Here is a 72089-nt window from a genome sequence, read left to right on the forward strand (position 1 = left end):
TGAGAATAACCTGGGTTCGAACCAAGTCTCCAAAATTTACTAGCTCTATGACCTTCAGCAAGTCACCTAACTTCTCTGTGCATCATTTTCCTCACCTAAGTCTCCCTCAGGTGGTAGGAACAAATGATACCCATGTATGTAGCATGCCTAGTTCTTAGCTGCATGGTAAATACCAAACACATGGTAGTTCACGTCACTCTACTTGGAGTTTTCTTTCTAACCACCAAAGGAGGAAAGATGAGAATAATTAGAAAACATTATGTATAATAATACTATCTCCCAAGTTCTTTTTAATTCCTGAGGCTCTGCCACCATGGATTTAAAAAAAAATTTAATGCCAAAGTGCATCCTTGTTATTATGATATTCTGCCTATACCTGTAATGAACACAACACTGTAAAGTGACAATCACCAAAAACTCTGCGTATGTGGTAGGGGTAGGTGGCCATCTCCATCCTTCCATCTCCCCCACTTTACTACTTAAACTTCTCATTATGTGAGCCATTTACTCACTTCTCAATGAAACTTTCACAAAACAGAAAGTCATTGGACTTGGTCCAACTCCTATAAAATTTTATTGCTCTCTTAGTTATTCTATAATGATTACTAAGAGTTAATGTTTTACTTTTTTTCTAAAATAAGGAATTTGCTTAAAGAAAGAAATCTCATTATAAGCATAATAATCCTAAATACGGTGCTTTATTTTCTAAGGATTGATAAATTATCTGAACAAAGTTTAAAGCCATTAGTAAACACAGGTTATTAGTATATTTTATCTTTTGCCCTTTCTCTTCTTTCTCATATCTAATTGCATATTAATATTTACATACTCAAAGAATACATAATTTTCTAGAAATGCAAGTTAAAAACAATACAGAAATAATACTTTATTTAGTAATAAGTGCTCAAAGTACTATATAATATTATTTCTTCCAAAATGCTCTGCTTAAATCTGAGTATATAATGCTGCTTTAAGAGGTATTTCTAATGTAATGTTATAAATGCATTTATAAAAATACAACACACCTTGCAAAAGCACAAACTAACAATAATATAGCATATGTAAAATATTAGAAAACCATTATATTCTCAATTGATATCGAGAATTCTTTTTTCATTTTTTAAAATTTTTAAATTTTAAAAATTTTATGGTATTCAATTTTTTTAATTTTATGGTATTTTTTCGATTACTAGTTTCCTTATACTCCCTCCACCCCACAATCACCACACTGTTGTCCATGCCCAGAAGTCCTTTTCCTTTTTGCTCAATCCCTCCAGCCCATCCTTTGCTGTCAACTGCTCTCCATCTATGAGTCTGTGTCTATTTTGCCTGTTAGTTCAGTGTATTCATTAGATTCCACATATGAGTAAAATCACATGGTATTTGGCTTTCTCTGACTGGCTTATTTGACTTAGCATAATGTTCTCCAGATCGATCCATACTGTTGCAAAGGGTAAAACATTCATCTTTTTTATGGTGGAGTAGTATTCCAAAATGTAAATACAACATAGTTGTTTTATTCACTAATCTACTGATGATCGCTTGGGCTGCTTTCATACTTTGGCGATTGTAAATAACACTGCAATGAACATAGGGGTGATTTTGTTCTTTCAAATTAGTGTTTTGGGTTCATTTCATATATAGTCCCATAAGTGAGATTGCTGAGTCAAAAGATAGATCCATTTTTAATTTTTTGAGTTCTCTCCAGATTGTTTTCAATAGTGGCTGTACCAATCTGCATTCTCACCAATAGTGCATTAGGGTTCCCCCTGAGAATTCTAAGAAGATACTGGCAGTGGCATAGTTTTTGAATCCTCCAAAACCTTCCTTTAAAACTGATATAGCAATTAAGACCAAAAAAGTAAGTGTCAAAATATCCTCTGAATCTGAAATCCCAGCAGAAGAGAACAAATTGCCATATATATTTGCAGTCCTATGACAAAATAAAGGTTGTAAAAGATAAAATATAGTATGTAATTGAGATGTATTCTGACAATGTAGATACAGTACAACTATCAAAAATGGAGGATCATTTGTAAAGTAGAATAAGCTTGTTAATTAATTTACTGTTATTAACTGGGAACAAAAGGTATTACATCAATTAAAATGTTATTGTAGGATGCAGAATACTAGCTTATATCAATTTTTTTTCATAGTAGGGACTTAATAGACAATTAAGGTGAGAGAAGAGAGGAGAGGAATGTGTATTTTTTCAGCCTTAGCAAGGTATAACTGATGAATAAAATTGTAAGGTGTACACTGTTATAATTTTATATACATATGAAAGGAGTCCCCCCGTTGAGCTAATTAATATATCAGTCACCTCACATATTTACATTTTGTGGATAGAAGGAGGAATCTAAAAAATTAAGTTCTACTCTCTTAACCAATTTTAATTATACAATACAGTGTCATCAGTGACAGTCACCATGTTTTATAGCAGCCATCCTCACAGGTTTTGAGATGATATCTCATTGTGGTTTGATATGCATATTAGTGTACTTGAGCCACTAACATGTTAGCCACTCTATATATTCCTTGAAAGAAAGGTCTATTCAGATCCTTTGCCCATTTTAAAAATTCAGTTGTTTTTTTCACTGTTGTATGGTACAAGTTTTTTGTATATTTTAGATATTAACCCCTTATTAGATATGTGGCTTGCAAATATTTTCTCCCATTCCAAGGCTGCCTTTTCCTTTCATTGAACGTTTTCTTTGCTGTGTGGAATCTTTTTAGCTTAATGTAATCTCACTTATTTATTTTTGTTTTTATTGCCTTTGCTTTTTGTGTCAAATCCAAATAATTATTGTCAAGGAACTTATTTCTATATTTTCTTGTAGGAGTTTTATGGCTTTAGGTCTTACATTCAAATCTTTTATCATTTTGAGCTGACTTTTGTATATGGCATACAATGGAGGCCCAGTTTCATTCTTTCTCATGTGGCTGTCGAGTTTCCCACCACTATTTATTAAGGAAACTATCCTTCTTCGTTGTACATTCTTGGCTCCTTCATTGAAAATTAACTGACCATACATGTATGTTTTTATTTGGGGAGCTTCCACTTTGTTCCATTGATCTATGTATTTGTTTTTATCCTAATACCATACTATTTTTACTATGTCTTTGTAATAGAGTTTAATATCAGAGAGTGTGATGCCTCCATCTTTATTTTTCTTTCTTAAGATTGATCTATTTGGTTCTTTTGTGACTCTTTACAAATTTTAGAATGTTTTTCTTTACTACTGTGGAAAATGCCACTGAAATTTTCATAGGGATCACATTAAATCTGTAGAACACTCTGGATAATATGGACATTTTAACAACATTAATTCTTTCAATCTATGAACAAACAGTATTTTTTCAATTACTTGCATTTTTTTCAATTTCTTTCATGAGTGCCTTAAAGTTTTTAATATATAGGCCTATAACCTATACAACAAAGTATTGGGGGGTTGTTTTGAAGCTATTGCAAATGTGATATTTAAAAATATTTCTTTCTGACATTCACTATTAACATATTGAAATAGCACTAATGTTTGAATATTGATTTTAGGTCCTGCAATTTTGCTGAACTTGTTGATTAGTTATAATGGTTCCTTCCATTTGGTCTTTGGAGTTTTCCATGTCTAATATCATGTCACCTGCAAATAGACACATTTTTATTTCTATATTGCTGATTTAAATGCTTTCTATTAATCATCTTACTTCCAGTACTATGTTGAATTAACACGATGAGTGGTCATCTTTGTTCTGTTACTAATTTTGGAGGGAAAACTTTTAGCTTCCCACCACTGAGTATGTTATGTATGCCCTGTATTATGTTGAGGTAACATTCTTATATACACAATGTGTTGAGGGTTTTTATCAAGAAATGGTATTGGATTTTGTCAAATAATTGTCTGCATCTACTGAGATGAGTGCATTATTTTTATCAGTTGCTTTGTTAATGTATATTTATCCATTTACAGATGTTGAACCACCCTTGAAGATCACTCTGTAGCTCATGTTGAGTGTCCCTGGCTAAAGCACAGGTGGAGACTGACCTTGGCCTGCACCTCCCAGGAAGCTCCAGAGCCAGTACTCCTGGTGGACAGTCTCAGAGAATGCTAGAGCATGACCCAAATACCTCCATGAATGGCACATTCAAGGGGTGGACTTGGTAGGCACCAGAGCCCTGCTGTAGTTAGGCCTGCTCCATGAGGCCAGCCCCTACACAAAAGCTCTTCTGCTGCAGTTAAGCCAAGTCCTCATAGCCAATCAGCCTGGGGGGTAAGTCCCTCCCACTGATGTATGAACTACAATCAAGGTTCAGCTACAACAGAAAGGTGTATACAGTTCATGTGTGGGGGTGTACCTGGAGCACCCAGTTCAGGGGACATGGGAGGCTGTGCCACTGAACCCTATTGGACATCTAACACATAAGGCCACCCTATCAAGGCCAAGAGACATGGTAGCTCTACCTTGCTAGAAACAAACACAAGGAGACTGCCAAAATAAGGGACAAAGAAACATTGTCCCAAATGAAAGAACAAGAGACATGTCCAGAAAAAGAACTAAATGAAGTAGAGGTAAATTAAGAGATACAAGGTTCAACCAATGGTTATAAAAATGTTCAAGAAACAAGAACTTCAATCACATAAAAAAGACATAAAATGCATAAAAAGAGCCAGTTGGAAATGAAGAATACAATAATTGAAATGAAGAGTACATTACAGGGATGCAGCAGTAGATTAGATGAAACAGAATCAAATCAGCAATTTGGAAGATAAGGTAGCAGAAAATACCCAATCACAACAGCAAAAAAAAAAAAAAGGATACCATATTTTTGGACAATAAGATGCACTTTCTCCCCCCTCAAATTTGGAAGGAAAATGCAACAGCAACCTTGTTTCAGCCTCCTGTGACCTCACCCCACAAAAGTGAGCCAGATAAGCTACATTTGGACTATAAGACACACACCTCTTTTTCTCCCAAATTTGGGGGGGAAGTGCATCTTATGGTCCAAAAAATATAGTAGTTTAAGGGACCTATGAGACAAAATCAAGTATAAAAACATTCACATCATACAGTTACCAGAAGAAGAAGAAAGAAAGAAAGAAAAAAATGGAAAACCTACCTGAAAAAATAATGACTGAAAACTGCCTAATCTGGGGAAGGAAATAGACATACAAACCCAGGAAGCACAGAGAGTCCCACAGAAGATGAAGACAAAGAGGCCCACACCAGACAGATCATAATTAAAATGACAAAGATTAAAGGCAAAGAGAGAATTTTAAAAGCAGCAAGAGAAAATCAGTTAACTACAAAGGAGCTCCCATAAGACTATTAGCTGACTTCTCAACAGAAACTTTGCACACCAGAAGGGACTAGCATGAAATATTTAAAGTGATGAAAAGCAAGGACCTACTACCAAGACTATTCTATCCAGCAAAGCTATCATCTAGAATCAAAGAAGAAATAAAGAGCTTCCCAGATAAGAAAAAGCTAAAGGAGTTTATCACCACCAAATCAGTACTACAGAAATATTAAAGTCTTCTTTAAGAAAAAGGAGAAAAAATTTAAAAAATGAATAACTAAATGGCAATAAATACATTTCTATCAATAATCACTTTAAATGGAAATGGATTAAATGCTCTAATGAAAAGACATAGATGGCTGATTACATAAGACAGTAAGACCCTTACATTTGCTATCTACAAGAAACTAAAATTAGACTTAAAGATACATAGACTAAAAATAAAGGGATGGAAAAAATATTTCATAAAAACTGAAATAAAAATTAAAATGTAGGAATAGAGGCTGGGGAAGGAAGATGGCAGTGGAATAGGACTGAGCAGATTCCAGCTCCCCTACACATGGGTGAAAATCCTGGCAGATCTACTGAGGAACAGCCCAATCAACTAACAGATGCACAGCATTTATGAAATTGGGAGAGCAGCGATTGTGACGGACTCTGAGGGACCAGTCAGCGGCAGGTCAGTGGGGTCTCAGGGAGTTGAGTGGAGATAGGAGCGGCAGCACTGGGCCAGCACCCGAAGCCAGCTGACCCGAGACCCCGGTTCTGCTGCCGCCCCAGCCAGTCAGGGTTCAGAGGCATCCTTCTGGGAGCAGCGCCTGAGGCGTTATTCACCTGAGGCCCGGCACCCAGCGGCCTTGATAGGACCAGCGCTGGTCATCAGCTCCCTCCCTGTCTAAGCAATGCCAGGCAGAGGCCTATCTGATTGAGTTTACACAGAGGGTAACAAGGACAAAGGGCATGTTCAACTGCGGACTCTGTGGTCGCCAGCCTGGGAGAAATGAGAGGTGCATTGTCATCACCGGTCTGGCTAGGGATTGGGCAGGGCTGAGAGGCAGGCTGTCTGGAGAGGTTTTTTTTTTTTTGGAAAGTAGACTGAGGTATTCTCCTGCCACAGCAGCTTGGCTTGCTTCCCACCCAGCCTAGCGGGATACAGGGAGGAAGTAGAAGCATTTGAGTCCTGCCACAGTACTGGGAAGGACCTTGCCAAATTCCACGGGAAACGGGCAGCCTGTTAGGTGCAAGGGCACCCGCATCACAATCTGGTAGCATGGCTAGCCTGCGCGCCTGCACCCAGGCCCACAGAGCAGTCCTGCTGCAACCAGAAAAACCGGTTTGGGATGTTTAAAACCAACAAGGGAAGTTTTTTTTGTTTTGTTTTGTGGGGGGTTTTTGTTTGTTTGTTTGTTTGTTTTAGTAATCTTATATATTTTTTAAATTTTGTTATTGCTTTATCTTTCAATACTTTGTTCCTCTCCTTTCTTTTTTTCCTGTTTTAGTCCTTCTTCCTTTCTTCCCAAACTTATCACTTTTGCCTCCCTTCTCCTGCCTATTGTATTGTTTTATTTTGTTTTGTCTGTTTGTTTGTTGCTTTGTTTTCTTTTACCCACAAGAGACACAAACAATTGGGAACTTCAAAAAGACCAGAGTGGAACCCAAAGAGGGGGCATCTCAACAATAGAGATAGAGAGACAAATTTCACTTTGCTATAGCAGAGAAGCCACGAGTTGCTGCATATTTGTATTTTTTTTTTCATTATTCTCACTTCTTTTATATTTTAATAGTATCTTTGTATTCCTCCTCTTTCCATACAGGCTTCTTACTCTTGGCTGGTTATATTGTATTATTTGACAGGTGTCCTCTGTTCTTTCCTCCACAGTGTATTGCTAATTTTCTATACCTCATGCCTCTTGTTTTGCTCTAGCACATTACCCAAAGCTCTATACCCCCTATTCAGACAGATCACAAAGAGTCTGTCATATGATTGTTGCTCTAATATTATTGTAAATAATAGCTGTTCTATACAACTGTAAATACTTCACAACCCATCTCCCAAATCTTAGCCCACAAATTCCTGAATTCTATTACTGTAGTGATTAACTCTATTTGCTCACACACTACACCTATTTACTATTCTTTACTCTCATCTTACCTCAAAATCTGATAACACCACAACCTCGCTGCTTTCTAGATCCAACTGACAATCCCTCCCTCCCAACAAGAGACTTATCTTTTGTCCATCCTTTCCTAAAAGTGGCAAATTGGGCTGAAGATTATGGTTAACACTATATATAGCCTAAAGATCGTCTATCTCTTCTTTACCAGCTGTGACTGTAAATATCATGAAATACTCTTCTGCTGTCATAAACCATTTTACCTCCCCCTCCAAGTGATCACACACACAAACACGAAAAAAGGAGTAGGTGGAAGGAGAGAACATCAAGATACCTGCAAGAGTCTGCACCACTGAATATCACAGGTATTCTACCACAGAAGTTCACACCATAAACCCAGGGAGTCAGAACAGATCAATTTAAGAAGCTGAGGCTAACAAGACGAGTCTCACAAACAACGGGAAGACAAATAAACAATCCCCAAATGAAAGAAAAGGAGGAAGCTTTAGAAGAAATGTTAGATGAAATAGAGGCAAGTCAACTATTAGATATTGAATTCAAAGCACTGGTTATCAGGAAGTTCAAAGAGCTCACAATGAGCTACCAGAAACTACAGGGGAGCTTCAATGAATTAACCACAAATTATATCAACATGAAAAAGGAAATAGAAACTATCAGCAAGGGACAAGAGAAAATGAAGAATACAATTTCCAAATTGAAGAACACAATAGAAGGTATCAAAAGTAGAATCGATGAGGCAGAAGATCAGATCAGTAAGTTGGAGGACAAAGAAGAAAAAATCTCCCAGAAAGAGCAAGAAAAGGAAAAGAGACTCAAAAAGAATGAAGAAAGACTAAGAGAAATGCAAGACAATATGAAACGTAATAATATCCGAATAATAGGAATACCAGAAAGAGAAGAAGAAGAACAAAGGATAGAAAACCTATTTTAAAGAGTAATGAGAGAAAATTTTCCTAATTTAATGAAAGAAAAAGTCACACATATACAGGAATCACAGAGTCCCAATCAAGAGGAACCCAAAGAGGCCCACTTCAAGACACATCATCAGAGACTTCCACCAAGATGGAGGCGTAGGTGGAAACACTTTGTTTCCTCGCAAAACCAAATCTAAAAATAATAAAGTTTGAACAACGATAAACACAACCAAATCACAGAAAATTGAATAATATGGATTCTGAAAATAATGAACCACTCAGCTAAACCGGTGAGAGGGGCGAAGCCAGCAGCGGATCCGGTCCGGCAAAAAGGATCCCCCGACCTGGACAGCGCACAAGCAGCCAAGGGCACAGATCCCAGGTGCAGAGTAGCTACAGGAAGGTGCAGCACCACTGGCTGTCTACAGTTGTGCATTTGCACACAGATAAATCAGTGAAGAGACGAGCATTAAGGCAGACCACACAGGCCCTAGCACAGGGCATCGGGCTCACACATTTGTGCTCAGATAAACAGGTGGGGGTGAGCGGTGAGTGGACTAGGCAAGTGGAGAGGACTGCCATTGTACCCTCTCTGACCCCGCCCTCACATACAGGGTCACAAGCCAGCAACCTGGGTGGCCCCGCCCTGGTAAACACCTAAGCCTCCTCTCCTCATGTGTAACAGGCATGAACAGATCAAAACATGGCTCAAGAACAACTCAGAGCCCCAGAGCTGATAAATCTAAGCGAAGAAGAAATAGCCAAACTTTCAGATGCACAGCTCAAAACACTGGTGATCAGGATGCTCACAGAACAGGTTGATGATAGTCACAAATTAGAGGATCATATGAAGGCTAAACTAATTGAAATGAAGGGAAATGCATAGGAAACCAATAGTAATAGAAAGGAAACTGGGACTCAAATCAAGACAGTGGACCAGAAAGAAGAAAAAAATGACCAAACAGAAAAATATGAAGAAACAAGAATTCAAAAAAAGGAGGAGAGACTTAGGAACCTCCAGGACATCTCTAAATACTCCAATATCTGAATTATAGGGGTACCAGAAGGGGAAGAGGGACAGCAACAAGTGGAAAACTTATTTGAACAAATAATAAAGGAGAACTTCCCCAATCTGGCAAAGGAAATAGACTTCCAGGAAATCCAGGAAGCTCAGAAAGTCTCAAACAAGTTGGACCCAAGAAGGAACACACCAAGGCACATCATAATTACATTAGCCAAGATTAAAATGAAGGAGAGAATCCTAGAAGCAGCAAGAGATAAGGGGACAGTCACCTACAAAGGAGTTTCCATCAGACTGTCAGCAGATTTCTCAAAAGAGACCTTACAGGCAAGAAGGGGCTGGAAAGAGGTATTCCAAGTTATGAAATCCAAAGACCTAAAACCAAGATTGCTCTATCCAGCAAAGCTTTCATTTAGAATGGAAGGGCAGATAAAGTGCTTCTCAGATAAGATCAAATTCAAGGAGTTCATCATTACCAAGTCCTTATTATATGAAATGTTAAAAGGACTTATCTAAGAAAAAGAAGATAAAAAAAGATGAACAATGAAAGGACAGCAAACTCACAGTTATTAACAACCGCACCTAAAACAAAAGCAAACTAAGAGGACAGCTAGATCAGGAGGGAACTATAGAAATGAAGATCACGTGGAAGGTTAGCAACAGGGGAGTGGGAGGAGAAGGGGGGGAGAAGGTACAGAAAATAAGTAACATAGACAGTAGGTAGAAAAAAGATAGGGGGAGGATAAGAATAGTATGGGAAATATAGAATCTAAAGAACTTGAGACACCTGTTCATGAACCAAAGGGGGGGATGGTGGGGGAGGGGTGTTCAAGGTGGAGGGAATGAAGAGGGGGAAATACAACAAATGTAATGGCATAATCAATAAAATTTTTTAAATCATGAAAAAAAGGGGAAAAAAGACACATCATCATTAAAATGGCAAAATTCCAAGACAAAGACACAATCTTAAAGGCAGCAAGGGTGAAAAAAGCAGTAACATACAAGGGAGCCCCAATAAGGTTACCTACTGACTTCTCAATGGAAACACTCCAAGCAAGAAGAGAATGGCAAGAACTATTCCAAGTAATGAGAACCATAGGCCTATAACCAATGCTACTTTACCCAGCAAGGCTCTCAATCAAGATAGAAGGCCAAATAAAGAGCTTCCCAGACAAAAGAAGTCAAAAAGTATATGCCTCAGCCCTGGCTGGTGTAGCTCAGTGGATTGAGCGTTGGCCTGCAAACCACACAATCATGGTTCGATTCCCAGTCAGGGCACATTCCTAGGTTGCAGGCCAGTTCCCAGCAAGGGACTCATGAGAGGCAACCATACCTTGATATTTCTCTCCTTCTCTCCTTCCCTTCCTCTCTAAAGATAAATAAATAATATATATATATTAAAAAGTATATGCCTCTACCAAACTAGCCCTTCAAGAAATACTAAAAGGAATGCTTTAAGGAAAGGAAGGAAAAGACAGAGACAGAGAGGAGCACAGGTATAAAAATGGCAATGAATAAGTACCTATCAATAATAACCTTAAACGTAAATGGATTAAATGCTAGAATCAAAAGACACAGAATGGCTGAATGGATAAAAAAGCATGACCCACACATATGCTGCCTACAACAGACCCGCCTCAGGACAAAAGACCACCACAGACTAAAAGTGAAAGGCTGGAAACACATTTTCCAAGCAAACGGACAAGAAAAAAAAGGTGGGGTAGCAATTCTCATATCAGACAAAATAGACTCCAAAAAAAGGGCCATAAGGAGAGACCCAGGAGGTCACTTTATAATACTCAAGGGAAGAATCCACCAAGAAGACATTAATATTGTAAATATATATGCACCCAACATAGGAGCACCCAAAATATATAAAGAAAATCTTATGTGACGTCAAGAAAGATATTGACAGCAACACAATTATAGTAGGGGATTTTAACACCCCACTGTCAAAAATGAACATATCTTCCAAACAAAATATCACAAAGATATTGCAGCAGTAAATAATACCCTAGATGAAATGAACTTAACTGATATATATAGAGAGCCCTTTATCCCAAGGAAACTAAATACACATTCTTTTCAAATGCACATGGAATATTTTCAAAGATAGACCACATAATAGGACACAAACTGAGTCTCATCAAATTCAAGAAAATTGAAATCATACCGAGCATTTTCTCTGACCACAAGGGACTGAAATTGGAAACCAACCCCAAAGGAAAAAACCCAAAACACCCCAAATTATGGAGAATGAATTGTATGCTATTAAACAACAAATGGGTCAAGAATGAAATTAAGAAGAAATCAAAAAGTTTCTGGACACAAAGGAAAATGAATTCACAACAACCCAAAACTTATGGGACACAGTGAAGGCAGTCCTGAGAGGGAAGTTTATAGCAATACAGGCCTATCCAAAGAAGATAGAAACATTTCAAACAAACAACCTAACCCCATGCCTGCAAGAACTCAAGGAACAACAACAAGACAGCCCAGAGCAAGTAGAAGGAAGGAAATAACGAAGATCAGAGCAGAACTAAACAACGTAGAGACTAAAAGAATAATTCTAAGGCTCAATGAATCCAGGAGTGGGTTCTTTGAAAAGATAAACAAAATAGACAAGCCTGTAAGTAGGCTCATCAACAAAAGAAGAGAGAGGACACAAATAAACACAATCAGAAATGAAAGAGGAGAGATTACAACTGATGCTACAGAAATAGAAGAGATTGTAAGAAATTACTATGAAGAACTGTATGCCAAGAACTTTGAAAACCTAGGTGAAATGGACAAATTTCTAGAAAAATACAATCTTCCAAAACTCAATGAAGAAGAAGCAGAAAACCTGAACAGACCAATAACAGCAAAAGAAATTGAAACAGTAATCAAAAGAAATTTAAACAGTAATAAAAAATCTTCCATTACACAAAAGCCCTGGACCAGATGGTTTCACAGGAGAATTCTACAAAGCATTTAAGGAAGAGCTAACCCCTATTCTTCACAGACTATTCCAAAAAATCCAGAAGGATGGAAAACTCCCAGATTCTTTTTATGAAGCCAGCATCATCCTAATTCCAAAACCAGATAGAGACACAACAAATAAAGAAAACTTCAGGCCAATATCGCTGATGAACATAGATGCTAAAATCCTCAACAAAATATTGGCAAATCGCATCCAACAATATATCAATAAGATCATACACCATGACCAAGTGGGATTCATCCCAGGGATGCAAGGATGGTTCAACATTCGCAAATCAGTAAATGTAATACATCACATAAACAAAAGCAAAGACAAAAACCACATGATCATACCAATAGACTGGAAAAAGCTTTTGACAAGGTACAACACCCATTTATGATAAAGGCACTCAGCAAAGTGGGAATAGAGGGAGTATTCCTCAATATAATAAAGGCCATATATGAAAGACCTACAGCTAACATAATATTCAATGGGCAAAAAATAAAATCTTTTCCACTAAGATCAGGAACAAGACAAGGTTGTCCACTTTCACCACTTCTATTCAATGTAGTATTGGAAGTTTTAGCCACAGCGATCAGGCAAGAAAAGGAAATAAAAGGCATCCAAATCAGAAAAGAAGAAAGAAAACTGTCATTTTTTCCAAATGACATGATAGTGTACATGGAAAATCCTATAGACTCTACCAAAAAACTGCTCGAACTAATTAATGAATTTGGCAAAACAGAGGGTTACAAAGTCAATATCCAGAAATCAAAGGCATTCTTGTATACTAACAATGAATCAGCAGAAGCAGCAATCAAGGAAAAATCCCATTGGATATAGCAAAAACAAAAATAAAATATCTGGGAATAAACCTAACTAAGGGGGTAAAAGACCTGTATACAGAAAACTACACAACACTGAAGAAAGAAATCAAGGAAGACACAAACAAATGGAAACATACACCGTGTTCATGGATTGGAAGAATTAACATCATCAAAATGTCCATACTACCCAAAGCAATTTACAGATTCAATGCAATACCTATTAAAGTACCAATGGCATATTTCACAGACATAGAACAAACACTTCAAAAATTTATATGGAACCATAGACGACCCCAAATAGCAGCCGCAATTTTGAGAAAGAAGAACAAAGTAGGAGGGATCACAATACCTGATATCAAACTGTATTACAAGGCCACTGTAATCAAAACAGCCTGGTACTGGTATAAAAACAGGCACATAGACCAATGGAAGAGAACAGAGAGCCCAAAAATCAACCCAAACCTCTACAGTCAATTAATATTCGACAAAGGGGGCAGTAACATAAAATGGAGTAAAAACAGCCTCTTCAACAAATGGTGTTGGGAGAACTGGACAGCTACGTGCAAAAAAATGAAACTTGAGCACCAACTTATACCATACACCAAAATAAATTTAAGGTGGATAAAATACTTAAATATAAGCCATGACACCATTAAAGTCCTAGAGGAGAACGCTGGCAGGAATATCTCAGATATTTTACACAGCAACATTTTTATTGATATGTCCCATAGAGCAAGGAATATAAAGGAAAGAATAAACAAATGGGATCTCATCAAAATAAAAAGCTTCTGCACAGCTAAAGAAAACAGTATTAAAATAAAAAGACAACCGACTGTATGGGAAAACATATTTGCCAATGGTACCTCAGACAAAGGTTTAATTTCCAAAATATACAAAGAACTTACATGACTCCACTCTAAGAAGACAACTAACACAATTAAAAAGTGGGAAAAGGACTTGAACAGATACTTCTGCAAGGAGGACATACAAAAGATCCAGAGACACATGAAAAGATGCTCAATATCACTAGCTATCAGAGAAATGCAAATTAAAACCACAATGAGATCCCACTTTACACCAGTCAGAATGACTATCATAAACAAAGCAACAAACAACAAATGTTGCAGAGGTTGTGGGGAAAAGGGGACCCTAGTTCACAGCTGGTGGGATTGTAGAGTGGTACAACCATTATGGAAAACAGTATGGAATTTTCTCAGAAGAATAAAAATCGACCTCCCTTTTGACCTAGCAATTCCACTGCTGGATTATATCCTAAGAACTCTAAAACACCAATCCAAAAGAACCTATGCACCACAATGTTCATAGCAGCACAATTTACAATAGCCAAGAGTTGGAAGCAACCTAGGTGCCCATCAGTAAATGAATGGATCCAAAAACTATGGTACATATACACAATGGAATTCTATGCAGCAGAAAGAAAGAAGGAACTCCTACCGTTTACAACAGCATGGATAGAACTGGAAAGCATTATGCTGAATGAAAAAAGCCAGGTGTTGAAAGACAAATACCATGTGATCTCACCTTTAACAGGAACCTAAGCAACAAAACAAACAAGCAAGCAAAATAAAAACAAGGACACTGAAATAGAAAACAGGGGGACAGCAACCAGAGGGGAGAGGGGAGGAAAATAGGGGAGGGATTTAGAGGAACAAGTATAAAGGACACAGGGACAACAACTAAGGGGGGTGGAAATGGGGGGAGGTGGGGAGCACAGGGCTGGGTGGGCTGGAATGGGAGTAATAGACAGAAAACTGTACTTGAAAAATAATGAAATTTTTAAAAAGGAAAAAAAGGTTAAAATGTAGGGAAGCAATGCTTATACCAGACAAAACAGACTTTATGACAAAGGTTATAGCAAGAGACAAACAGGGACCCAGCACTTCCATTTCTGGGTATTTATCCAAAGAAACCCAAAATACTAAATCAAAACCCCATAACCACCCACATGTTCATTGCAACATCATTTACAAAAGCCAAGATATGGAAGCAATGTAAGTGTCCATCAGTAGATGAGTAGATAAAGAAGTAGTTTGTATATACAATGGAATATGACTTAACCCTAAAAAAGAATGAAATCTTGCTGTCTGCAACATAATAGATGGACCTAAAAGGTATTGTACTGAGTGAAATAAATCAGATAGTAGATGGCAAATGCCAGATGATTTAACTTATATGTGGAATCTAGAAAAAAACAGATTAAACAAATAAGCAGAACAGAAACAGATTCATATATACAGGGAATATTTTGCTGATTGCCAGATAAAAGGGGATTGCAGGAATGAATAGAAAAGGTGAAGGAATTGAGAAGTACAAATTTGAAGTGTCAGAACACTCATGAGCATGCAAAGTATAGCATAGGGAATATGATCAATACTATTAATAACTATGTATGTTTTCAGATGGGTGCTGGATTTGTCAGGTTAATCACTTCATAAGTTATATAGATGTCTAATCACTGTGTTGTGTACTTAAAACTAATATACTTTTATATGTCAACTGTAATGCAAAAATAAATAATTATTTTTTAAAAAAAGCACAAGCCAGCTGCATTGCAAAAACCACAAAGTAAAGCCTTTAATCTCAAGTATTAAAAGATTGATTTTAAAGCAGAACTTTAAACCCAACCAATTATACCAAATACTTACAATTCATATTTTAATGAAACCAAAGAAAATACTAAAAAAATAATTACAAAACAATGTCAAAGCAAAAATGAAATTACTGTAATTCTGTGTTCAAAAGGCTATTTTAAATGACTTTAAAGCACAATCATTTGGTTGACATTTCCAGTTGGATGTACCTAAGGACAAAAAGAAATTTGCAAAAAAAAAAATTTTAATAGTTTCGTGTGATCATATTTTGGTGGCAGTATTTCTATTACTTATCTAAGACTCAATACAGTGGAATAAAACAAAATTAAAATTATGTGGTATTTTTAATTCAGTCATTCCTGATGATTTGAAGATATAGAATTCTCAGCATGAAAGGAGGCATAGGTGTAATATAAATTAAATTTTAAAAACCAGTGTTCCTAAATTTGAACTATAAATATTAATATGAAATTACAATGTATTTACCTATTAAAATATTTTCTATTATATACTTGTTATCATACATATTATATTATATATCTGTGAGTGGGCACTCCCCAAAAATGAAATTGTCTCCAAGAGGGTGGGTTCTTTGTAGTACAGATTACCCCCACTAGGTGGCTGTTCTAGGAACCCATCTGCATAGGTGTACCAGCTGGCATTGTTGTGAGAGGCTGTGTTCAGCTTCAGTGAAATTTTTTAAAGACTCTTTCACCTTGCTCATTTTATGATGGGTGATTTACAAGTGCAGCTGCTCACACTGTGCTGAGTGTTCAGCAGTTTTTAAGCAAAAATGGCATGACTTCCATGACCCACCCTCCCTATTCACCCATCTCTCCCCAAGAGACTTTACTTTGTTTCTCCCAGATGAAAAAAGTCACCAAAAGGCAACATTTTGCCAATGTGGAAAAGCTAAAACAAAAAAACGCAGAAGCACTAAAAGGTGTCAAGATTAATGAGTTCAAAATCTGTTTTGAGCAATGGAAAAAAAAGTCTTGATAGATGTATTACATCAAATGAGAGTACTTTGAAAGTGACTAAAGTTTAAGCATGTAAGAAAAAATACACAATTTTTATAAATAAATTCTGGGTTTTGGAGATCTTCCCTCATATATGGACATATGCATACACATACACATACACATAAGCATATATATATTCTTAGATCCAGATTGTGGGCTCTAAATTCTATTCTCAAAGTACTCAAAAGTCTGAGAGAGAAAACAAAAGATGAGCCTCAAGTATCCCTTCCAAATAGCAAGGAAACTATCATAAACAGCTAGGATCATGTCAGCAGGACTCAACACCAATTTAAAGAAGTTCCTGCACACTTTACAAAAAAAGGACATTTGAATATTAATTGTCATACACACTGCAAGAAGTTTAATAACAAATAACACTTAAATCCATGAGAACATAGTAATACTTGCAAAAAATGTTTTAAAAGCTTGATCACCATTGGTAAATAGAGGCCAAAAAAAGTCAAGCCTTTCCTATGTGAACTGAACTACCAATATATAAAAGAAATAAAAGTCTCACCTTACAAAAATGTTTCAGCTAATATGTGAAGAAAGAATCATGGAATTAGAACAGCATAATTTTGTAAATTATAATGAATCAATATTTCATGAATTGGGCATCAGTGGCTGCTGATATCACATAAAAGAGAGACAACCAAACATTATGTGCCTTCTGATGAAAAAGCCCAACATTGCTTAAGAAGTAATTATGTCAAAAAATAAAAAATAAAATCTAACTGGAACTTGATCAAGCTTATATATGCAATTACCAATTTGCAAGAAATACAAAAGATGAAGAAACCCGTTAATCTACACAGCAAGGATGCAATCAACACATTCCAGACTGTAATGAACTCTACAAAATAAAAAGCCTAGTTCCTTCTGCAAATAAATTGAAAGGAAAAAATTGAGGGTGCACCTGTAATTTAGAAGAAACTTAAAAGATATATCAACCGATCGATTATGTATTTGGCTTAGCTCCTGATTCAGAAAAAAAGGACATTAAAAGACTGTGACACTGATTAGATCATTGGAAATTTGAACACTTATGGGATATGGATGTTTTAGGGTATTAAAAGTTGTTAATTTTAGCTTTGAAAATGGTATTTTGGTCATAATAAAGACAAATAAAATGAGTTCTTATCTTTTAGAGATGTACTTAATATTTATAAATGTATGATGTTCAGTACTTCAAAATACTAGGAAAGAAAAGTAGCTAAAAGATGAAAATTTATTGTTCACGAGTAGATAACTTTTGGTCCCAGAAGATGGGTACGTGGGAGTCCACTACACAATACTGCCAATGCTTATAGGAATTCAGAAGTTTTTTAAGTTCCTTTAAGTGATGGTACACCTCAATATTTATCACCTAGGCACATATCTCCCAACTTTTAAGCTCCTGATGGTGAAAAAAAACCTACAATTTTAGCCTACTGTAAAATTAGATCTAAATCATTACCTACTCTTCCTAAAAACAGATATCTGCAGTGATCTCTGCCAAATAGTGAGATGCTGTCAGTGTGAATGAGAAAGGGCAATACAAAAGAATGCTTCCATAGTTGATCTCTATGAATTTCAGAAACTGTACATTGTAGCCCATGCCAAAGGAATGCACCTCATCTGGGAGGGGGAAGGATATGGTAGTGAAAATATAATTTACCAAAAAAAACCCAGAATTTACATGATGAGTTGTCTCTGTGTGTATCCTCTCAGAGGACGTGGGCTTTTCTCCTGTGTCCTTTACCATGACGCTTCCATGACCTCAAATTTCTGTGACAAAACTCTAGCCACTTAGCCTATTACAGCTGCAGAAGACTCTTTCAAAAAAGAGGTTGACATCTGTAAGATTTCCATACCATTGAGGAAGGGGCAATGGGGGGTGTTCATGCCAGGCCAGACAGGCACTCTCAACAATAGACACCACTCTCATGGTACCTCTGCTGCTTATTTGCCAAGAACTAGAGGATGGTGATGCATCAAGTGCCCCAAGAAGAGCCCCAGGCAGGAAGTTCAGCAATGTCAGCTGGCCTGCTCCTACCAGACAAGCATACTAGGAAACCGGAAATCCTTTCCTGAGGTCCCCCAAATACATGTGTCTATCTTTATAAAGTATTTACACAAGAATTTTTAAAGAATAAATTTTCTTACTATTGGTTCTATTTTCAAAGTTTTATTTCTAATGCACACGACATTCTTGAGGGGGCAAAAAACCTCATCTTCTGTAATTGGAGTTCACAGAACAGAAAAACACAGACCATCTGGGATGTCCTGTAATTGACTTTTACCACAAACAGCCTCAGTAAAACACTGACAGTTTTGCATTGTCAGTAGTGTTGTTTTAAGGCACTTTTGTCCTCACCATCATTCCTATAATTATTATTCCCTTAGCATCCACTACATGCCTGATCAGCATATGGTATTCTTGGGGAAATATATTCTTGCATAGTGTTTCTAAGTCTACTTTTTATTTGAAGGGAAAAAAAACACAGTAGGCTGAAATAAATAAGAGTAAAATTATAAGTACTACCTTCCATACATGCTAGTTTAAATGTAAGAGTAAATTGTTCTTAAACTTCAGTACCATACTGCTTACTTGGAAGCTGCGCGTCTCACTGTGTTGCAATTACTGTTCACATGTTTGTCATTTGCCCCCATAATTCTGTAAGTTGGTTAGAACAGGGACCATGTCTGCCTTGTGTACTCAGCACCTACCACATAGCAAGGGCTCAATTCACATTTATCAAAGGAAGGAGTAAATGAATGAACAATGAGCAAATATAACTCACAGTTTATCACATTTTGCAAAGGCATGATATCAAGTCATTCTACTAAAGATTGTGAATATACTGTCTCATTTAATCCTCACAAAACTCCTACAAGAAAATATTATTATTCCTGTTTGACAGATAAGGAGATTATAGCTCAGAAAGCCTAAGAGAATGATTCTAAGTCACATGGTGAGGAAATGGTAGAGTCAGGAGTCCACCTATGCCTGACATCTCAGAACTCTTGGTCTTTCTGCCACCCTAGTCTCCTGCCTCTAGACATTACACCATCTTCCAAGGGGTGAAGAAAAATAGAAGCTGGTAGAAATATCCTGTCTTTAAAAACTGAAGAAGGTGACCTCAGAGCTACATGCCACTGCAAGAACACTACTCCCCTAAAGCAGAGCAGCTGACTCTCAGCCATCACTAGTCTAGTTTTAAGAAAAAACTTAAAATGTGTTTTCACTCACACACATTTGCCTTTGTGTGGCTTTGGGCTGTGTTCTCTATGTTGTTCTAAACAGATCTTTCTCTCTCTTTTCTTAGTCTTGTTTCTGAAATAAGAGCACATTGTAGGTTTTTTTTTTTATCAAATCCTATCACAGCTGCACATAAAAATATACCTCAAAGTTTCTCATTTAAAAGATATGAAATTGGAAGTTTCTACTTAGTCCATTTATTCTTTATTACATCCTCAGGTTGGATGGAAGAGTTTATTCATCTCCCTCATTTCCTAGGGCTATTAAATATAGTAACTCTGCTCCTTCTTATCTTCATGACATTTTAGGATTTTAAATTGTTTATGGAGCCAACCTCAGGATTTCCAGTGCTTCATAGGATATATAGGATAATTAGGTTCAGTTCAATTCTTTTGGGGGGGGCAAAAAATAATTGATGGGTATTTTCCATGCCTTTAGCAAAATTGGGCCCTTATTTTCAGGGAGGTAATAAAAAAGAAAAGAGAAAAAAAGGAAAGGAACGGAGAGGAAAAGAAAGGGGAGGGGAGGGGAGGGGAGGGGAGGGGAGGGGAGGGGAGGGGAGGGGAGGGGAGGGGGAGGGGAGGGGAGGGGAGGGGAGGGGAGGGGAGGGGAGGGGAGGGGAGGAGGGAGGGGAGGGGAGGGGAGGGGAGAAATTGTGGTGACCTAGTCCTTTATTAGTGAGGTATTGTTTGTTTTTTAAGCTGCTTGGTTTTTACTGAGTATTAGTGTTTCCCAGATAGTTGTGCCCAAGAAATATTATTTAAATTGTGAAAGCAGATAAACTATTATAATGGTACTCAGAGTGCATCATTCTCATCAGCTAGTAAATTGCCTGGTCCCTACACACAAAATAGCCAAATAGATGCCCTGAAAGAGGAAAAATTATGCTCTATTCTAAGATAAAAAGTTAGATCAAAGTAAAATACCCACTTGCTCTCAAGTAGGTGAGTTTCATTAAAAGTTTAAATTGTGGTATTTCTATTCAGTGATAGAGGTCAATGACACCAAAATGTTATTTTCTATCAGGTGGAAATGTATTTTTAAAGGTTTATGTATAACCAGGTGGATCTTTGTGTATGAACCAGAAATGAAGAGAGAAATTCTGTGTATAACAAACATGGATACTATTTCTTTCTTCATTTCTTAGTGAACCAAAGAGCTACAAACATGTTTTTGAGATCTATTCTAAAACAATCAGAAAGGGCAAAATTTTCTTTTTTTATGGCAGAGTAGTATTCCATTGTATAAATGTCCCACAGTTGTTTTATCCATCTTATGCACTCATCTACTGATGGATAGTTGGGCAGCTTCCATATCTTGGTGATTGTAAATAATGCTGCAATGAACATAGGATTGCTTATGTTCTTTCCAATTAGTGTTTTGGGTTCCTTCAGACATATTCTCAGAAGTGGGGTCACTGAGTCATAAGGCAGATTCATTTTAATGTTTTGAGTTATTTCCATACTACTTTCCACAATGGCAGGACCAATCTGCATGCCTACCAACAGTGCAAAAGTTTCCCCTTTCTCCACATCCTCTCCATCACTTGCTGTTTCCTGATTTATTGATAATAGCCATTCTCCCAGGTATGAGATGGTATCTCATTGTGGTTTGAATTTGCGTTTCTCTGATGATTAGTGGCATTGAGCATCTTTTCATATGTTTATTAGTCATCTGTACATCCTTTTTGAGAAGTGTCTGTTCAGGGTCTTTGCCCATTTTTTAATTGGGTTGTGTGTTTTTTTTGGTGTTGACTTTTGTAAGTACATTATAAAGTTTGGATATTAGCCGCTTATCAGATGTGTTGGAGATACATAAGATAGATGGTCCTTCCGCTCTGTGGGCTGTCTTTTTATTTTGTTGATGATTTCCATTGCTGTGAAAAAGGTTTTTAGTTTGATGTAGTTTCATTTGTTTACTTTTTCTTTGTTTCCCTTGTCTGGGGAGATATATCCAATAAAACAATAATTATAAGCAATGGCCAAGATTTTGCTGCCTGTGTTATCTTCTAGGATTTTTATGGTTTCAGGTCTTATCCTTTGTGACAGCATGGATGGACCTGGAGAACATTATGCTAAGTGAAATAAGCCAATCAGAGAAGGACGAATACCATACAATTTCACTCATATGTGGAATCTACTAAACAAACTGAACTATCCAGGAAAATGGAGACAGACTCATAGATGGAGAGCAGGTTGACAGCTGGTGGTGAGGGGACATTAGAGATGGAGGGATTGAGCAAAAAGGAAAAGGACTTGGGGACGTGGACAACAGTGTGGTGATTGTGGGGGTGTGAGGGGTATAAGAGGACTAAATAGTAATGGAAAAAATACAATAAAGATTAAAAAACAATAAAGCAATAAGACATCAAATGAGTAGACAAAATACTAGTATGGTACCAAAAATGTCACTCTTATCTTCTCAACAAACACTTAGTACCACATGGTAATCATATTATTTACTAATTATTAAACTAGTACAGTTATCAAAAGGACCCTTTTGGTGTCCATATACTCTACCATTGTCCCTCTTTCTTTCAAAACCTTCTTTAAAACTCTAGCCCTCCATGAAGCTCTTTATCAGAGAATAAAATCACTTCCTCACACAAAATGGCTATTTTTAAAAATAGAAAAAAAACCCCACATTTTATTTGCTCTGTCGCCTCTTTCAGTATAGAACTATATTTCTTTTCATAAATTTATATTTTATTGATTATGCCATTACAGTTGTTCTATCTCCCCCCTTCCTTCCCCTCCACCTTGCACACCCCTCCCCCACTATCCCCCCCTTTAGTTTATGACCACGTGTCTCAAGTTCTTTAGATTCTATATTTTCCATACTATTCTTGCCTTCCCCCCTATCTATTTTCTATCTACGGTCTATGCTGCTATATTTTCTGTGCCTTCTCCCCCCTTCTCCCACTCCCCTGTTGCTAACCCTTCATGTGATCTTCATTTCTATGGTTCTGCTCCTGATCTAGCTGTCCACTTAGTTTGCTTTTATTTTAGTTGTGGTTGTTAATAACTGTGTTTGCTGTCCTTTCACTGTTCATATTTTTTATCTTCTTTTTTTTAGATAAGTCTTTTTAACCTTTCATATAGTAAGGGCTTGGTGATGATGAACTCCTTGAATTTGATCTTATCTGAGAAGCACTTTATCTGTCCTTCCATCCTAAATGAAAGCTTTGTGGGATAGAGCAATCTTGGTTGTAGGTCTTTGGTTTTCATGACTTGCAATACTTCTTCCAGCCCCTTCTTGCCTGTAAGGTCTCTTTTGAGAAATCTGCTGACAGTCTGATGGAAACTCCTTTGTAGGTGACAGTCCCCTTATCTCTTGCTGCTTTTAGGATTCTCTCCTTCATTTTAATCTTGGCTAGTGTAGTTATGAAATGCCTTGGTGTGTTTCTTCTTGGGTCCAACTTCTTTGGGACTCTCTGAGCTTCTTGGATTTCCTGGATGTCTATTTCCTTTGCCATAATGAGGAAGTTCTCCGTCATTATTTGTTCGAATAAGGTTTTCACTCATGGCTGTTCCTCTTCCCCTTCTGGTACCCCTATAATTCAGATGTTGGAGAGTTTAAAGATGTCCTGGAGGTTCCTTAGCCTCTCCTCCTTTTTTTGAATTCTTGTTTCTTCATATTTTTCTGTTTGGTATTTTTTTCTTCCTTTTGGTCTACTCCCTTGATTTGATTCCCAGTTTCCTTTCCATCACTATTGCTTTCCTGTGCATTTCCCTTCATTTCAATTAGTTTAGCCTTCACATGTTCCTCTAATTTGTGGCTAAAATCCACCAGTTCTGTGAGCATCCTGATCACCAGTGTTTTGAACTGTGCATCTGAAAGTTTGGCTACTTCTCCGTCACTTAGATTTATCGGCTCTGGGGCTCTGAGTTGTTCTTGAGCCATGTTTGATCTGTTCATGCCTGTTACATATGAGGAGAGGAGCCTTAGTTTTTCACCAGGGTGGGTCCACCCAGGTTGCTGCTTTGTGACCCTGTATGTGGGGGCAGGGTCAGAAAGGGAGCAATAACTGTCCCCTCTGCTCCTTCCTGCAGCTGGGGCCTGCCCAGTCTGTCTCACTGCTCGCTCCTTTGCTGGTTTATCTGCGCACAAATGTATGACCGCGGTCAGCCAGCCGCCTTGTGCCTTCACTGGATCTGCCCGTCGCTACCCCACACCTGGGATTCGCCCTTGGCTGCCTGGGTTGGGGGATCTTTTTTGCCTGACCCACTCCGCTGCTGGCTCTGCCCCTCTTAACGGTCTAGCTGAGTGGTTGGTTGTTGTCAGACTTTGTATTGTTCAATTTTCTTGGTTTGGCTGTGTTTATTGTTGTTTTTAGATTTGGTTGTGCAAGAAGGCAAAGTGTTTCCACCTATGCTTCCATCTTGGCGGAAGTCTCAGTATAGAACTATATTTCATCTCTGTTTTGTGCAATACTTTGCCTGGCACAAAGGGTAGTTAATGAAATAGGAGTTGTGCTAATTCTGATGCATTCTGTGCTTGTTCACAAGGAACATTTGCTGAAGATTAAAAATAAATTTACAACTAATTGACTGCCAGCCATAAGCTATACTATTGAGACTTCCAAACTACCAACTAGAAAGAAAATGACTGAGAAGATCTTGCCAACCCAAAGATTAAAAACAACTTCCCTACTCAACTTGCCTGATCAAATGAATAGCAACTTCAATATTCCATAATTTTCCAAAGAACCCACATTGGGAAATGAATCTTTAGTTGCAAGAATTGAGCTCCTTTCCCTAAATTGTCCCTTTCAAGCCACCAGTGAACATACATGTATTAAAGACATGTATATGTCTATGCTTGAAAGCTCTGGAAATGCAACCATAGGACACCCACAACTCTTCCCCTTGTGGTGTGTACCCTAGCAAGGAAAGAAAATAGTAAGACTAAGTAGTAAGAGACAAAATAAGATAAGAAAGATGAAGAAGAGAGTAATAATGCATTTCAGTGTCAGAGACACTTTTTGCTTCTTATTTGCTATTTCTCCCATCTACCTTAAATTGAAAGCAGTCTTTATACTTCTAAACCATGTGCATGCAACATGACCAAGGAAAACTTAGTGATTGTCTTTCCCATGAAAAATCCTCAATGGTATAAGAACAATCAACTTATTTATGGTCATGTGGGTGAGAAATTGAAAGGTATTAAGAAAATTAGACTGGTTTGTTTGAGGGCTTGATTCTCCCTTGGAACAGGAGCTAACAGCCAGAATAGCTTTACCAGCTCAGATTTTAATCTCTCCTTTTCATCATTCTTTTTTTCCCTTATTATATGAACATTCTCTTTTCTCTTTCTTTGAGATTTTGCCTGCCATCTTGATCCCTTATTTCACAAAACCTGATGTTATAGATTATCTTTGTATGATAGGAATTAGGTATTACTGTTCATCACATCTAATTTTCTTCCATTTTTGGTTAGACATTTTCATGCCCCCTTGAAGTTAGGTGTGGCCACATGGCAGTTTTGGCCAAAGAAATGTGAATAACACTCTGCATCAGGCTTTTTGTGGCTTATATTTGGCTCATCAGCTCTATCGCAGCTCTTGCTGAGGAAAAACCCTGAAGCTTAGTGATTAGACAGCAGTGTTGGAAGATGGAGTCTCCTTTAGCCTTGATTCCCATGTGACAGGGATAAGCAAACTCTCCCTGACAGCATGAATGAGAAATAACCTGAAATCTGGTGGTTGTTAACAGAGCATAACTTGAACTATTTAGGTAGATGTAGATGGGAGAAAGGCTAACCAGCATACACAGTCACAAGGACGTTGGCAACATAATTCATGTATATTTAACAAGTTTATTGAGTTGCTGCTATGTAAATGCCAGGACCTAAACTGGAAATATAGAGAAAAGACAATACAGTTATATAGCTTCTGCCCTCAAAATGCTTGTTGTCGAGTGAAAAATAAAAACTGACACAAATACAATTATGCTACAAGTTGACTGGAAAACCTTTTTTATTTTTTATTCAACAAAATAGAGTTTGGCAAAATCTGTCTAAACAGTGTGCAACTTCGAGTTAGGAGTCCAGACATATTTTTGTAAGTTGTTATGGTTGGTATTATTATCATCGACCTACTTAATGTTAAAGAACATTTGTGACATTAAACAAGATACTAAACTTGTGTTTGTATCTTAAAATGGAGGAAAGATGCTATTCCTCCCTTTTACATTACTAAAATGTGATTAATATCCAATAGTAGGGAACATCTACATATGCTAAATTCTTAGGGCAGAATGACTTCCCAGGCAGAGGATTGAGTAGAAAGGCAACTGGCTGTAGTTTCAGCAGTTGTACACAATTGAGATACTTCCCTAAGCCATGGTCTTCTGTGTCAGTCATTCCACAGGTGTCCATTTAGCACTCACTGTGTGCCAGGTCCTGTGCTAGGTTCTAGGGACAGGCCAGTAAGCAAGGTTTGGTCTCTGCCCCCATCTACAAGCCATCAGGAAATCTGAGCTTTAAATCTTAAGTATTATGACCATTAATGATAAATGACAAATGCACTCAGAGCTACAAAGGGGGATTTTATTTGGACTGTATGGTTGAGGGGCTTAAATGGAGACTGTCACCAGGGATAGCTGGTAATTAAACTAAGTTTGAAAGAATCTGTAATACCAGAATACAAAATCTACCTTGAAGGTGGCTCTAAGGATTAGAAAAAAAAAAACCTAAGTAAATATAAAAAAATCCTGGCAAAAAGTTTGTTCTTAATAGATGCTAGTAACTAAATAAAAACCTGTGCTTACATCATCAAAAGCAAAGTGCAAAAAGGGAAAACAAGGATACAGCTTTGATCACATATTAATATATGGTTTACTATGATCATTGTCACTGTCAATATTAAAACAGTGCACTGAGCTGTTTTATAATGGTATTTTTGTTTCCGCTGACATCTACCAATTCAACCACAGGGGCAGCCCTTGTCTTCCTGTCTGCCTTGTTTTGGTTTTGTTTCACGTACCTTTCCTGGCAATGGGGTACATTTAGTTGACCGGTTACCATAGGAGCCTGCTTACTCTGAAGGACAGTTGAGTGTTCTAGGGAGATCAACAAACTATGGGAAAGGAAAGACTGAAAGTCTGTTGTCCAGATTATGAGTCAACAGGTAAATTTGCTTCACTCTACTCCAAATGACTTCTGGGTGGGGTCTAATCTCTGGTGGAAATGGCAGCTTAAAGGTTTTATTGCTCCAATATAGGTCTTTTAACAAATCATTTTTATCTTATTTGCATGGCTGTAAACAGCTTAAATAAGTGTCTTGATTTTACCGCTTTATTTTATTTTATGACTAACTTTCTTTTATTGCTTCATAAATGAACTTTATGGAATTTTTAACTGAGTTTCCATTGCATTGGAGTGAAAAGGAATTTTAAAATCTGATGATGGTAATTGTAAATGACATACAGAACAGGATGAAATACACAGAACTGCTTGATAGTCGGCACACATAGGTAGAAAAATATTGAACATCTACATCCATAAGACTTTCAAGATGAGTTTACAGAAAGAAAAATGTATATTCATAAATGCACAATCAAGGGCTGAACTTAACTCAATATGTATTTCAATTGAGCAAATCGTTCCACTTATTTGTAGAAGTGGGAAACAAACGTGTACTTTGACAAGTACATATTAATTCATTTAAAATGCTCAATAATCTTTTGAAGCAATATTATTGTTATTCCTATTTTTTGAAAGAGGAAATTGAAGTTCAAGTTAGAGAAAAACAGTAAGTGCTTTTCCTGTTCCCTCAAGAACAAGAAAAATAAACCAGTACTTTTACTATTTCAGTTGAATTTGTGAAGTAAATTAAAATTAAAATTGTTTCTAGTAACTAAGAAGAGTGACTTTTAAAAACACAAAGAAGATGAAAACTGTGCCATCCATTGTGACATAAAAGCAAAGTTGCAGAGAAATGAGAAAGAGAAAAAAACAAGCAGGGGCTTATGCTCTGCTGTTTGTTGAAAAGGAAGCAGTATTCCCCTGGCAAAAACAGGCCTGCACTTTCATTCGATGGAAAGAAATCTGAAAGTTCTCTGGAACGCATTTGGGCTTAGTGGAAAATAATGTCCTGGTGCAAAAGTAATAGCCGTTGTAGATAAATAACCATTTATAGCTTCTTATCTTGGTTAAACTGTTATCTCCCAGTCTGTGAAAGATAATTTGGGTTTGTTGCAGAGCTTTCTAAAGACAACACTCTACCTCTTATGAAATCCATCTCCCCAAGCTTTGCTCCAGTTTGAAGGCATTCTGTCAATATCTTGGCAATAACATCTCTGAAAAGCAAACTGTTAGCCCTAAGTAACACCTCCCTTCGCTGAATTATATTTTCCTCACCTAAATAGCAGGTGGGGCTTGAAAGCAATAGAATATCCCTGCAGAGAGTTTCTGGACTTTCCATCACTGAAATATAAAGATATGCTTCAGGAAAAGGCAGAAGTGTGGCATCCAAATCAATTGAAAACTTAATGGAAAAGTGCAGAACCACTGGAACAAAACAGCTGATAAGCACTAGATTACAGACTTTCCATGGGATAAAGTGAGCTCAAGACAGGTGAGCTGAAAGCCTCAGATTAGAATCCTTCCTTACACTTCCTAAAATTAAAGTTTACTTCATTACTAACCATTTTATCCTCAAGAGAAGAGTTTTAAGGATTTTTACACTCCTGGATTTTGCTATTGGAAAAGTCGAAATAAAGAATTAAAGTCAAATATTAAAAAAGTGCATATGATAATGTTCATGTTTTATTGTGTTCAAGTACATACAACCTAAAAGTTACCATATCAATCATTTTTAAGTGCACAGTTCCATCATTCTAATTTCTTTCTTTTTCTTTTATCTCTCCTTTTCCTCATGCCTCAGCCCTTGGTAACCACCATTCTACTCTCTGTTACTATGAGTTTGGCTTTTTTCCCCCCTAACATATATCACATATAGGTGGAATCATGAAATATTTGTCATTCCTTGTCTGGCTTATTTCACTTAGCCTAATCCCTCTAGACTTACCTATGTTTTCACAAGTAGCAGGAGTTCCTTTTTTAAAGCTGAATAATATTCCACCATATAAATATATACACATATATATATCACCTTTTCTTTATCCATTCATTCATCTATAATATTTTATATTGTCAAATGCTTTCCATTTCTAGAATGGTGTTATAGCATCAACTATCACTATTCCTATTAGCAATGAGTATAGACATCTAGAGTGTATTCACCTTGGAGATTCCCCTAGCTGTTCTCTATATGACAGGATTCCACCCACACTAATAAATGGAAACTTCATGAACCATAAGGCCCACAACCCAGCAGAGTATGGCTGGAAAGATCTCAAGATTAAGCACAATTATTAAACAAGCAGTCTAAAGCCTCCATGCCTATATACACTTGGTAAACAACTAGGACATACATGATCGGCTCCAGTACTCAGATGTCTCCCTGTATCTTGCATACTCTGCAGTTTGCACTAAATCACTATTTTAAAAAATGCTAATCATTCATTCTCTTCTAATCTTAGTTAAAAGCATGTATATACTTAAGTGGATTCTATTTTCCCTCCCACTCTCAGTCAGCATGGAGTGAGAGAAAAGGTCAGGATCCGATTGATAATCCCTTTGCTGCCACAAATCACCTCTAACAAAAGTCGCTCCTCATCTGAGCCTCCTGCCTTCATCTGTACAGTGTGGGGGCTGAGAGGGCAGATTTCTAGAGTCCCTTCCAACTTGAAGACTCTGTGGTAATATAGAGCCACTTTCAGCTTCCAGGTGCCTGGCAAAACTCCTAGTTTCTGTCTTTGTTGTTTCCCAGTGTACATTTAAATTACGGGTCCCTCAAGTAAATTTCAATAAAAAGCCTTCTTTATCCAGAGTTAATTGCAAGTTTTAAAAGGAGGAAGGGGATAACCCACACAAGGAGTTGTTGAGAGCCCAGAGATTGCTACCAGTATTAGAATCAACACCTTTGTTTTGCCAAAATTTCTCTCTGAAGTCACACTGGCCAAACCTCTTAATAAAAGAAGCAGGTTCAGCTGGAATGTCACACCCAATCTAACAGTCGGAATTTAAAGATATTGCTAAGTTGTTATCACATGAAATTGAAGTTTTACATCTTATCCCACATTACTAGCATCTCTTGCTGGGTCAAAACTAGAAATAAACTTTCAACCAGTTAAAAATATTTTATTTAACCTAAGAAACATCTGTTGCTTGCTCACAATATGCCCAGGCCCAGGGCCATTAGATGGGCCTGTTAACTCTGGACTTCCTGTCTCACATCATATTAAGTCTATTGATATGCACTCACATCTTGTTCTAAATGTAAACTTTTTTGAACTGCAAAAGGATTGTGTTTGTTTACTTAATCCTCACCTGAAGACATTTTTTATTGCCTTGAGTCAGAGAGAGAGAGAGAGAGAGACATTGATTAGTTGTCTACTCATAGGTCCAACGACCAGAGATCAAACCCACAACCTGGGTACATGCCCTGACCAGGAATGGAACTCAGGCCTTTTGGCTATTAGGACAAAACTCCAACTGACTGAGCCATAGAGGCCAGAACTACAAAAGGATTTTTATCATCTTTTAAAAACGGTTTCATTTTTAGGTTTTTTTTTTCTCTTATTTTGTAGCCTACAATTTCTTTTTTTGGATCCTGAACATTTTCACTGGCTTTCTAAATGTGTCATCTCTAATGGCCAATGAATTTGAAGCGACCAAAGTTGCCACCCTGAAGCTGCCTTTTGAGATATTGATTTATTAAGAAACAAAACTCAGAAACTTTAAGCCTCCCCGCTTTCCTGCCCAAATTTGAAGTAGGAGAAACTACTTCAGGAAGGGAATCTTAGGATGTAGTAGGACTTAGACTAATTTGAATTAAGTATGGTAAATAAGAAGAGTTCAGGCAAGGGCATGTTAGCTAGATACCCTTCGTCTCCCACTGTTTCTGAGCTGCCTAGAGAGGATTTTCCTGCCAGTGAGGTCTTCTCTCCCTCAACTACGTGTGAATTATGTGAATTGCACATTCCACCTCTGAAACTTAATACCTCACTCTCCCCCTTTCTCCTTTGCTCCTTTGTCCAAAAATGTCTTATATACCCAATGTTGCCTCGGTGTCTTTGGGATTTTTATGGAATTTTCATGCCTATGCGAATCCCCTATATGAATGTATTATCACTTTGACTTTTCCCCTGTTAATCCTTCTCTATTAACTTGATTGTTAGCCCGGCCTGGAAAATTTTAGAAGGTAGAAGAAAAAGCATTGATACGTTTTAGCCCCCACAAATTAAAAGCTCCATGATTAGCCCCATGTTCAACACTGTTTTGAAAATGCACAAGGTCCTCAGAATGGAGCCACACGGTTAAGACACATCCTGTGACGATGCCTCCTCCAGACGTCCCAGAGGCCAGCTGCCCGCCTTGAACCCAGCTGTGCTCTGGAGCCTCCAAAGCCAGGTCAAGCTGGGTTTCAATTTGAGGCAGGGCCCTTAACCTCCTGAAAAATAAAACAGATTCAGGAGAAGAAACAGAAGTAAATGAAAGTTTCGCTTCAGAATATCAGTTTGAAAATGACCTTAAAAAAACTTTATACCTTTCTGGAAGTTGGTACTTCCTGTCTCATTACAGACTGACCTTTGAAATGGAGTTTTGCCAATAAGCCATGGTTGTATTGAAATGGATCTTCAAGTTCCATGGATGGGAGTTTTCAAGGAAAGCAACTTGGCACCTAAGAAGGCAGAGATTGTAAACCAGAAACTTTGTACTGTACTTGGTACTGGAAAAATAATTAGCCTGCCAGAACAGACATCTTCTGTATTCTGACACCTGGTATCTAATCTAGAAAACATTCTAATTGTTCTCATTTTTCCATGACAAAATACAAGCTGTTGCGTAAGAGGAAAAAAAATCCCAGATAATCTTGATTATAGGGTCAAGGATACATTTGGGATGGCAGCTCTTACTCAGCTTTGTTTCGTGCAGTGAAATGCAGTGAAAATGCAGTGAAAAATGCATTTCACTGAGGTTCCCCTTGAGTGTTTCAAAACAAACTATGTCAATAAAGTCCATTGCTAATTAAAACGGTAAAACTTTCAAGAATAGGAAGTTTAGAAGCACATGAGAAGTTTCTTCTTAAAATGTTCTAGACCTCTGGTAAACACTGCGGTGTCCTCAAATTGTCCCTGGCCAAGGCCTGTCAGCACCCACAAATGCTCTTGGTGCTCAGAGACCATCCGAAGTGAGTGGACCTTCTTTCCCCAACCCTAAACCAGGACACATGCCTGACAGTGGAACAGAATATGTAAAATTCACACTTTCCTCAAATATCTAAAGTACATTACCTCTTTACCAGGGAAGATCCTTCTGTGAAATGGCATTTAGGGAATAGAGGGTAAAATGTCCCCCTTAGCCGTGTTCAGTTCTGACTGAGAAATCTGCCTTCTTCCTTTATCAGCAGAGGGAGGAATGAGGGTGTCATGGGGAAGGACTAGCCAGCCCTCACAGCCCATCTTCTTCCAAGAGTACTCACTGCAAAGAAAGATCTGTGTAAAAACTCAACAAATGTATTCTTCCTACTCTTGAGAGTAAACTAGTAGTACACATATAGTCCAGTCAGAAGTGTGATGACTGGACTTTTCTTGAGTTTTTCATTAATCCATAGAAGAAAATGATGCACCTTTCTTCATGCTTTTCTTTCACCGTCATGCCCCGTATGGTCTTGCTGACCTCATCGGACTTGGGATCTGTCAGGCAAACATTATTCCTGGATGCTTCTCATGCCATCTAAGCCCAGTCAGGCCTGAAATGGTGTCTGGGATCCTGTGAAATGTGGCTCCCGGGGAATTAGCAACTCTGTTCTGGAGCAGCGTGGACCATGACATCCCGGGGTGTCCCCTATCAGTCTCCACCGGTGCCTGGGTTTATTCCTGCATGGCTCTGGGCCAAAACCAAGGAGCCTGATGACAAATTAGCAGGACACATGCAAGCATGCGCAGATACCAGACTCCGCCCCTGACCCAGCCACCTACACTCTGGCCCCCAAAAGCTCCAGGCCTGGGTGAACAGCAGTGGGCCCAGAGCAGCAGGCCATTTTTCTGCGTCCAGCGGTTCCCGCAGTGCACTCCTGATGCAAAGCCCAAAGATCACTTTACTGCCCTGTGCCACCTGGCAGGTACACAAGGTCAAAGCTGCCTCATCAGCGGACTTCCTGGCGCTTCTAAGAAATTCCTATAACTCAGAAGCGACTCGCCCAACTTCCCTTCCTCATGATGATGTTTGATGTTTGTTTTGTTTTGCTTTGTTTTTGTTTTGTTGTCGGTGACAAGTATCAGATGAAATGATACTTCTCACCCCTGATTTAATAGCAAACAGATAGTATTCTGCATATTTTTTCGGTAAGTTGCTTTTTAAATCTTTCTACTCACAGTCTTGTGTGGGTACTGCTGCCTGTTGGATGTATTAACTGCCCCCCGCCTCTTTTCTAACTAACTGTGCATTGGATTAGGCAGAAATTCCTGGTGAAAGCAAAACACTGGTCAGTGTATTATAACTTTCAAGTAGGGTATGACAAAAAACAGGTAACAATATCCTCTGAGAGAGGCCTATATTGGGAGAGAATTGAGTTAGGTGGCTTATTAGGATTTTTATTGAATTGTAAGAACTTTCCGATTTGTTTTGCTGTTAGAAAGGGCCTGTCCACTGTCCTCTGAAAGCACATTACGTAGTCTGTAACTGTATCCTCCGTGATTAACATTTTTGAGGGAGTTTAATTTTTAAATGGACTGGAAAGCTTACCACTGGGACTGTTTTTAAAGCCTGTTAGATATTTCATAACCTAACTATTATGACAGTTTTAGCTATTTGCTCTGCTTTCTGATTGGAACTATGTATAGAGCCCCTTTAATTAATATTTTTTCTTGCTAATTAAGAAACTGAGGCCAAAAGTTATAAAATTAATAACTGTGCTGCTATTGAGTGAGTGCAAGAGACCCAACTCCAAGAGTACTTTCCATCTCGTGGTGATATTTACCTATATTTTAGTAGTTTGAGTTAAACTTGTTAGACTTTTAGAGGAAATCTAAAGGTCTTTTATAGTAAAGCTATTTCTTTTATCCTCTTGCAGTGTATTTGATAACCCTGAAATTAATCACTGCTCATTTATGCAACAGATATTATTGAACCAGTGCTACATTCAAGAGATTCCAGTGGCTAAAGAGGGAGGAACAGAGTATATAAGGTACGGCCCTGCACTCAAGAAGTCTGGCAGGAGTGACATTAACCTCAGTAACTCTCAGGGCTGACTTACCCAGCAGGCGCAATGGGCAGTGTCTAGGGCCCATGGTATTTTTAGGGGCCATGGAATGTTTTAATTGTGATATCTTTTTAGATCAAAAGAAAAATGAATATATCCAACCTGGATTATATTTGCCTTTATACCAACACACTCATAGAATATAAATTTTACTATTGTTTTTTTAATGGAGGAATTGTCTCATGATGGCAGAAGGGCCCAGCACCCCTGTCATATTGTGGCTCTGGAAATGCTGCCCCAACCAAAGAAACCTCAATGCTTTATTTTTTGCCATAACTACCACCCCAGAGAACTCATCTATCACCTTCTTGTCTCTATTTCTGTATAGCACTTGGGGATTTTTGCTTCAGGCTAAAATTTCCTTTGCAGAGGTCCAATTCCAAACAATTGGCCAGCAGGGTAGCTTTATGACTTCTGCAAACAAGGGGGTGTCTGTACACACAATTTAGAATTCAGACACCATGGCCTAGTCCTAAGCAGTGTGGCCTAGTTGGTTGGGTATCACCCCACAAAGGTCACTGGTTCAAGGCAACTGATTGATGACCACCCCTCTTTCTCCCTCCCTTCCTCTCTCTCTAAAAATGCAGCAGAGAAAAAGAAGAAGCTACTACCCTTTGCCACAGCATGGATGGAACTGGAAAGCATTATGCTGAGTGAGAAAAGCCAGGTGTTGAAATAAGGCAGGAAGCTAAACAACAACAACAACAAAAAAACAAGCAAGCAAAATAAAAACAAAGACACTGAAACAGAGAACAGGGGGACAGTGACCAGAGGGGAGAGGGGAGGGAATTTAAGCAGAAAAAGGGGAGGGATTTAGAAGAACAAGTATAAAGAACACAGGGACAATAACTAAGGACATGGAAATGGGAGGGAGGTGGGGAGCACTGGGCGGGGTGGGCTGAAATGGGAGAAATAGACAGAAAATTGTACTTGAAAAATAGTTAAATAAAAAAAATTTTTTTAAGAAAATAAATAAACTTTTTTAAAAAAAAAGGAAAAATAAATAAATAAAATCTTAAAAAAAAAGACACCATAGCCTTAAATTTATGCCATTTCATGACCTTAGCAAAGCCTCCAGAAAGACATATTTAAGATTTCCCAAACTGTATGATGTTAATAGATATCCTTGGGGGATGGGAGTTCTGTTGACCAAATATCTGGGGACTACTGTGTATAATATACTCTGCTCTTGTTGATTATCACCAAGCATATTAAAAGTTATCTGATGCCCAAGTGTAAGAAATCTGGTTGATTTTGTTGAATCCAGCATTTTCTAAACATATTTAAACTCAAAGCTCTTTTTGAAGAATGTTTATTTAACATTTCATGGGACATTAATGTGCCTTGGAACATAATTTGGGAAATACTAGTATATAGCAGGCATTGGCAAACCTTTTATTTAAAGGGTCATATCGTAAATATTTTAGGCTTCTCGGGCCAGATAGTCTATGTCACAAGTACTCAACTCTGCAGTTGTAGAAGGGAAGCAGCCATAGGCATTATACTAAGGATGTGTTCCAGTTCAACTTCACTGCTAAAATAAGCAGTGGGCTGGATTTGGCCTAAGGGCCCTAGGGTGCCAATCCATGGTCTACAGTTTCCACTGACACTTTTCAGAAGAGCTATAGCTCCACTCTGAAAGGTTTCAAAGCCATCTCACCACATGTTACATTTAATGACAATAGATCCACCCTAAACTTTTATTTGTAAAGTAGTTTTTGGGCCCGAAACTAATACCAATGTAAGTAAATGGTTGCTGTCTCTATCAAAGGTCTTAAAAGGCTTTGTTAAAAAAAAGGAAAGCTACTCACTAAAAAATAAACAGTGCTTATCATTGGATGCAGTGCTACTAGAAATCTTTGTTTTCTTTGTTACACTTTTCTATAACAGTTTTGTATTCACAAATGAAAACAACGAAAGATACTTTTAAAAAGTACCTTCCAAGGTTCAATATTTTTCCAAGTCCTTCTCTTGTCTTAACAAAAATGCCACCTCATATTTTCATGGCAATTAGTAGTTTCCAAAGCCTTATATGATCTTTATTTTTTATATCGCCCTTCTTGTTTGCCTTTTAGTTAAAAGAAGACAAACAGGTTCTGCTCTCAGCTTTCTCCAGTCTCTTCTCCACATTCTCACTTACTCTTATGATTCAAATTTTCACATCTTTATGGATATTTCCTAAATTCACGTTCTTAGATTTCATATATCTCCTGTTAACAGAATTACCTTGGAATTCATTAAATGTGGGGATCTCTGGCTCCACTTGAGAGCAAATAACTCAAAATGCTCAAGGATAGAGCCTGACTATATTTTTCAAATTCCACAGCAATTTAGGTGTGTACTTTTGGCTTAAAAGTAAAGAAAAAAAGAGAAAGCTTCTTTTGAGAGACTTCCAGGTATGATTTTTTTCTTGACTTGTCTTCTGCAGTAGATTTTTAAAGACAAGGAATATGGATTTTTATGTTTTTATAATTTGTATAACTAGTTATAAACTCCAATGTCCATTAACATGCAACATGGATCTCATTTTAACCAGCAAGACAAATACGTTGTGAACTTAATGATGTATCTGCATTTGTTTAGACTATTTTCTTGCCTTCCTCCTACTACCCAATCTAGCACATTGGGTTTATTTCTTCTGCCACATCACTGATGTCATTCTTTCCAAAGTCGCCAGTAGCCCTTCAGTTGCTAAATATAAGAGACAGATAAGTGCTCATCTTTTGTGTTCTCTCTCCTTTTGAAACTGGTAACCATTTCTTCTTGAAGTGCTGCTAATTGATCTCTAGTTATGGCCTTGAAAACAGCTAATTGATACCCTAAACTGGGCCCATCCTTATTGCCAAAACAAACCTGAAAAGCAACCTTTATTTGCCCTTTTGTTTATTCCATCCACTTTATACAATTCATTATCAAGTACTTTACCCACAATTTCAAAACAAAAGACTCCAAAAAACTCAAAGATTTTCCCTAACTTACTTGGCAGAAAAATCTGCTCTGAAATGATTGCAGGTTATTAATGGCCTTCATGTACCTCATTTGTTGTGAATAGTTGTATGTTTTACTGTGGAAATATTGATGCCTTGATTACTTCCCAGACCTCCCTGAGGATATTATGTAAGGCAGTTTATACACATCATAATACCTTTTCAGAAATATCTGACAAAATTTTAAATCCAAAAAATGTGGTCTCAGCAAATTCTGGGGTGTGTGAACTTGAGCCCCCTACACAGTTCTCATACCCTTCTCATTCTCCCCATCTCCCTCTCATTTAGTGACATTCGAAGAACAGCTTCCCGCGTGCTCCCCGACCCTCACTCTTGCCCCCTCTGATCCATATTCTACCTGCAACCAGAATAATCATTCTTTGAGAAAAGACAGCTCTTTTCCCCTACTACCCTTTGATATGCTTCTCAAATAAATTTCAAATTTAGGACATACCAAGAATTCCCCCCCGATGATCTGGCCCCTGACTAATTATCAAGCCTTATTTTCATCACTTTCTACCCCCTACTCAGCCACGCTACATGCTTTCTACATCCTTTATGCCCCTGCTGTCTTTCATGTTCAGGCTTGGAAGTGGACTCAGGAAATGTCATTTGAATGAATGAACAAAGTCTAACTTACTTTCTGGGCTTGTACAAGACCTGATAGGTGTATTCTCTGAGCAGATTCTTGTCATTTCTTAATTCTTCTTTTGTTATGAGGAGGTAGAAGCAGCACTGACTATAAGTAATAATATTAGTTAGTAAAAATAATGCTATGGCTAGGATTAGCCTAAATGCTATGACCAAACACAAATGTCCCATTGTCCTAAATGGCATTTCAAAAATATTTCCGATCATTTGAGCCATTTTCTATTACTTGCTTCTCTAGCAAGCATTTAGCATCTGTAGCAGTTGTACTTCTAGCTAATATGATTAACATCTACCACACCCATAACACTTCATATACATTGTATAGATTATTTCTAATCCTTGTGATAAACAAGGTGGGTATTATTAAGGATGAGGAAACCAAAGCTCATAAAGTTTGACATTTTCCTCAAGGTTACAGACTCTACAAGTAGCAGAAATGGGATTAGAACCTAGTCCTCTTAATCTACAAAAGCTTCCCTACTTCCCTACACTGTCTTGCAGCTCACTGAGAATTGGTCACACTGCTGACAAGCTTGAAGTGATGAATCTTGGGTTACAGGGAAGGGAAACTGGTGAGAGAAGCATGCTGGAGTGATAAACAGGAAGGGAGGAAGGAAAAGCTTAGAACTTATAAGCTCCTCGATTATAAAGATATCTGGCTAGACTGTAAATTCTATTAAGGAAGGGTTCTATTCTTTTATGTCTTTAACTCACACTGCCTGGAATAGGTCTGAGAACAAGCTATTTAATGATTACTTAGGAACTGACCACTTATTAATACACTGTTGACTATCACCAGCATTAATCACTGCCTGCTCCTACTTTTCCCCACCTTTAAGACAAAGTGTAGTACAGGTAAGAGCAAGGTGTGATAGGTGCAGCGAGGCTTACTAATAGAAGGCATTTCAATGCTTATGAAGACGTGGTTAAACTTCTGACCTAATAATATTTGAAAAAGCGCTAATTGCCAGTATGCCAAAGTCCTGTGTTTGACTTTCAAGGAATTGAGCTGACGAGAAATAAGTTTGGTTTCTATCAGCGAACTGGTGGTTACATCCATGAATCTCTATCAAGCACTCAGTATAAGAAAGGCAACAAGTAGATGTTATGCATTTAAACAACCAACCATAAAAATATATGTAATTGGAATAAATATGCTCTAAAATTACTTTTTTGTTGTTTTCCTAAAAAGTCTGAACAAAGACCTGCCTCAAAGATAAAAAAAAAGCCACCTTGATTATTGAAACAATTTTGTCATGACTAACACTTTCAAAGAAGCACTGTGAATGCTCACTTTCCTGCATGGATGATAGTGGGTCTAAAGCCTGGTTCTGGGGGCGAGGGCTGCCACGGCCCAGGCCCTGCTCCCTCAGAAAGTCTCAGGACAGACGGCCTCCGTCTGGAGTGTCTCAGCATGCACTTGTGTGTACTGATTTTTAGAGGGTACAAAACAAGATGAGTCCCAGGAAATTTAAAAACTAGAGGAGTCTTATGAAAACAGAAGAAAATGGTGAAATTTGGAGAAGTTAGAAAGGAATTAAGGCTCTGTGTTAGGCTGCGCCTATGATATGCTTAAACCAGAATTTTCACTGGACTGTGGAACCCGGAGGAACTTGCCATTCCCCGGTTGTCAGTGGAAATTAGAGGACTTTATACCTTAGCCAAGGAACAAACACAGGACACAAAGAGAAGCTACGTTACAGGCAACTGGTCCAGTAGGTCCTAAATCCTGTCACCATCAGAAACACCCGAGAAGCTGTCTAAAAACTGGAAGCTTGGGCTCCACACCACCTACCTGGGTTTTCCAGTGGGTAGGAGATGGGACTCTGCTCCACTGAGCCCCTAGGTGGTTCTGAAAATAAAAGATAGGTGACAAATCAATAATAACAAATGTCAAGTAATGAGCATTTTATTTTACTATAAAGAACCTATATTTTACCATAAAGTACAGGTTAGAGGAGTAAACTCAGAGGAAAAGGAGATTACAGAGATAGACCCTCACAAATACATTCCTGTTACATTCAGAACTAACAATGCATCGGTCCAAACCACCAGACGGGAAGTCCGAACCCCTGTGTTCTTCTCTCTTCTAAATATGGGAACTAGGGAAGCCACATGACTGCTAGGTAACACCTTAAGTAAACTAAATAGAGATGCCATACCTAGGTGTGCTCAACATGTTCGATGTCATCTGTACCTTGGTTTTTCTAGGAGTATTCAATACAAATCCCCTAAAAACTAATTCTCTCACTACAAAAGTGGAATTGAAGAAATTTCTTTTCCTCTTAATAAGTTAGCCATTATATAGAAACACTGGTTCATAGAAAATGTGATTTAAAAAAAATAAAGTAAGTTTGACCCTGGCTGGTATGCCCTGTTGGTTGGAACATCAGTCCATAAACCAAAAAGTAGCAGGTTTGATTCCTAGTCAGGGCACACATATGCCTAGGAGACAGTACAAGAGGCAACCGATCAATGTTTCCTCTCTTTCTCTCTCTCACTTACACAATAAATATATCCTCTTAAAAAGAAAGAAATTTGGACACAGACACACAGAGAGGAGAAGACCATGTAAACACTAGCAGCGAAGAATGCCAGGCACCGTCAGATGCAGAGATTGGAGTTGCTTCAGCTGCAAACCAAGGAACACCAAGGACTGAGAGCCACCACCAGAAGCCAGGAAGAGGCAAGGACCAGATTCTACCCAGCCTCTCAGAGGAAGGGTGGCCCTGCTGACACCTCAATTTCAGCCATTTACCCTCTAGAACTGAGACAAATTTCTGCTGTTTTGAGTCACCCAGTCTGCCCCACTTGGCACGGCAGCCCCGGGAAACTAATACAGAGAGCAAAGTCCTCTAGATCCTCCACAAAAACAGGTTTCATTTTGTCCTCTCAGAGGAGAAAGGGCTTCCATCATGTGTCTTGGCAGTCACAACAGCAGTGTCACAGCTTAGAGACTTGTCCTTCTGATGCCCAGAGGACTATTCATCAACCCTTCCCTGAGCGTCATCCAACCTCTGGACTGGCATCACTGCGAGGGTGGCCATGAATGTCAAAGATGAGCTGGCAGGGAAAGAAAAACTCTCCAATCCATTAAAAGCAAAACAAAATAAAACAGAGTTAAATGGCGTAACACCCATTCATTTCAAACTCAGTATTACTGCCTAAAAGCCCAAGCGCTGACTCCCTTTCAGTTCCCATCATTTGGCTTCATACTTAAGACCTATAAGCTCATATACATTGTGGGACAGTTTGGTGAGTCTAAGAGCATCACAAAGTGGCATTTACTCGGGAAGACTAGGGTCTCAAAGAGGAAATTCTACCAGAACACCCTTCTGAGATAGTGCCTTGCACAGCTAATACAAAGATGAAATATTAAATAATTGGGTTTGTTAAGCCAAAAGCATTACCCCAATGGGGGTATTGTTGCTGGTTTCTTATCAACATAGTTTTACAAAATAAAAAGAGAGAGAGAAAGGTTTATTATTTCCATTAGTTCACTGGCGGAAGCTAAATAACAGGACCAAGAAAAAGCAAGGTATGTCCCCACTGTCAGACATGCAAGTGAAGCGTGTGAAGAAAGATCCCATTAGCTTGCTGTCGGCCCAGAGAACCAGGCCTTTCCTCTGTCATCCCCTGCAGGTTAATTGGGGACAGACTGCTTGTTCAAAGACTCTGGCCGTTATTCTGAGGAACTGACTTGCCAAATATAGTCCGTTTGATTACGAGTGAAATTTAAACAACAAAGAAGCAAGTTCTGAAGATGGGAGGAAGGAAATCTGAATTCTGCACGATGGTTGGTGCTGACATTTAATACTGTCAAGAATATTAAATTCTCTCATTCAACCTGCTTTTGAAGTCACATATTGCAAAGAGGTGAGCGCGGCACCCATTACAGTGCAGTTTCTGTGCTAGCTGGGGAATTCGATGATTCTGAAATATTCCAGGCTGGTGGTCTATTTCACTGTTCCTGTTGAATACTCCGATTAAATGAGGAAGTCCAGGCACACCAACATGAAAAGATTTTATTTTTAGTTGTTACTTTTGGCAAAAGTTCTCTGCCTAAATGGAGGGAATGTATTCTGAATAACTGTAGCTTTCTTTTATGCCACATAAAGAAATAAAAATAGCAAAGGCCTTGTAAATTATCATTCCTCGGTGTCAGAATGTCTAGGTGGGGAGCCTATTGTTGGGGCAGACAAGAGTCTCTGCATATTTCCTAACACTAAAATGACAACTGGGAACAGATGAACAGGCCTTTGGGCAAAAACATGTATTTCTTTCCATGAATAGGTACATGTTTCAGAGAAGGCCAGAGATGACATAGACTTCCTCACTATTACCATACACCTCCCTTCTACCCGCAAAATTCTCAATGTCAAAAACTAATTGCATGCCTCTTGTACTATTCCCAAAGGATATCAGAATCAAATGAGCACTGTATGTGTAAGCACTGGAACAGCTGTCTTCTGACTCCCCTCAGACACCGTTCAGCAAGACCAATGAAAAACGCTCATAGTGGGTCCGGATTGGTAATCTGGCTACAGCCAGCCTATCTGCACAATTTACTCTAACTGACCCAAAGCAGGAGAAATTTAGAGCTCAACACACTGGATCTCAGCATCTCCACTGTCACCTTTACTCAGATCCTAATGGATCCCTGGCATGGTAGGCTGAATTCTAAAATGCCCCTGCTCACTACCACCAAGATTTTCCTCTTTATTCCCCAGGACTGCGAGTATGATGAGACAGCATACCCACGAGTATGTCACTTTGCATGGGAAAAAGGAAAAAAGGTCCTTTGCAATGCAATTAAGGTTTACTAATCAGTTACCTTGAAATAGGAAGATTGTTTAAATCACCTTATTCTAATTGGATGAGCCGTTTTTGTTGCAGAGTTTTATATAACTGGTTGCAGAGGAAGTAGCCAAAGATTCAAAGGGTGGGAGGCATTTGATACAAGGGAAGTTCTCCACTGTTAAACAAAGGGGCCCCAGGCCAGGACCTAAGAGCAGCCTCTAGTTGCTGAGAGTAGTTCCCAGACAACATCAGCAAGGAAACAAGGACCTAAGCCCTACAACCACAAGGAACTGAATCCTGCCAACACCTTGAATGACCCTGGAAGCAAATTCTTCCCCAGAGTGCCCATGTAAGAGCCAGCCCAATCAACATCGTGATTTAGACCTTGTGAGGTTCTGAGCAGAGGTCTCAGTGGAGCCCACCTAAACTTCTGATTTACAGAACTGTGAGCTAGTAAGCTGGGTTTTCTTTCTAGCTAAGCTGGTAGTAATTTGTTATTCAGCAATAGAAAATCATATATCCTGTGCTTGTAGCCTATGCAATAACCTAATTCCTCTGAGACTAGGTCCTTATTTTTCCTTTTACCGAATGCTCCTGACTCAGGCAAAATTTCCAGCCCCAAAACTAGGTCCCCACTACCTGATTCCGCTGTTCTTGAGGAATTATGAGCCTGCCTGACATTCTTGTTCTCTGACACATACATGTTCTGGGGATGCCTGATAATTGGACCCCCAGCTTCTTCATATTAAATACATGCCAACATCCAATGCCTGTTATTCACATAAATTTAGGAAAAAAAGTAGCCAGGGTTTTTAATTTCATACCACTTACTAGTTATGTGAGATCAGGAAAGTTATTAAATCATTAGGGGCTCATTTTTCACATTGTAAAATGGAGGTAAAACCATTCACTTTACAAGATTTTATAAGGATTAATCATAATGTACGTGAAGTATGTAGTAGCTTACTATTACTATCACTTTTCATATCAATCCACACAACTAAATGGTGTATTCTTACTGCTGCGATAGAATTCCTCCCAGAACTTACAGCTGGATTTGTCCCCCCAATTTCTACTTTGGTGGATGAGCCTAGGTCCAAGTCCCCACCACTCCGGGCCAGCATACCAAGTTAACCTCACCATGGCCCATTGCCCGGTGCAATACCTCGGTTCATTCATTCTTTCAATCAATCATTCATTCATCCATTCATCAGGGGCCTTCTATATGCCAGGTGCTGAAATGGTGAGCCCAACGGACAGATCTGAGTTGATGTTCTTTGTGAAACTTGCATGCTGTAGTCATTCCATAAGGTGTATGAATGTAATGCAGTTTTGAGGTTATCTCAAGACCTGGAGAGTCATGGTAACATTACCTGGAAAATATATGGAAATGTTATCAACATTATTTTTGCATCAAAGAACAGCAAACATTGCCTCTCACATTTGATAGCTAAGATTTAATATTTCTTTTGCAAGAGAAGAGAACAAAGGTCGTAGCCTTTAGATAATAATAGAATGTTTGTGTTGTATTTAGGTGGGTTAGTAGACAAATCACTTTGTTTCAGAGATTTGGGTAATTGATTTACAAAGAGAAAGTAAGGCTGTGGCTGAAAGTAAGAGTACTGTGAGTACTGTAGAAGTATATGAACAATTTGCTGGTTGACTCTCAGACTGGCTGCTAACTCCTAATTTTTTTTAGAAATCCTCTTAACCTCCCTTGGAAGCAAGCCCCGACTCTCCTTGGAGGTCATTTTGTAACCCAGAAGAGCTCATTCCACTGTCAGTGAGATAAATCCAGAGCCAATGAATGTATCTCAATGGCAGTTTATCCCCATGGGTGTCAGGGCTAGACAACATAACTGCATGAAAAGCCTGTCTGTGTTGGGCCCATCCACTGCGATGGGTTTGGTAAGGGAAAGTACTTCTCTGAGGTGTTGGCCCAACATCATCAATATCACCATTTACAGCTTGTTCTGCAAAGAAGTAAATTTAAAATAAGGCTAAAAGGAAAACAGAGTCTTCATTGAGTTGCCTCCTATTTACCAGTAATCCCACCAAGTGTTTTTTTGGATTGGCAAACTGAGCTCTACACATTTATATTGGTAACATTTTCCAGTAGGTTCTACCAAAAGGTATCTGAGCACCTTGTGTTGTGAAATCCAGAGAAATGGAAAACATTAAAACAAATAAGCCTTGTCTCCCAGTTCAGCCTGCTGGAAAAGAAAGTCTACCTTTCCAAGGGCATCAGCCTAAATGAGGCTTCAGTTCTTAAATCCCTTAATCAGTTTCCTTAGAAACCTGGAGAATGTGGTGAGTGCCTCCAGTTAGCAAGGTAATAAATACTATGATAGGTTTAATCACCTGTTACTGGCCAAGCACACTTCACTGAGGGTGAAATTGGTATTACTCATTGTGACTGATATTCTGTATTTTGCAGATCTTTTGGCACTTAAATAAAAAATCTATCTCCTGCATCAGGAGAAAGAAGGAAAGAATGTTAGGTACCATTGGACTAGGAATTCTTGTTTGTCAGTCATTGGTGATTTATCTCAACTGGAAAGCACTCAAGAAAAAGTGAAATTTGATCCTATTCAACAAATTACATATTGAATTTCTACAATGTGCAAGGCCATGTATAATGAAAACCAGCAATAAATTTAATTTACTTTTGTTCCTACAGATCACCAGGAAGTTCACAAATTAAAATTTGATACATCATAGTCTAAATATTCAATATGAAAATGGTAAGGGAAAAATGTTCTATCATTTATTTAAGTTTACTATGGAAAGATAGACTTTGAGTTCATAGATAAACTAAGGAACCGTCACATTTTAATTTCTTATTTAATCTTTATTGTATTTTTCCCATTACCATTCAGTCCCTTTATATGACCCTCCCCTCAGCAATCACCACACTGCTGTCCATGTTCATGAGTCCTTTTTGCTTTTTGCTCAATCTCTCCACTCCCTAACCACACCCTGCAACTACCTGAGATCTGCTTTCCACCTATGAGTTTGTTTCTGTTTAGTTTGTTAGATCAGATGGTTGATTAGATTCCAGATATGAGTGAAATAAGGTGGTATTTGTCTTTCTCTAACTGGCTTATTTCACTTAGCATAATGTTCTCCAGGTTCATCGATTCCACCTAAAAACATAAAATTTTCTTCTTTTTATGGTCAAGTAGTATTCCATTGTGTAAATGTCCCATAGTTGTTCTATCCACTGATCTATTGATGGATACTTGGGCTGCTTTCATATCTTGGCTATTTTTAGTAATGCTGCAATGAACAAAGGGGTGATTACGTTCTTCGGAATTAGTGTTTTTGATATACTCCCTTGGGATATACTCCCAAGAGTGGAATCACTGGGTCAAAAGACAAATCCATTTTTAATTTTTAGAGGAATCTCCATACTGCTTTCCACAGTGGCTGCACCAGTCTGCATTCCCATCAACAGTACAAAAGTTTCCCTTTCTCCACATCCTCGCTAGCATGTGTTGTTTCTTGATATATTGATGATAGCCATTCTCAAGGGTCCGAAATGGTTTCTCATCGTGGTTTTAATTTGCATTTCCCTGGTGATTAGTGACATTGAACATCTTTTCATATGTCTATTGGCCATCTGTACATTCTCTTTGGAGAAGTGTCTATTCAGATCCTTTGCCCATTTTTTAATTGGGTTGTTTGTTTTTTGGTATTGAGTTTTGTAAGTTCTTTATCAATTTTGGATATTAACCCCTTATCAGACATTTTGGCAAGTATGTTCTCTCATTCTGTGGGTTGTACTTTTGTTGATTATTTCCTTTGCTCTGCAAAAACTTTTTAATTTGATGTAATCCCATTTGTTTATTTTTTTTCTTTTGTTTCCCTTTCTGGGCAGTTATATCTGATAAAAAAATTGCTACAAGTAATGTACAAGATTTTTAAGTCTATGTTTTCTTCTAGGAATTTTACTATTTCGGGTCTAACATTTAAGTCCTTGATTCATTTTTAATTTATTCTTGTGTGTGGTATAAGAAGATGGTCTAGTTTTATTTTTCTGCATGTATCTCTCCAATTTCCCAACACCAATCAATGAATAGTCTATTTTAGCCCATTTTATGTGCTTGATTCCTCTGTTGAATATTAACTGACTATAAAGGTGTGGCTTTATTTGGGAGATCTCAATCTTATTCCAATGATCTATGTGTCTCTTTTTATGTCAGTCCCATGCTGTTTTGATTACTATGGCCTTATAGTGTACTTTGATGTTAGGTACCATTATTCTTCCAACTTTATTCTTCTTTCTCAAGATCACTGTTGCTATGCAGAGCCTTTTGTGGTTGGTTCCATATAAACTTTTGAAATATGGGTTCTAGTTCCGTGAACCATGTTATTGGAATCTTGATAGGAATTGCATCGAATCTATAGATTGCTTTGGGTAATATGGACATTTTAATGATGTTAAATCTTTCTATCTACGAACACAGTATGTGCTTCCACTTATTTGTACCCTCAATTTCTTTCTTCAGTGTCTTATAATTTCCCATGTACAGGTCTTTTATGTCCTTGGTTAGCTCTATTCTTAGATATTTTATTCTTTTTGAAGCAATTATGAATGGGACTATTTTCTTAATTTCCCTTTCTATTCATTTGTTATTGGCATTCAAAATGCAACGGATTTCTGAAAACTAATTTTGTATCCTGCTACTTTGCTGAATTTATTTAACAGTTCTAGGACTTTCTTGGTGGAATCTTTAGGGTTCTTGATGTACAATATCATGTCTTCTGCCAATAAAGACAGTTTTGCTTCTTCCTTTCCAATTTGGATGCCTTTTATTTCTTCCCCTTATCTAAATGCTGTGGCTAGGACTTCCAGTACTATACTGAATAAAAGATGTAGAAGTGGACATTCCTTTCTTGTTCCTGATGTTGAGGGAAATGCTTGTAGATTTTGCCCATTAAGTATGATGCTGGTAAAGGGTTTGTCATATATGGCCTATATTATGTTTATGTATGTTCCCTCTATTCCCATTTTCCTGAGTATTTTTTTTATCATAAATGGGTGCTGGATTTTATCAAATGCTTTTTCTGCATCATTGAGATGATCATGTAGTTTTTGGTCTTCATTTTGTTTATGTGGTGAATCACATGTATTGATTCGAGAATGTTGTACCAACTTTGCAATCCTGGAATAAATAAATGCCACTTCATTATGGTGTATAATTTTTTGATGCATTGCTATATTCAGTTTGCTCATATTTTTTTAGGATCTTTGCACCTATGTTCATCAGTGATATTGGCCTGTAATTTTCTTTTTTGTCATGTCTTTATCCTATTTTGGAATTAGGTTAATGCCTCATAAAATGAATTTGGGAGCCTTTCCTCCTATTGAATTTTATGAAATAGTGTGAGAAGAAAAGGTGTTAGTTCTTCTCCAACTGTTTGGTAAAATTCACTGGACCATACAGTCCAGGGCTTTGGCTTCTTGGAGAATATTTTTAAACTACTCCTTCAGTTTCATTAGGTGTGATTTGTCTATTCAGATTCTCTGATTCTCCCTGATTTACTTCGTAAGGATTGTATGTTTCTAGGAATTTATCCATTTACCCCAGGTTGTACAGTTTTTTGGCATATAGTTGTTCATAATATTTTCTTGGAATCTTTTGTATTTCTTTTTTAAAATCTATTTTATTGATTATGCCATTACAGTTGTCCCATTCCTCCCCTTCATTCCCCTCTACCTTAAACACCCTCTCCTTCCCCCTTTAGTTCGTCCATGTGTCACAAGTTCTTTAGCTTCTGTATTCCCCATACCATTCTTGCCCTACCCCCCGTCTATTTTCTACCTACTGTCTTGCTACTTATTCTCTATACCTTCTCCCCCATTCTCCTCCTCCTCCCACTCCCCTGTTGCTAACCCTCCTTGTCCTCTCTGTTTCTATGGGTCTGCTCCTGATCTAGCTGTCCTCTTAGTTTGATTTTGTTTTAGGTGTGGTTGTTAATAACTGTGAGTTTGCTGTCCTTTCACTGTTCATATTTTTATCTTCTTTTTCTTAGATAAGTCCCGTTAACATTTCATAAAATAAGGGCATGGTGATGATGAACTCCTTGAACTTGACCTTATCTGAGAAGCCCTTTCTCTGCCCTTCCATTCTAAATGAAAGCTTTGCTGGATAGAGCAATCTTGGATGTAGGTCTTGGGATTTCATGACTTGGAATACTTCTTTCCAGCCCCTTCTTGCCTGTAAGGTCTCTTTTAAGAAATCAGCTGACAGTCTGATGGGAACTCCTTTGTAGGTGACAGTCTCCTTATCTCTTGCTGCTTCTAGGATTCTCTCCTTCATTTTAATCTTGTAATTATGTAATTATGATGTGCCTTGGTGTGTTCCTCCTTGGGTCCACCTTCTTTGGGACTCTCTGAGCACCCTGGACTTCCTGGAAGTCTGTTTCATTTGCCAGATTGGGGAAGTTCTCCTTTATTATTTGTTCAGGTAAGTTTTCCACTTGTTGCCATTCCTCCTCCCCTTCTGGTACCCCTGTAATTTGGATGTTGGAACGTTTAAAGATGTCCTGGAGGTTCCTAAGGTTCTCCTCATTTTTTTGAATTCTTGTTTCTTCATTCTTTTCTGTTTGGTCATTTCTTTCTTCCTTCTGGTCCACTCGATTGATTTTAGTCCCAGTTTTGTTTCCATCACTATTGGTTCCCTGTGCATTTTGCTTCATTTCACTTAGTGTAGCCTTCATATTTTCATCTAATTTGCAACTAAAATCAACCAGTTCTGTGAGCATCCTGATCACCAGTGTTTTGAACTGTGCATCCAATAGGTTGGCTATCTCTTGGTTGCTTAGAAGTATTGGCTCTGGGACTTTGAGCTGTTCTTCTGCTTGAGCCACAATGTTTTGGTCAGGTCACACCTGTGACATATGGGGGTTAGGGCCTTAGCTGTTCACCAGGGTGGGGCAATCATGTCACTGGGTTGTGATGCTGCATGTGGGGGAGGGGTCAGAGAGGGAAAAATGGTGTTTGTTGGCCCCTCTCTTGAATTTTGGTCCCCTCTGCCACTTCCCACAAGCAAATTGGGCCCTTCTGGTGCTGGTTCCTGGGTCTGTGGGCTTGTGTACATTCTAGGACCCTGTGGGTCTCCCCAATGAATTCTCCTGTGAACCTGGAAGCCTCTCCCCGCACATCAACCCCTGAAAGTTTCTCCAGTTGGTGCTTTTAGGCTTTAATTCCTGGTGCTGGGGCCCTGGGTTGCATGGTCTGTCTCACTGCTGGTTCCTTTGCCTGGTTTATCTGTGTGTAAATGTGTGACTGCGGCCAGCCAGCCATCCACCTTACACCCTCACTGGGTCTGCCCATTGCCACCCCACACCTGGGATGTGCCAACTGCTGCCTGTGGGCCTGGGTTCATCTGGCCGCTTTTTCCTGTGCTACCCCTCTGCACCAGCTGCTGACTCTACCCCTCTTACTGGTGTGGATGAATGGTTTGTTGTTGTTGCTCTTCTGTGCAGTTCAATTTTCTGTCTGTTTTGGTTGTGTTTTTGTTACTAAATCTTTGTTGTCCTTAAACTTGATTGTGCCAGGAGGTACAGTGTTTCCACCTATGCCTCCATCTTGGCCAGAAAATCTATTGTATTTCTTAGGTGTCAGTTGTTATTTCTCCTATTCTGTTTATGACTTTATTTATTTGAGTCTTTTTTCTTTTCTTCTGATTAAATACTTGTCAATCTTTTTTATCTTTTCAAAGAATCAGCTCTTGGAATCATTATCTTTTGTATTTTTTAGACTCCATTTCATTTATTTTTGCTTTGATCTTTATTATTTCCTTCCTTATACTTACTTTGTGTTTTGTTTATTATCTTTTTTAAGTTCCTTTAAGTCTAAATTTAGATCACTTTTTTTAGCTTTTTCTTGTTTTTTGAATAAGGCCTGCAATGCTATAAATTTCCCTCCACAATTGTTTTCCTAGCATCCTACAGGTTTTGGAGTGTTGTGTCCTCATGTTCATTTGTTTCAAGTTATCTTTTGATTTCCCCTTGATCTCATTGTTGACCCACTTATTATTTAATAACATGTTACTTAGCTTTCACATCTATGTGTATTTTTCAGTGTTCTTCTTGTGATTGATTTCTAGAGATTGTGTCTAGAGAACATGCTTGATATGATTTCAGTCTTATTAATTTTGTTTAGACTTATCTTGTGTCCCCACATGTGTTCTATCCTAGAAACCATTTCATGGGCATATTTTAAAAGTATGTATATGCTACTGCCTTGGGATGAAAAGCTCTGAAGATATTGATTAAATCCACTTGATCCAGTGTGTCTTTAAGGCTGGTATCTCCTTGTTGATTTTCTGTCTGGAAGATCTGTCCATTGAAGTTAACGGGGTGTTAAAATCCTCAACTATGACTCTGTTTTTGTTGCTCTCTCCCTTTATGCCCATCAAGATTTCCTTTCCATATTTAAGTGCGCCTATGTTGGGTACATAAAAGTTTACTAGGGTTATATCTTCTTGCAGATTGTTCCCTTTATCATTATATAGTGCCCTTCTTTGTCTCTTAACATAGCCTTGGTTTTAAAGTCTATTTTGTCGAATATTAGTATTACTACCTCAGCTTTTTTTCTTTTCCATTTGCATGGAATATCTTTTTCTGTCCCTTTACTTTTAGTCTGTGGGTATTTTTCAGTTTGAGGTGGTTCTCTTGTAGGCAGCATATACATGGGTCTTATTTTCTTATCTATTCAGCTACCTTATGTTTTTTGGTTGGAGTATTTAAACTATTTATATTTAAGGCGATTATTGTTATGTATGTATTTAGTGCCATTTTATTGTCAGACTGTTTCCCTCATTTTTTTTCTTTCTCTTTTTCTTCTTCTTAAACCAAGACCTTTAACATTTATTGCAATACTGGTTTGGTGTTAACAAACTCCTTTAGCTATTTCTCATGTCAGAAGCTCCTTATTTCTCCTTCCATTTCAAATGATAGCCTTGCAGGGTAAAGTAACGTTGGTGGTAGGTCCTTGCTTTTCATCACCTTGAACAGTACATGCCACTCCCTTTGGCCTGAAGTTTTTCTGCTGAGTAATCGGATGCCAGTCTAACTGGTGCTTCCTTGTAGGCGACTACCTGCTGTTCTGTTATGGCTTTTAGGATTTTCTCCCTGTCTTTTAGCCTTGTCAGTTTAATTATGATGTGTCACTCCCTGTAGGCCTCTTTGGGTCCAACTTTTTTGGGACTCTCTGAGCTTCCTGGATATGTGTGTCTTTTTTCCTTCACCAGATTAGGGAAGTTTTCAGTCATTATTTCTTCAAATAGGTTCTCAATCCCTTGCCCACTCTTTTCTCCTTCTGGTATTCCCTTCATGCAGATGCTGTTTTGCCTCTAGTTGTCCAAAATTTTTCTTAAGCTCTCCTCATTCTTTTGAACTTGTTTTTTTCTTTTCACTGCCCTGGCTGGGTCTTCTTTTTCTACCTTGCCTTCCAAATCACTGATTCAATTCTCTTCTTCATCTAACCTATTGTTTATTCCTGCTGGTGTGCTATTTATTTCATATATTGCAATCTTTATTTGTTACTGGTCCCTTTTTATGGTTTCTAAGTCTTTTTTTTTATGCAGCTGAGTATCCTTATAATCATTACTCTAAACTCTCTATTGGATAAATTGCTTGCTTCCATTTCATGTAGTTCTTCTGGAGAATTTTATTGTTCTTTCATTTGTTATCTGTTTCTTTGTCTTCCCATTTTGGCTCCTTTTTTGTATTTTCTGCCTTATTTGTTAAACTAATCAGATATTAGGGTGATTAGTTGTTAAGCTAATCAAGCTGTAATCAGCAGCCCCACTTAAGCACCACAAGATGCGGCAGAGTAATTCATGAGGTTGGAGCTATTGCTTCCCCTCAGGCTGATGCCACTTGCTCTGCCTGAGAAAGATGGTTTCTGCAATATGAGGAACACAGCACAGGGATACTGGTGGCTTTTCCTTCAGTTATCTTCCCAGAGCCACCAGCTCCATGTTTTCCTCAAGTATCTAGTCCACTCCATCCTTCCTCTGCTGGGACCCAAAGTGTGTAGATAGAGACAAGATTTTGTGATATGGCCACTTAAGAGGCTCTCTGCATCTCTGCTATCTCACCCTAGCAGACAGAAACCCTGCTGCTTTTCACAGATGGATGTTATCTCTGTTCTTTTCTGGCTCTGGTGCTATAGGCTGGAGAGCCTAGCTTGTGGTTTAGATGCAACACTTCTCAGGGGAAGCCTCCCCAGTTGCTGAAATATCCCTTCAGCTGCTGCCCAAGGGAGCCCAGCCAGCCTTCTTGCATCTCCTCCGCACTTCTAACCAGTCTCATTGTGGTGAAGTGGTTTCCTCTGTCTATCCTTGGTTATACAATTTAGTTGTAATTCCACATTGGTCTTGGGAGGATGTTAGTATTGCTTCCACTTACTCCTCTACTGTCTTGGATCTCTTTGGGAACCTTTGCATTCTAAAACAAAATATTCGAGACCTCTAAAACATTTATCATGCATTCGAAGACATATAACTAAAAGTAAAGATCATAGTTCTGGGTATAAAGTCAGTTTCTAATTTCATCTGCCAAGAAGATCAAATTTAAAAATTTTAATTATCATTGATAAATCAAGGTTCTGGTAGTTGTCTAAATTCTCTTCTTTGTGCCTCCCACTCTAGGTTAAACCCACTATGTGCCAATAAATTAAATGCCCTTTTTATATCAAGGCATTTAATTCTGAGTTCTTAAGAGATTTTTGTAGTTTGGTTTTTTTTTTCTCTCTCTCTCTTGTTCTTGCTCAAAGTTAATTCCTTATATATTGCATCATTTTTTCTTATCTGGCTTTCCTGGGCTCCTGTCCTCCCCTCTCTCTTCACCATCTAACCACTGTTTGATTACTATTCAGAGCTTATATTCACCCACAGAAAGTATTCTACTGAGCAATGCTAGCAAGTTCAGCAAATATGCCCCCTTCTTAATTATTTATTAATTATTATGACTTTTCCCTTAATCCAAACTAGCCTTGCTCAGTCTAACAGAACTATGACTCACTTGCCTCTTTTCAACCAGATTCTTCCACCTTTGAATATCCGCACATCCACTCCCTTCCTCAATTATTAAGTCCTTAGAGCATCAGATTCTGGTCTGCATCAAATACTCTTAGAATCAAAGCCTCAGGTCTGTTGACCACAAAAAAACAGAGTTTTCCATCAAACCAAAGATAACATTTGGGCTTCGGTTGTGTTTCAGCCCTAGCCCCCTGGAAGTAGAGCCACCCTATCAACCACACTCTCATGAAACAAGACAGACACCAGGACCTGATATAATGATCAACTTACTCCGCACCCTGGCCCCCACCAATCAACCAATCAGGGGAGCCCGTGACCTCAACTCCATTAGTCACCACGATTAAACATTTTTCTAGTATATACTCTGTTCCCATGCAGGCCATTGAAGAGCCAGGTTGTAAAGCATTAGCTCACCTGTATCTCCAGGCTTGGCACTATTTCCTTAAATAAACCTTCACTTTCTTTCCTGCAAATTCCTGTTCAGGTCTTAGTGGGCTTTGATACACTCAGGCAAACAAACTCCTTGAGTTTGGCAACATAAGAGAGGTAGTGTGTGTAATGGTTAAGACTATGGGATCTTAAGTCAGACTGCCTAGCTTCTAAAATCTGGTCTTATGCCCTGGCTGGTGTGCCTCAGTGGATTGAGCATCAGCCTGCAAACCAAAGGGTGGCCAGTTTCATTCCCAGTCAGGGAACATGCCTGGGAGGCAGGCCAGGTTGGGCCCCAGTGGGGGACACACGAGAGGCAACGACAAATTTATGATTCTCTCTCTTTCTTCTTCCCTTCCCTTCTTTCTAAAAAAACAAATAAATAAAATATTTTTAAGTTATAAAAAATAAATAAAATCTGGTCTTATTATTTAAATTACTAAACTTTGTTCAGCTCTAAATTCATGCTTGATACATGGGAGACAATACAGCATACTTCACAGCGTTGTTGTGACAATCTAGTGAGAAGCCCTGGTAAGCTCAAAATCAGGCCTGAAGAATGCACTCAATAAAAATTAATTGTTGATAGTGTAGTAAGTTTATAAAGCTCCCCTAAGACTATGTATGTAAACATGCTTTGAAAATAGCATTAAATTTTATACAATTATAAATCAGCAATAGTTTTATTAAAGTAGACAAGAGCAATGCAAATGCTTCACAAATATAATTATCATATATAATTATAGAGAATGAAATTATATATATAAAAACAATACCAAAAATTAAGTACAAGCTTTTCAAGAATCAAGGCTGTGTTCTCTGGGGGTCCATAATGAGTCCCCTTAAGATGTGCTTGTGTGGTGTGTGATTGTTTAGAGCTAAAGGCAACTTTAGTCACAAGCTCAATGGAAACTTCCATTCCTCCCTTTTACTGCCTAAAATAATTTGAATTAGGGGCCTTGCCAATAACAGATTATCAAATTTTATTGCTTTTGACCTATCTCTAGGGCAGAAAAAAACTTATATTTACTAAACTTCTGTTCTTATCATTCTTCAGTGACTCTTTGAAGTCCCCAACATGTATTTCTTCATCCCTAGCTCAGGATGTATGATATGCCTCAATCCCCTATCTATCTCTGAATCTCTTGTGCTTATAGGGTTGCTGATTCTCTCATGTATGTGGGATTTCCATAGAGATATATGTATGAAATTTGGCTATTTTCTCCTGCTAATCTGTCTCATATCTATTTGATTATTAGACCAGCCAGAAGAACCTTGAGGGGAGAGGAAAGTGTGTTTCTCTCCCATAGCTCTATCTCACAGCAACAGGTTCATAGTTCCCAGAGTTAGGTATACTGCAGATTAAAGCAAATTTTCTTGATACATCTGACTAGGTACTGTTCTCAATAAATTCTTGCTGAATTAAAGAGAATAAAAATATTTTAATTTATTATCTCATGTCTCTCTGCTACCAAAGGGATGCCTCTAAAATATCTTACAGAGCAGATAGAAAATCCATGATACCTATATACAATGGAATATCAGTCAGCCATAAAAAAAGAATGAAAGCTTACCATTTGTGACAGCATGGATAAACCTAGCGGGTGTTATGCTCAGTGAAGTAACCCTGACATAGAAATATGAATAACATATGATAGCACTTATATGTGAAATCTAACAAAATAAACAAAAAAGTAGAAACAGACTTATCAAGAGTTCTGACAGATGCCAGCGGGGATGGGTGAAATCATTAAGAAGCACTAACCAGTAGTTACAAAATAAGCACTGCAGCTGTAAGGTAAAGCACAGGGGATGCAGCCCATAATGCTGCAGTGACTGTCCACAGTGCCAGGCAGGCACCTGAACCCCCAGAGGGAAATATTTTGTAAAGCGTATAAATGTTTATCCACTGTGATACACATCTGAAGCTAATACAAAATAATGTTCAACGTAAGCTTGTAATTAAAAAAATAAAATAATAAAATGAAAAAACTGAAGTACTCTTACAGAAATAATGTTTAAAATACCACTGAAGTAGTGTCCATCAAGATTCATCATTTAGAAGCTAAAAAAAAAAATAAGAAATCTGGACCTTTGGCAAAGATGCAGGCACAGGTGGAAACACTGTACCTCCTGGCACAATCAAGTTTAAGGACAACAAAGATTTAGTAACAAAAACGCAACCAAAACAGACAGAAAATTGAACTGTACAGAAGAGCAACAACAACAAACCATTCATCCACACCAGTAAGAGGGGTAGAGTCAGCAGCTGGTGGAGAGGGGTAGCACAGGAAAAAGCGGCCAGATGAACCCAGGCCCACAGGCAGCAGTTGGCAGATCCCAGGTGTGGGGTGGCAATGGGCAGACCCAGTGAGGGTGTAAGGTGGATGGCTGGCTGGCCGCAGTCACACATTTACACACAGATAAACCAGGCAAAGGAACCAGCAGTGAGACAGACCATGCAACCCAGGGCCCCAGCACCAGGAATTGAAGCCTAAAAGCACCAACTGGAGAAACTTTCAGGGGTTGATGTGCGGGGAGAGGCTTCCAGGCTCACAGGAGAATTCATTGGAGAGACCCACAGGGTCCTAGAATGTATACACAAGCCCACAGACCCAGGAACCAGCACCAGAAGGGCCCAATTTGCTTGCGGGAAGTGGCAGAGGGGACCAAAATTCAAGAGAGAGCCCAACAAACGCCATTTCTCCCTCTCTGACCCCTCCCCCACATGCAGCATCACAACCCAGTGACATGATTGCCCCACCCTGGTGACCAGCTAAGGCCCTAACCCCCATATGTCACAGGTGTGACCTGACCAAAACATTGTGGCTCAAGCAGAAGAACAGCTCAAAGTCCCAGAGCCAATACTTCTAAGCAACCAAGAGATAGCCAACCTATTGGATGCACAGTTCAAAACACTGGTGATCAGGATGCTCACAGAACTGGTTGATTTTAGTTGCAAATTAGATGAAAATATGAAGGCTACACTAAGTGAAATGAAGCAAAATGCACAGGGAACCAATAGTAATGGAAACAAAACTGGGACTAAAATCAATCGAGTGGACCAGAAGGAAGAAAGAAATGACCAAACAGAAAAGAATGAAGAAACAAGAATTCAAAAAAATGAGGAGAACCTTAGGAACCTCCAGGACATCTTTAAACGTTCCAGCATCCAAATTACAGGGGTACCAGAAGGGGAAGAGGAATGGCAACAAGTGGAAAACTTACCTGAACGAATAATAAAGGAGGACTTCCCCAATCTGGCAAATGAAACAGACTTCCAGGAAGTCCAGGGTGCTCAGAGAGTCCCAAAGAAGGTGGACCCAAGGAGGAACACACCAAGGCACATCATAATTACATAATTACAAGATTAAAATGGAGAGAATCCTAGAAGCAGCAAGAGATAAGGAGACAGTCACCTACAAAGGAGTTCCCATCAGACTGTCAGCTGATTTCTTAAAAGAGACGTTGCAGGCAAGAAGGGGCTGGAAAGAAGTATTCCAAGTCATGAAATCCCAAGACCTACATCCAAGATTGCTCTATCCAGCAAAGCTTTCATTTAGAATGGAAGGGCAGAGAAAGGGCTTCTCAGATAAGGTCAAGTTCAAGGAGTTCATCATCACCAAGCCCTTATTTTATGAAATATTAAAGGGACTTATCTAAGAAAAAAAAGTTAAAAAAAAACATGAACAGTGAAAGGACAGCAAACTCACAGTTATTAACAACCACACCTAAAACAAAATCAAACTAAGAGGACAGCTAGATCAGGAGCAGACCCATAGAAACAGAGATGACAAGGAGGGTTAGCAACAGGGGAGTGGGAGGAGGAGGAGAAGGGAGGAGAAGGTACAGAGAATAAGTAGCATAGACAGTAGGTAGAAAATAGACAGGGGGGAGGGCAAGAATAGTATGAGAAATATAGAATCTAAAGAACTTGTCACACATGGACATAAACTAAAGGGGGGGTTGGGGAGGGTGGTGCAGGGTGTGGAATGAAGGGGGGAATGAAAGGGGGAAATGGGACCACTGTAATTGCATAATCAATAAAATGTTTTTACAAAGTGAAAAAAACAAAACTTAAAAAAACAGGAAATCCAAAACTATAAAACCTGAAAATCTTTTACACATTTAAAAATCTCTGCCTCCATTTCCTAATAGAAATAGGCTTTATATTTTTAAAGTAGTAGATTATCTAAGTGTCCTTGGCACTCTGAATCCCTATGAAGCAGTACCTTTTGCAGTATTATGCAAAGTGGCATAAGAAGATTAAAAAAATAAAAAGTGTTAACATTTTCTGCCTTGAATGGGTTTAAATCTAACTTCAGATTCCTGACACTTAAAAACTTTTATCAACCAACAAATAAGGAGTATAATCTAATATAATGCAAATTGAGTGCCTGAGCACCGAAGAAAATTGAAGTTATTAATTGTGACATAAAATTCACCACTATCATCTGAACACCCTAGAACCAGTAGCTCTAAAACTAGAAGGCTTAAAAATAAGTAGTGGAACTTGTTAAAATACAGATTTCAAGCTCTGCCTCCAGAGATTCTTATTTAATAGGACTTTGAGGAGACCCAGGATTATTATTACATTCCTAATGAGAGGAGGAATGTAATGTCTCTTTTTCTTTCCCTAGAAAGTGATATACAAAATAGTGCTTGCCATGCAAAGATATGGCATGCACTACTTCCCCTGATCTCCACGCCAGATCAGTGAGGAAGAGAAGGTGAGACAATCCGTGAAGACTCTTCTAACTCTGAGGCATATGTTTGTAAAAAGACATGCTGTGGGGCATCAAACATATTCAAAATGTACCAAAGATCTGCAGTATCTACATTTTCCACCTCTTCTTTTTTACCATGAATAAGGCTTCATTATGGTGCCATAATATTACTGACAACATTAAAGATGGTGTCATCATCACAAGTAGATTGAAAATCTACCAGCCATATGGAAAATATTTGCAAACAATATGACATTAAAAGTCAATATGATTAATATAGAGAAAGCACTTATAAATCAGTAAGGAAAAGCATTGATATTTTAATAAAGATAGAAAAAATATGAGACAATTTATAGTACAAGAAACATAATTGGCTTCCTGGTGTCAAATTATATAAGTTCTTTATATATTTTGGAAATTAAACTCTTCTCAGATGCATCATTAGCAATGTGTTCTCCCATACGGTGGGTTCCCTACAGGAACTTTTCAATTTGAAGTAGTTCCATTTGTTTATTTTGTCCTTTGTTTCTCTTCCCCATGGAGATACATTGGCAAAAATATTGCTACCTGGGATGTCTGAAATTTTATTGCCTATGTTTTCCTCTAAGATTTTGTGGTATCATGACTTATATTTAATTCTTTTGTCCATTTTAAATTATTCCAGTGTATGGTGTAATTTGGAGGTCTAATTTCTTTTTTTTATATGTATTTCAGTTTTCCCAGCACCATCTATTGAAGAGACCATCTTTACTCCATTGTATGCTCTTCACTCCTTCGTCAAATATTAATTCATCATAAAGGTGTGGGTTTATTTCTGGGCTCTCTATTCTCTTCTACCGATCAATATGCCTGTTCTTATGCCAGCACCAGGCTATTTTGATTACAGTGGCCTTATAGTATAGTTTGATATCAGATCCCTCCAAATTTATTCTTTCTAAAGATTGCTGAGGTTGGAGGTGGGCTGGATGGAGGAGGGTAATGACAAAAAAAAAAATGAGAACTATAATAGAATAATAATTTTAAAAGATTGCTGAAATTATTCAGGGTCTTTTTAGTTCCATATAAACTTTTAAATATTTGTTCTAGACCTGTGAATTATGCCATTAGTATTTTAATAATAATTGTGTTGAATCTAGAGATTGCTTTGTGTAGTATAGATATTTTAATGATGTTAATTTTTCAATCCATGAACATGGTCTATATTTCCAGTTATTTGTATCTTCTTCAATGTCTTTATTCTGTGTCCTATAGTTTTCCAAGTACAGGTCTTTTACCCCCTTCATTAAATTTATTCCTAGGTACCTTATTTGTTGTTGTTGTTGCAATAGTAAATGCTATTGTTTTCTTAGTTTCTCTTTCTGATAGTTTATTATTGGTATATAAAAATTCCATCAATTTCTGAGTATTAATTTTTTATCCTGCCACTTTGCCAAATTCCTTTATCAGGTCTAGTACTTTTTGGTAGAGGAAGACAAACAAATCAATTTAAAAATGGTCAAAGAACCTGAATAGACACTTCTCCAAGGAGGACATGCAGATAGCCCACAGACATATGAAAAAATGCTCAACATCACTAATCATCAGTGAGATGCAAATAAAAACCATAATAAGATATCACACCAAACCTGCTAAAATGACTATCATCAATAAATCAACAAATACCAAGTGCTAGAGAAGATGTGGGGAAAAGTGAGTCCCAGTGCACTGTTGGTGGGAACATAGACTTGTGCAGTCACTGTGAAAAACAGTATGGAGTTTCCTCAAAAAATTAAAAATGGAAATGCCTTTTGATCCAGTTATTACACTTTTGGGAATATATCTTTAGAATTCTGAAATAGCAATTCAAAAGAATATGTGCACCCTCAGATTTATAGCAGCATTATTTACAATAACCAAGATCTGGATACAGCCTAAGTGTCCATCAAAAGATGAATGGATGAAAAAGCTGTGGTACAGTTATACAATGGAATACTATGCTTCAGTAAAAAGAAGGAACTCTTACCCTTTGTGACAGCATGGATGGACTTGGACAAGATTACACTAAGTAAAATAAGCCAGTCAGTGAAAGATAAATACCAAAAGATCTCACTTATTTGTGGAATCTAATGAAAAAGAAAATTAGCTAATAAGCTAAATAGAATCAGAGGCATAGAAACATGGAACAGATCGACAGCTATAAGAAGGGAAGGGGCAACTTGTGGAAAGAAGCTAAAGGAAATACCCAAGGAAAATATATGAATCATCTGTGAACATGGACAATGGTATGGAGATAGCCAAAGGGAGTGATGGGGGGCTGGGAGGAGGGGGGCAAAGGGGTAAAAATTGGGACATCTCTAATAGCATAAGCAATAAAATATAATTTAAATTTAAAAATTAAAAAGAAATACAATTGGCTAAAAAATATAATGGAGAACATTCAACTTCACTAATATTTAAAGAAAAGCAAATTAAAGTAACAAATATTTCAATTAGAAATGTTCTGTATGGTTGTTTGTTTTGTTTTTTGGTTTTTGCTTTAGGTGATAAGAACTCCATTAAAGAGTAGTATAAAAACTCCCATTCAGTCCTAGTGTTGATTTTTAAATTTTTCTGAAAAGTATTTTGTAATACATCTAAACCTTACATAATTCAGACCATTTTTGTTAATAATTCTTCTCTAAAAGAAAATAGTAAGAGAATTAAATTAGATTTTTTTCTAAAAATGCTCATTATAGAATGATTGTAAGAACAATAAGTTAGAAACAATTTACACATAAAAATCAAGGTGATTGCAAAATTGATATTCTATGTATACTGTGGGGATAGTATATAGCTATTATAATTGGTTTTGAAGAAATTTAAATAATATGAGAAAATGTTCATAACAAAACATTAGTAAGAGGAAATGGGTTAACATTACATATTGGCAAATTATCCTAAACATTTATTTTTGCATAAATCCATGTGTGTATATAATGGGGAAAAATGGCATCAAAATCATGAGTGTTGTTTCTGAGTATGAAATTATAGGTAATTTCAGTTTTTCTCCTTATAATTATATATACTTTCTAAATATTCCACAATGCATTTGTGTTCCTTTCATATTGAGGGCTCAAAAATTAATACCATAGCATATATAAGGTCAGTAGGATAGAATCTGTAGCTCAAATAAATTAACATATATTTTTAACCAAAGGCAATTGAAAAGCAATTGTTCACATGTATATAAAATTGGAACAAGGTTTAAATCAAGTAGAGTCCTTGTACCATTAATAAAAGTGATACCATCAGTGTGAAGGTTTCCATGCACTGTCAATATTTACATATTCAGGGGAACCTCAAACCACAACTCTTCAAAGTTAATTTATCTTTCTTAAGAACCAAGGAAGTATTAATATATTAAAAATTGGAGGCCACTCAAAGAGAGAACTCAACGCCAACTTGATTCACAAAATTGTGTCCTGTAGCCTGACCAACCCTAAAGCAGGAGGCTGAGAGAATAAACATCACTGTTATACTTAAAAACCTAATTGAAAAATCAAGAATTTGATAGAGACTTAAAATTTGTAAGAAGGGGAAATATAGAAAGACTCCACTGGTTCCTAAACCCAGTCCTATATCTGAATCACCTTTATACCTTGTTAACTACCCTGACTCCAACCCCAAAGATTCAGTAGACTGAGGTAAGGCTTAAAAATGTATAGTTCAAATATATGTCCCAGGAGATTCTAATGAAGTCCAAATTCAGGTATCCCCATTTGAGAACCAGTGATCTAATACCAACAAGACAATTTAAGCCTAAAGATTGATTACTTAACTGAATAAGTAACAAAGCAAGAAAACTCTGTGAATGTCTTGCTATGTATTACTTCAATAATAATAGAAAGAACCAGTTACAAAGAGAAATATTTTTTTCTTGAATGCAAACTGTAACTAGTTTGAGAGGATACATAGGGGCAAGAGGGTGGGAGGAGAAAATCTTTTGTTGAGTAGTACTGTACCAAGTGCTTTATGTGGACCTATAAACCAATACAGAATTTCTGTGGTTCTTAAAAAACCCTGAAAGTCAGAGTGGGTTTTAGGGTAACCTAGATAATTCAGAACTCAGTTTGAAAACTAAGAAGTCCCATATGGTGAGCCTTTTACCAGTTCATAGTTTTCCATTTTTTTTTAAGATCAATTCACCAAAAATCACCAGCTGTGTGATTTCAGCTATTCAGATAAAACAAACATTGATTTTTTTACCTAGCTCTTTTATTCTGAGATGGTTTCACTAGCTAAGACCCTAAAATGGAGCACTATTAAGAGAAAAAATGTCATAAGAACTTTCATATCTCCAAGCAAAGGGTACTCCCTCTTTACTTGGCACTTGCCAAGTGACAAGCGTATTTACTTAGTCTGCACTAACTATATGAAAATCAGATTAAATATTTTGTTCAAGGCTAAAAAACTAGAAAGTGGCTAAATTGGAATTTGTATTCAGGACTAACTTGTCACTTAGGTTCTTTCTATTTCCTGATAATGCCTCCTTTATAACTAAATATATCTTTGACAACAAAAGGATATTTGAATGAAAGGGCTAAAACATAGATGTTACTCTATGTGCTAGGATTTTACTGTACCTTATCAACAACTATAATTATTGATTCACCATGTTCTTGTCACAGAGAAATAAAAAATATTCTGCATCAGGTTTTAAAAAGTTATTATATATAATTTATGGGAAGATATTACAGATCTAAAATTACCACCTTGGTATTTTAGCCCTCAAGGGACAATCTAAATTGCGCACTTGTTCTTTTTAAATAGCCACTGATTACAAGATTAAAAGGCTTTGTTATCAGAATGGTCTAATTTTTTTTTAATTTCCCTGTGGGTCACTGTATTCTCACATGGTACAACCACTCCCAGAGGATTGTGTTAAAATTACAGTGGAAGTAACAACAGAGTCTTATCACTTGCCAGTTTCTCTTTGGGTTCTAGAGCTACCTGGAAAATTTTTCTCTTAAAAAATCAATCTGGGGACCCATCTGGTCAAGATGGCAGCATAGGTAGACACAGTCCACCTCCTGGCACAACCACATTGCAATTACAAATAACATATAGAACAACTATCACTCAGAACTGTAAGAAATTGAGCTGAATAAAAATCTGACAACTACAGAATTAAAGAAATGACATACATCCAGAATGGTAGGAGAGGCAGAAATGCAGGATACGCTAGTCCCACATCCACATGAGTTGGATATGAATCCAGTAGGGATATCTCGGGAGCCAGGAGTCCCAGCCTAATACCATGTTCCTCAACCCAGGGTTCTAGTGCCAGGAAGGTAAGTCTCCACAACTTCTGGATACAAAACGATCAGGGACTGAGTTGGTAGAAGAAACTTCTGGAATCCCAAGAAGTTCTTCTTCCTCTTAAAGAACACACACAGGGACTTCTTAGACTCACTCCCTGGGTGAGTCTAAGAAGACTCACTCCCTTAGAGCTCCAACACTGGGGTAGCAGCTTGAAAGGAATCAGTGGCATACAGGGTGGAAATGAAGTATCTGGTATGAAGGCAGGTCCTGGGGGCACAGAAAGATGAGTAGAAGCCATTTTCCCTTTTCAGAACTCTCCCCACATAGAGCCACAGAGCCACAGAGCAAGCAGGCAGGTGCCATATATGAGATTCCATCAACCTGGCTAACACTGTTTGCTCTACCCTGGAGATCCCAGACATTTCATCCTACCCAAGTTATGGGCCCACCCAAGCTGCTTTTCCATATGAATGGCTGGTCTTGGCTTATACTTCACAACTCACTAAATTCTCAAAAAAAAAAAAGCAACAGCCAGCCTCAGTGAGCCTCCAGTACCACTTGCTATGTGGCCCCAGACATGGCATTAACAGCAAACAGCCTAGATTTATAGCTTGGCTTCACCTGGGAAGTGCCAAGCCCAGCACAAGTAGTAGCCATATCACATTGCTTTATAGCTCAGGCAGGGTGACCCTGGACAAAAAACAGGCTGGGGCTGACCTTGGCCTGCACCACCTGGGAAACCCCAGGGCCTGTGCACCCAGTGGACAGGTACAGACCACATCAGAGCACCACTACCCTTCCCCTGCACATCTGATCCTCCACAGAGAGCAGAAGTCTGGTGGTCAGTGGTCACAGCCAGCCCTTGCAGCTATCTCGCCTGATTAAATCCCTTCCATTGATCTGTCAACAGCAATCAAGTATTAACTACAAGAGGATAGTGTTCTAAACCCACACAAAGAGTACACATTGAGTACCCACCTTGGGTGATAGGGGAGGCTGTAGCACTGGACCCTATAGGACACCTACTAAATTAGGCCACACTACCCATATAGGACTCATAGAAGCTCTACCTAGTACATAGAAACAAACACAGTGAGGTTACCAAAATGAGGAGACAAAGAAACATGGCCCAAAGATTCTGGAAAGATCAAAATTTTAAAAAAAAGAGCTAAACTACTTCCGCCAAGATGGAGGCATAGGTGGAAATACAGTGCTTTCTCACACAACCAAGTTTAGAGACAACTAAACATTAGCAACAGAAAACACAACCAGGACACAGAAAATTGAACTTTTCGGAGGTCTGATAACAACAAATTCTTCAGCCTGACCGGTAAGAGAGGCAAAACCAGCAGCTGGCGGAGCGGGGTTGCACAGGAAACCTCCGTCAGACGGACTCAGGTGCACGGAATCCAGGCGCAGGGTTGGACCTGGTGAGCAACTCAGCGAGCATCCTCGGGGAAACAGCGAGGGAGCAGGGCTACAGGTTGACTGTGGTCATGCATTCGTGCCTGGATAGACAAGCGAGGGAGTGGGCGATTGGATGAGAGCCAGCAGGCCCCAGTGATGAGCGGCAGCAGAGGGGGCCGCCATTTCCCCGCTCTGACCACGCCCCCACATCCAGCGTCACAACCCAGCGACCTGGGAGTCCAAGGCTCCGCTCCTCAGACTTAACGGGAGCAAACAGACCAAAAATGGCTCAAGAAGATCTCAAAGCCCCAGAGCCTATAAATCTAAGCAATGAAGAAATAGCAAAACTCTCAGATGCACAGTTTAAAATGCTGGTGATCAGGATCCTCACAGAACTGGTTGATTATAGCCACAAATTAGAGAAACATATGAAGGCGAAACTAATTGAAATGAAGGGAAATGCACAGGAAACCAATAGTGATGGAAACAAAACTGGGACTCAAATCAAGGGAGTGAACCAGAAGGAAGAAAAAAATGGCCAAACAGGAAAATATGAAGAAACAAGAATTCAAAAAAATGAGTAGAGAGTTAGGAACCTCCAGGACATCTTTAAATGCTCCAACATCCAAATTATAAGGGTACCAGAAGGGGGAAAGGAACAGCCACCAGTGGAAAACTTATTTGAACAAATAATAAAGGAGAATTTACCCAATCTGGCAAAGGAAATAGACTTCCGGGAAATCCAGGAAGCTCAGAGGGTCCCAAAGAAGTTGGACCCAAGAAGAAACACACCAAGGCACATCATAATTACATTACCCAAGATGAAAATGAAGGAGAGAATCCTAGAAGCAGCAAGAGATAAGGGCACAGTCAACTACAAAGGAGTCCCCATCAGGCTGTCAGTGGATTTCTCAAAAGAGACCTTACAGGCAAGAAGGGGCTGGAAAGAGGTATTCCAAGTCATGAAATCCAAAGACCTACAACCAAGATTGCTCTATCCAGCAAAACTTTCATTTAGAATGGAAGGACAGATAAAATGCTTCTCAGATAAGATCAAATTCAATGAGTTCATCATCACCAAGCCCTTATATGAAATGTTAAAGGGACTTATCTAAGAAAAAGAAGTTAAAAAAAACATGAACAGTGAAAGGACAGCAAACTCACAGTTATTAACAACCACACCTAAAACAAAAGCAAACTAAAAGGACAGCTAGATCAGAAGTGGAGACATAGAAATGAAGATCTCAAGGAGGGTTAGCAACAGGGGAGTGGGAGGAGGAAAAGGGGGGAGAAGGTACAGAAAGTAAGTAGCATAGACAGTAGATAGAAAATAGATGGGGGGGCCAAGAATAGTATGGGAAATATAGAATCTAAAGAACTTGAGACACATGGTCATAAACTAAAGGGGGGGAATGGTGGGGATGGGGGGCAGGGTGGAGGGGAATGAAGTGGGGGAATAGAACAACTGTAATGGCATAATCAATAAAAAATAAATGAAAAAAAAAGCTAAACTAAATGGAGTTAAGTAATCTATCAGATGCAGAGTTCAAAACACTGGTTATGAGGATGCTCAAGGAACTTGAGTATCTCAGCAGCATAAAAACAGAAACAAAGAATGCAATAATTGAAATAAACAATTTACAGGAAAAAAAACAGTAGAGTGAACAAAGCCGAGAATCAAATTAATTATTTGAAAGGAACATATGGAAGCAAAAAACAACAAATCAGAACAAAAAGTAGAAAAAAGAATTTTTTAAAACCCAAAATACAAGGATAGTATAAGCAGCCTCTGGGACCCCTTTAAGCATTCCAACATTTGCATTGTAGGGGTATCAGAAGGAGAAAAGAAAGAGTAAGAAATTGGAAATCTATTTGAAAAAAATTATGAAAGAAAACTTCTCTAATTTGGTGATGGAAATAGACATGCAAGTCCAGAAAGCACAGAGAGTCCCAAACAAGATGGATGCAAAGAAGCCCACTCTGAGTCACATCATAATTAAAATGTCAAAGGTTAAAGATAAAGAGAGAAACTTAAAAGCAGCAAGAAAAAAGAAGTTAGTTAGCTACAGGGGAGTTCTTATTAATCCGTCAGATGATTTCTCAAAAGAAACTTCACAGGCTCGACAGAATTGGCAAGAAGTATTCAAATTCATGAAAAGTGGGGACTTACAGCCAAGATTGCTCTACCCAGCAAAGTTATCATTAGAATCAAAGGTCAGATAAAGAAATTCTCAGGCAAGAAAAACCTAAAGGAGTTCATCATCACCAGACCATTATCATATGGAATGTTAAAGGGACTTATTTAAGAAAAAGATGTTTAAAACTGTGAACAATAAAATGGCAACAAATACATATCTAGCAACAATTGAATTAAAAATACAAACTAAACAAACAAGAAGAACAGAGACAGAATCATGGATACAGAGGGTGTTTTGATGGTTGCCTGGTTGGAAGGGGGTGCAGGGGAATAGCTGAAAAGGTGAGAGAATTAAGAAACACAAATAGATGGTTACAGAATAGCCATGAGGTTGTACAGTATAGGAAATGGAGTAGCTGAAGAACTTAGATTCATGGCCCATAGACATGAACAATGGTGTGGGGAGTTCCTGAGGGAGGGGGAGTGCTGCATGGAGGGTGGCAAAATTGGGATGACTGTAATAGCATAATCAATAACATATAATTATAAGAAAGGTCTAAAGAAAAAAGAAAGGGAGGGAGAGAAAAAGAAGGAAGGAAGGAAGGAAGGAAGGAAGGAAGGAAGGAAGGAAGGAAGGAAGGAAGGAAGGAAGGAAGGAAGGAAGGAAGGAAGGAAGGAAGGAAGGAAGGAAGAGAGAGAGAAAGAAAGAAAGAAAGAAAGAAAGAGAAAGAGAAAGGAAAGAAAGAAAGAAAGAAAGAAAGAAAGAAAGAAAGAAAGAAAGAAAGAAAGAGAGAGAGAGAGAGAGAGAGAGAGGGAGGGAGGGAGGGAGGGAGGGAGGGAGGAAGGAAGGAAGGAAGGAAGGAAGGAAGGAAGGAAGGAAGGAAGGAAGGAAGGGAGAAAAAGAGAGAGAAAGGAAGGAAGGAAGGAAGAAAGAAAGGTTGATTTGGTGATTTGGGATGGAACAAGAAAAGAAAAAAAAAAGCCAGTGGTTGGTTTAGTTACACAGTGGTTGTAACCAAAAAAGTAAGAAATGAAGGCAGTTTGAATATGTATTGTCTTATCAGACTTCTGCCTCCATCCAATTTAAAGAAACAGCATGTGCTAATTAAAATTTAGAATTAGTATGGGAACAATGATATCATCAGGGAGACAAACATCTAACACAGAGAATTATTATTTATAATTATCAGCTCATAATCACCTTAGCCACAAATTATCTAAGTTCTAAAGACTTCCAAAAGCATATTCGTTTGCAGCATCGAGTCATGTTATATTGATAACAGATTGTATAGACTTTGAACTTATCCCCAATAGGCTGTTTTTACTGGAACTAAGGACAATAAGCTGCCTGAGTTTACTGTGAAATATCCATAGACATGCATCCCCTGAGCCTTCCTGAGTTTTTCTCATTCGTCCTTGCTAAATCCCTGTGAAGCAGAAGCCAAGCTATTTATTATTTTTAGTCATCAGATTAGAAAACCAAAAAACAAAAGTGAAAGATGGTGAGTTTGCCCGCTGAAGTTGTATACCGCTCTAGCACACTGAAACCTCAGATCTTGACATATGAATACAATAAGAATTCATTCCTGACCCAATGAGAACAGAACATGGGAACAAGGTGGGGGAGAAGAAGGAAATACGGTTGTCACCTACCCTTCTCCCCTCTTCCTTTCATATTCCACATTGCCCAAAAGAGGAAGGAGGGAATTCTAAAGAGCCAAAGAACAGCAAAAGAACCATGGAAAAGAAGGTTATACTTCCTGGTTTAGTGTAGCATGAAACTAACAAAACAGGCTATGTCTTGGTAAATTATCACCTTAACCTCCAATTACCATTAGATGAAATGCAGATTTCATCCAGAAGGAAATCACTAAGTGTAACTCAAGTGGGCTCATTTTTTTCTTTTTTTAATTTTCAACTTTTTACCTTTTACATTCAGTAGTATTTTTTATTAGTTTCAGGTGTATGGTAGAGTGGTTAGACAAATATATACTTTACACAGTGTTCTCCCTTATATTTGCAGTATACAACTGGTACCATACATAGTTATAATATTATTGACTATATTTTTTTTGCTGTACTTTAAATCCCCATGACTATTTTGTAACTTCTCAATATATCTATACTTCTCAATCCCTTCATCTTTTTACCCCAGTCCTCCAACCTCCTTACTTCTGGTGACCTTCAGTCTGTTCCCTGTATCTATGAATCTGTTTCTGCTTTAGTTGGCATATAACGTTCTTTATATTCCACATATAAGTGAGATGATATGGTGCTTGTCTTTCTCTGGCTGACTTATTTCACTTAGTAGAATATCCTCTGGGTCTACCCGTCCTGTCACAAATGGTAAGATTTTGTTCTTTTTACAGCAGGGTAATATTCTGTTGTATATATGCATTATAGCTTTTATATCCACTCGTCCACTGGTAGGCATTTGGGTTGCTTCCAGAGAGTATTAGAAGTATATAGAAGTATGCTTCTATAAATAATGTTGCAATGAACATAGAGATGCATATATTCTTTCAAATTAGTGTCTTGAAATTCTTCGATATACGGGGCAAAAAAGAAGGTTTATGGTTATGAGTAAGCAAAACACAGTTTATTCTTATGCTGTTATTTATTCATTATTGCATTATCTGCCATATGAACAACTGTAAACCTACTGTTGCCCTGCTCTGTATACCCAGAAGAGGAATTGATGGATCACAAGACAGTTCCATTTTTAGTTTTCTGAGGAAATTCCATACTATTTTCCACAGTGGCTACACCAGTCTGCATGCCCAACAGTACACAAGGGTTTTATTTTCTCACATCCTTGCCAACACTGGTTTGTTGATTTATTGATGATGGCCATTCTGGCATGTGTGAAATGATGTCTCATTGTGGTTTTAATTTGCATTTCTCTGATGATTAGTGATGCTGAGCATCTTTTCATATGCTCATTGGTCATCTATGTGTCCTCTTTGAAGAAGTGTCTGTTCAGGTCCTTTGTCTATTTTTAATAGATTTTTGTTTGTTTTCTGGTGTCAAGTTGTATAAGTTCATTATAAATTTTGAATATTAATCCAAAGGGCTCAATTCAATGGAAAATATCTGAACTTCAGCTATTTTCTCCATTTTAGGCATGTATCCACTTCCATCTAATGCTTAAATATTTATTTCTACCTTAATCTACACAAATTTTGCATCTCCACCTTAAATTTTCAATCAAACATTAGTTCTGTATTTATTTCCAGGAAACAGAATGCCAATAGGACAATTTTATCAGAACATCCAACTTTAATTCTAAGTCTAAAAATGGAACTAAAGCACACTCCCACCTGAATATACTTTCTCTGTGCAGCTCCATTCTCTCCCACCACATTTTCCAAGTTTCCTTTATGATCTCTAGTAATTATCCCTACATTGTCATTCCTTGAGATAGAGGTATTTATCTTCATACAGATTAACAACTTCCAACAAATTTTCAGCAGTAAATTTTCTGATACATAAAACTGTACAATAAACTCTGATACATAAAACTGTACAATAAACACCAAAGAAGTTTTTATAAAACTGCTAATATGATGCCATTTATTTGCTTAAAATTTTATATTTTTTATTGTAGGCTTTCAAATCAAGTGCAAATTCCTCAGCCCAGCATTGGAGATTGCCCATTATCTGACCTCACCTTGCCTACCCAACCCTATAAAACCTCATTAGAAATGGGTTCTAAATCCAGATTTTTAGCTTTGGTGAAAAATAAGCCAGGAAGTGAAGGACAAATACCATATGATCTCACCTTTAAGTGGAACCTAATCAACAAAACAAACAAGCAAGCAAAATATAACCAGAGACATTGAAATTAAGAACAATCTGACAGTAACCAGAGGGGAGGTAGGAGGAGATAATGGGGGGACAAGGGGGAAGCATTTTCAGGAATAACTATAAAGGACACATGGACAAAACCAAGTGGGGGTGGAATCTGGAGGGAGGTGGGGATGGCTGGGGTATGGGGGAGTAGAGAGGGGATGCAGACAACTGTACTTGAACAACAATAAAACAATTTTAAAACATTTCCCCTTAATGCTTTCCTCTCTCCCCAAAGCACACCAAGTATGCTTATTCTAGGTTTAGAACTTATCTATGAACTCCCATTTGGAATGTCTATCCTTCTATTATCCACACAATACAATTTTCTAGACTCATTTCCAATGTTGACTTTCCAATGAAGTTTCTCCTGATAACATCCATACAGAATAGTTGTATACTT

This window comes from Artibeus jamaicensis, unplaced genomic scaffold (assembly GCF_021234435.1).
Source record: "Artibeus jamaicensis isolate MK-2021 breed Jamaican fruit bat unplaced genomic scaffold, CSHL_Jam_final scaffold_584, whole genome shotgun sequence".
Lineage (NCBI taxonomy): Eukaryota > Metazoa > Chordata > Mammalia > Chiroptera > Phyllostomidae > Artibeus > Artibeus jamaicensis.